General features: G+C 49.5%; 1 protein-coding gene across 1 annotated transcript; it reads right to left on the minus strand.

Annotated features, from left to right (window-relative positions):
- Positions 1–2249: 2249 nt before the first annotated feature.
- LOC142484993 (complement C2-like) lies at positions 2250–51730 on the minus strand (the record flags this gene model as incomplete). Its single annotated transcript, XM_075584229.1, has 14 exons — positions 2250–2459; positions 3834–3889; positions 10048–10159; positions 10339–10430; positions 19422–19498; positions 20200–20347; positions 20983–21094; positions 22790–22881; positions 23677–23817; positions 24199–24288; positions 25363–25497; positions 26073–26214; positions 26480–26613; positions 51601–51730. Coding segments are annotated over 14 exons (1659 nt in total), but the record flags the coding sequence as incomplete, so codon positions are not given.
- Positions 51731–66829: the final 15099 nt, after the last annotated feature.

Here is a 66829-nt window from a genome sequence, read left to right on the forward strand (position 1 = left end):
TTAATTTCCATTATAAAATGGCAGCCTGCCTCTGCCTTACATTCACATTGGCCCTTCACCTAATTCTCTTGTTTTTATTTAAGAAATGACGTTTCAGTGGGAGCTTTCTTATAAGCCTGTGCAGGTCCATAAACAGATGGGAGAGGACAGGGTTACTGCTGGGTGCAAGGGCAGAAGACCTTTCTCTGGAATTCCCATGTGTGGGGTATTGAGGGTTTGTGCGGAAACATTAAAGATGCTCTTTGCTTTACCTAATTTGTGTGGCTTTGTTTGTTTCCTTTGTTGACCCCCTTTGCCCCCCTCTGCAACCTCTTTTTCTAACGTTTCTCGTTCTCTCTGTGTCGGGAGTAGTTGTTTCTTGTTGAAATGTGTCGGAGATGTCCCTGTCTTGCTCGATTCGTCCCCCTTGCCGTTGCCTGTGTTTCTCTCCCTAAAAAAGGAACCGGAGTGGACTGTGCGGGGGTTTCTATCAGAAGTACCTTGGGTCTTGCCCCCCCCAGGGTCTTCAGTATGTGGTTTATCTTTTTTGTGGGTACTAGTTGTTACCACGCCCTCAGCCCTCTGTTCTTCTGGTACTGGTGGATGAACTCTGCTGTTACCCCTTCATGTATGGGGATGTCTGGGACCTGGTGTGTATTCCTGGTATTGGATATTGGCATGTCTCCAGTTGGGCTGGGACTGTCTACGGGTCTCCTGAGAACAGTCTACGGGTCTCCTGAGAACAGTCTACGGGTCTCCTGAGAACAGTCTACGGGTCTCCTGAGAACTGTCTACGGGTCTCCTGAGAACTGTCTACGGATCTCCTGAGAACTGTCTACGGATCGCCTGAGAACTGTCTACGGATCTCCTGAGAACTGTCTACGGATCTCCTGAGAACCCCTTAGTCTCAGTATAGGACGGAGGACAGAAGAGTTAAGATAATAAGGCTTACTGTATATACAGAGGTGGCCAACATTTATTGCCAGCCGTACCACGCTGCACCGACACATGCACGACTCACCAGCAGAAGTGCCACGGGTACATATAGTGGTAGTGAGTATTGTGTGTGTATATATATAGCATGGGACTAGCAACGGCGATGCATTTGCTTAAATGGGCTCCATGTGAATGGATATTCCAGGCAAAAGGTGATACATTGTGTGCTCATTTGCATGTCATCTCCCAGAATGTCTTGCTGCAGTGGAAACACTGTATGCTGGGTGATAATGGTGAAAGGCGGGGTGCAGACCTGTCTAAGACATGTGAATGTGCTCACAATTTATATACTGTGTGTGTATGTATATGTGTGTATATATATATATATATATATATATATATTTTTTTTTTTTTTCTAGTTTATTATATCCTGAAGTTCAAAAGTAACCTCTTGCCCCTGAGTACCCCTCCCCCTGGCATGTGACCCCCCCTACACAAAGACACATGTTTAAACAGCTTTATTAATGGCTTGCGGGCGACAGAGAAACACAGAATATGACGGCAGAGAAAAGGCACTTCCCCCGTCCCCCCCCGCCCGCGACTGCTGATTGTCCCACCTGCTGCAGAACCTCGGCCCCTATATGATCCTTGGGACTTTCATACTTGGGATCGATTGGATAGGGAAGAATCTCCTGACTGTATTAGCCCCTACCACCTCTGCTGGGTAGCTAATCCATGAATCCACCTCCTTTTCCGTGAAGGACTTCCTTGCATGTCCAATGAGCCTCCTCCCCCTCCCCCCCCCACACCCCACCCCGCCTCCAGCGTCAGAGAACGACCTCTAGCTCTTCTCTCTCTGCAATATGCTTCCCCTCTCTAACGATAACGGTCGAGGAGAGAAAGGTCACTGTGAGGTCACGGGGAGGAGCTGGTTGGAAAGGTCATGGGTGAAAGGTCAATGAAAGACTTGAAAGTCCCAGGGCAGAGGTCATTAAAGGGTCAGGGGGTGACAGATGAAGACTCTGCAGGTTAGGGGTCAATAAGGGGTCAGGTCAGTGGGGACTCATAGGAAAAAGGTCAGATGTTGAGGTGAAAGTTCAACAGGGGGTGAATGCTAACGAGGTAAAGGTGGGATCTGAAAGGTCAACAAACGGGCCAATCGCGGAAGATCAAATGTGATGTGCAAGGTCATCAAAAAGGTCAGAGGTTAGAGGTTAGAGGTTAAAGTCCAGCTGCGGACTGAAAAAAACAACCAGGGTTCAGAAGGTGAGCGTTTTCATGAGGACGGTGTCGAGGAAGCCCAACCTACGAGGTGCCATGTTACACCCCCCCCCCCCCCCCCCCCCTCAGGCAGGGCACAGAGTCTCCTCCTGCCCCTGAGGATCGGGCAGGAAGCTTAGCTCCGGGGTAAGATGTTTGCGCAGCCAGGGCAAAACTTCCAGGACACTGAGATGGAAATCCCGGGGTTCCGAGCCCAGGGGTGCAGGAGAACGTCTTCCAGGGACCTTACAGGGGTTATATAGCCCCCAGCTGATCACCCCAACCTGAGGGTGTGAGAGAAGAAAGAGGAGGGGGGGAAGACAGGAAAAACAAAAAACGGGGCGACAGAAGAAAAGAGGGAAGATATGAGTTTCAATAAAGTTTCTTCTTTCTCTCTCTCCCCCCTCTCCCATCCTGTCTCCCCCCCCTCCCATCCTCTCTCCCCTCTCTCCCATCCTCTCTCTCCTCTTCTTTCTTTCTCCTCTCACACTCTCTCCTCTTCTTTCATTCTTTCTCCTCTCTCCCACTCCCATCCTCTCTCTCCCTCCCATCCTCTCTCTCCCTCCCATCCTCTCTCCCACTTCCACCCTCTCACTCCCCTCAGATCCTCTCTCCCACTCTCTCCCCTCCCATCCTCTCTCTCCCCTCCCATCCTCTCTCTCCCTCGCCCCTCCCATCCTCTCTCTCCCCTCCCATCCTCTCTCCCTCTCCCTCGCCCCTCCCATCCTCTCTCTCTTTATTTCTCCTCTCTCTATCCCCTCCCTTTCCCATGCACTCTGCCTCTCTGCCACTCTCTCCCCTCCTGTCTCCTCTTCTTCCTTTCTCCTCTCTCTCTCCCACTCTCTCCCCCCCCATTCCCATCCTCTCTCGCCCCTTTTTTCTTTCTCCTCTCTCTCCCACTCTCTTCCCCCATTTCCCATCCTCTCTCCCTCTCACTCCCCTCCCATTCTCTCTTTTCTTCTTTCTCCTCTCTCCCACTCTCTCCTCCCACTTTTCTAGCCTCTCTCCCCCTCTCTCTCCCCTCCCATCCTCTCTCTCCCCTCCCATCCTCTCTCTCCCACTCTCTCCCTCGCCCCTCCCATCCTCTCTCTCTTTATTTCTCCTCTCTCTATCCCCTCCCTTTCCCATCCACTCTGCCTCTCTGCCACTCTCTCCCCTCCTGTCTCCTCTTCTTCCTTTCTCCTCTCTCTCTCCCACTCTCTCCCCCCCATTCCCATCCTCTCTCGCCCCTTTTTTCTTTCTCCTCTCTCTCCCACTCTCTTCCCCCATTTCCTATCCTCTCTCCCTCTCACTCCCCTCCCATTCTCTCTCTTTTCTTCTTTCTCCTCTCTCCCACTCTCCTCCCACTTTTCTAGCCTCTCTCCCCCACTCTCTACCCTTCTCATCCCCTCTCCCCACCCATCCTCTCTCCCACTCTCTCCTCCTCTCTCCCGCCCTCCCATCCTCTCTCCTCTTCTTTCTTTCCCCTCTCTCTCCTACTCTATCCCCTCCCTCTCCCATTCCTCTATAATCCTCTTTCCTCTTCTTTCTTTCACTCTCTTCTCCCTCTCTCCCCGCCCTCTCTCATGCTCTCTCCCCGCCCTCTCTCATGCTCTCTCCCCACCCCCTCCCACTATCTCAATCCCTATTTATCTCTGTTGTCTCCCTCTCTCTCTTACCTGAAGAAATCGTCGCCTGTTCCTGAAGTTAACGAAGAGAGGACCGCCTGACTCTCCTGTGTGAAAGAAGAGAGTTTCACAGAGGTCTCACTCATTGGGGGGCAGTCTCACTCATTGGGAAGCGGTGTCATTCATTGGAACGCAGTCTCACTCATTGGAAGGCAGTCTCACTCATTGGGAGGCAGTCTCACTCATTGGGAGGCAGTCTCACTCATTGGGAGGCGGTATCACTCATTGGGAGGCGGTATCACTCATTGGGAGGCGGTATCACTCATTGGGAGGGCGGTATCACTCATTGGGGGCAGTCTCACTCATTGGGGGGCAGTCTCACTCATTGGGGGGCAGTCTCACTCATGGGGGGCAGTCTCACTCATTGGGGGCCAGTCTCACTCATCGGGGGGCAGTCTCACTCATCGGGGGGCAGTCTCACTCATCGGGGGGCAGTCTCACTCATCGGGGGCAGTCTCACTCATCGGGGGGCAGTCTCACTCATCGGGGGGCAGTCTCACTCATCGGGAGGCAGTCTCACTCATCGGGGGGCAGTCTCACTCATCGGGAGGCAGTCTCACTCATCGGGGGGCAGTCTCACTCATCGGGAGGCAGTCTCACTCATCGGGAGGCAGTCTCACTCATCGGGGGGCAGTCTCACTCATCGGGGGGCAGTCTCACTCATTGGGGGGCAGTCTCGCTCATTGGGAGGCAGTCTCGCTCATTGGGAGGCAGTCTCACTCATTGGGAGGCAGTGTCGCTCACTGTGACGGTGAGGGGGTAACCATGCTTTATAATAAAGGTCAAGCCCGCTTGGTTGCCCCTGAGCTGAGTTTTGGGGGTCCTAGAGTGTCAGCTCTTGGTCCCAGTTATTGTGCATGCATTACTGTGCCATGTAATAAAATATGCGACAATTGCAATTTGTTATGTTTTACCCTCTCCAGGAGTAGAAAAAAGAAAAAAGCGCAAGGCCCATAGGGTAATATTGTCAGATTTATGGAAAATTAAAACGGTTATAAAAACTCACAGAATAAAAATTGGTATAAGCATCTCGGTGTAAATAACAACCGCAGGAACAGGGGTGCCTGGACGTTTTCCGCTTCTTCCGATGCGTTGATGCACAGCCCTCCTCGTTGTCCCGATCAGCAACCGTTCAGCTTCCGCATCAGCTGACTCGCGACGTCGGCGCGTGACGTCGATCGGGGGGTTGGATTATGGGCGGTCACCTGCTTCTTCTCCGAAAACGGAGCTCCAGGATCCCTGCTCACTGTGTTCTCTTAGTGCCGAGTGCCAGCCACAGCAGCAACCTTTAGCAATGTCCGCCCTACGCGTTTCAAGGACGCTTGTCCTCTTCCTCAGGGGCACGTTCCCCTGAGGAAGAGGACAAGCGTCCTTGAAACGCGTAGGGCGGACATTGCTAAGGTTGCTGCTGTGGCCGATCGACGTCACGCGCCGACGTCGCGAGTCAGCTGACGCGGAAGCTGAACGGTTGCTGATTGGGACAACGAGGAGGGCTGTGCATCAACGCATCGGAAGAAGCGGAAAACGTCCAGGCACCCCTGTTCCTGCGGTTGTTATTTACACCGAGATGCTTATACCAATTTTTATTCTGTGAGTTTTTATAACCGTTTTAATTTTCCATAAATCTGACAATATTACCCTATGGGCCTTGCGCTTTTTTCTTTCCCTGTCTATAGCTTTCCCTGGTCCCGAGGTTGGTTCCAGATGAAAAAAGGCTGCATACCTATAGGAGATCAGGCTTGGACTCTGTATTTGGGACCACAAAAAGCAAACTTCATGGACACTAAGTATTTTAATTGATTGTAACAATTGTTTTAATGTTTTGCTGTGTAAATCCCTTGTAACTTATTCTCTCCCTTTGTGTGTTATTTAATACACAAGGAGGCTGATAGGTAAGAGCGCTGGTGGACACATTTGGAGGCAGAGGGGCTCACACCCACCTGCTCACAATTGTGTTATACTTAATTTACATCACCTTACCTCTCCAGGAGTGCTAGCAAGTGGGGACGACCAGGCTGTGAGTTTCAGGGTAGGAGAGACGTCTTTCAGATTGCAGCTATGTAGCGGGGTTCCACAGTTACCGGAGACCCCCAAAATGTACCCGGGATTCAGGTTCGATTCCCGGCTACATTGAAGCGCAGTGCTACGGTCAAAATCCTACCATGAAAGCGTTGCCGCGGCTCACCGCTAGTCTGCCTGCTTCAGCAGAGACCAGAGGGTAAAACGGGGCACCCGGGGGGGGTAGCGTACCCCTAGTCCTATGCCGGGGTCCCAAGTGTAAGGAGGGGATGCACAGCATTTGCCCCGACCCCCTATACCTAGTATAAAGGTTTGTGGGTTTCTCTAGCCAGAGATAAGTCTGGGAGAGTTTTTATTCTTCTGCGGACATAGAGGTTCCCTGTCCCACACCTGGCTGGTCTGCCCAAAAATTCAACCCCTATGGGAGAGTATATTTAGACTTCTCTTTACTACGGGGGTCGAGATACCAAGAGACCCAAGGTTTCTATTATTAAGCAAACCATCAGAGGGTGTGAATGAACCGGACTCAAAACGAATAGGACATATTCTCAGTGCAGTCACATGTCTGGTTGCCGGGTGGTGGAGGCAGACAGACCCGCCCACATACGGGTGCTGGAGGCAGACAGACCCGCCCACATACGGGTGCTGGAGGCAGACAGACCCGCCCACATACGGGTGCTGGAGGCAGACAGACCCGCCCACATACGGGTGCTGGAGGCAGACAGACCCGCCCACATACGGGTGCTGGAGGCAGACAAACCCGCCCACATACGGGTGCTGGAGGCAGACAGACCCGCCCACATACGGGTGCTGGAGGCAGACAGACCCGCCCACATACGGGTGCTGGAGGCAGACAGACCCGCCCACATACGGGTGCTGGAGGCAGACAGACCCGCCCACATACGGGTGCTGGAGGCAGACAAACCCGCCCACATGCGGGTGCTGGAGGCAGACAGACCCGCCCACATACGGGTGCTGGAGGCAGACAGACCCGCCCACAAACGGGTGCTGGAGGCAGACAAACCCGCCCACATACGGGTGCTGGAGGCAGACAGACCCGCCCACATACGGGTGCTGGAGGCAGACAGACCCGCCCACATACGGGTGCTGGAGGCAGACAGACCCGCCCACATACGGGTGCTGGAGGCAGACAGACCCGCCCACATACGGGTGCTGGAGGCAGACAGACCCGCCCACATACGGGTGCTGGAGGCAGACAAACCCGCCCACATACGGGTGCTGGAGGCAGACAGACCCGCCCACATACGGGTGCTGGAGGCAGACAGACCCGCCCACATACGGGTGCTGGAGGCAGACAGACCCGCCCACATACGGGTGCTGGAGGCAGACAGACCCGCCCACATACGGGTGCTGGAGGCAGACAGACCCGTCCACATACGGGTGCTGGAGGCAGACAAACCCGCCCACATACGGGTGCTGGAGGCAGACAGACCCGCCCACATACGGGTGCTGGAGGCAGACAAACCCGCCCACATACGGGTGCTGGAGGCAGACAGACCCGCCCACATACGGGTGCTGGAGGCAGACAGACCCGCCCACATACGGGTGCTGGAGGCAGACAAACCCGCCCACATACGGGTGCTGGAGGCAGACAGACCCGCCCACATACGGGTGCTGGAGGCAGACAAACCCGCCCACATACGGGTGCTGGAGGCAGACAGACCCGCCCACATACGGGTGCTGGAGGCAGACAGACCCGCCCACATACGGGTGCTGGAGGCAGACAGACCCGCCCACATACGGGTGCTGGAGGCAGACAAACCCGCCCACATACGGGTGCTGGAGGCAGACAGACCCGCCCACATACGGGTGCTGGAGGCAGACAGACCCGCCCACATACGGGTGCTGGAGGCAGACAGACCCGCCCACATACGGGTGCTGGAGGCAGACAGACCCGCCCACATACGGGTGCTGGAGGCAGACAGACCCGCCCACATACGGGTGCTGGAGGCAGACAGACCCGCCCACATACGGGTGCTGGAGGCAGACAGACCCGCCCACATACGGGTGCTGGAGGCAGACAGACCCGCCCACATACGGGTGCTGGAGGCAGACAGACCCGCCCACATACGGGTGCTGGAGGCAGACAGACCCGCCCACATACGGGTGCTGGAGGCAGACAAACCCGCCCACATACGGGTGCTGGAGGCAGACAAACCCGCCCACATACGGGTGCTGGAGGCAGACAGACCCGCCCACATACGGGTGCTGGAGGCAGACAAACCCGCCCACATACGGGTGCTGGAGGCAGACAGACCCGCCCACATACGGGTGCTGGAGGCAGACAGACCCGCCCACATACGGGTGCTGGAGGCAGACAGACCCGCCCACATACGGGTGCTGGAGGCAGACAGACCCGCCCACATACAGGAAAGTGAGGGAGCCAATATCCAATGTCCTGCTGATGGAGAATCTAACGGGCTATCCAGAGGATCCCATGATTACATTCCGGAGAGCCTGGGATCCCTTTCTATAACAGGGCTATATATGGAAGGGCGGAGACAGGTAGCAGAGTTTTGGGTCCCTTCCCCAAATTAAATATTAGAAGGGTTAAGCATAAGAATAGGATATATAACTATGTTGTATTGAAGATGAGATGTTTATAATATGTGGTGACATCACCCCTCCCCACCAAAACCACCACCCCCCCTCTACCCCTTCCCCTGGTTTATATGTTCGTTTGTCCCTTTGTCCATGTTATATGATTCTTGTTATTACATTGTATCCCTCGATTTATAATTTGCTAGCTCCAAATGTACAATACAGTATTATTAATCTGTGTTAAGAGCTAATTATAGGTGACAATGTATATGTGAAAATGGATATTTTTGTGAAAATACAAATAGATTTTTTTTAAAAAGTATATTTTATTAAGCGGCAGTGTTTTAAAATATGTTTCCCTTGATACATTAAATCAGGCAGGGTCTTTCATCTTAGGGACAGAGGGGAGGGGGATCCTGGCCACCGGGGCTTTGGTGCCAGCGAGTCTAATCCCAGGTCCGTAGGTCAAAGTGACACTAGCTGCCAGAGGTGTGAAAGCTATTCAGGCGAGATGGCTAAAACAAGTATGCGCATCCTGGACTGATAACTGGCCAGCCTGGTCAGTTGTCACCTTCCTAGACTTAGAGCCTGCGGGGGGCTTTTAATAGTAAGTGAGCAAGATGGTGTTTTGTGCACATGCCCTCTCACTGTTCTGAAGCCATAGGTGCCAGCTTCCACAAACCTGACAAAGTGTGTGAGTGGTTGGGGATGAAATTCCCACACCACGGGTTGGAGGACTAGCTGTGGGGCTGCCTGTCCCAAAGTGTATAAGACAGCTAGTCGCCATCCCAGAACTCTCTCTGTTGTTGTTTTCTCTTGTGTGTGCCATGTGTTCCTATGTTGTTATATGTGTTCCCAAGTGATTCCAGATGTCCAGGTTGCCATAAGGGCAAGAACGGGTCGGACCGGACCCAGAGACGCCTTGCGGAGATTGCAAAGACAAAGGCTGCAGGAAGTGTATCTTCTTCTGCCTATTGTAATTCAGTGTGTGTTTGCCTGTTTCTACAGTATGGAATAAATTACAATGTATTTTACTTCTTGGCTTTGCTCAATGATATGATCCCGGTATAAAGGTGTAAGTACCTGGTCTCCCGTGACACTCACTCATTGGGAGGCAGTGTCACATATTAGGAGGCAGTGCCACTCATTGGAACGCAGTCTCACTCATTGGGAGGCAGTATCACTCATTGGAGGGCAGTCTCACTCATACGGAGGCAGTCTCACTCATACGGAGGCAGTCTCACTCATTGGGAGGCAGCCTCACTCATTGGGAGGCAGTGTCACTCATTGGGAGGCAGTCTCGCTCATTAGGAGGCAGTCTCGCTCATTAGGAGGCAGTCTCGCTCATTGGGAGGCAGTGTCACTCATTGGGAGGCAGTCTCACTCATTGGGAGGCAGTGTCACTCATTGGGAGGCAGTGTCACTCATTGGGAGGCAGTCTCGCTCATTAGGAGGCAGTCTCGCTCATTGGGAGGCAGTGTCGCTCATTGGGAGGCAGTGTCGCTCATTGGGAGGCAGGCTCACTCATTGGAAGGATGTCTCACTCATTGGAAGGATGCGTCACTCATTGGAAAGCAGTCTCACTCATTGGAAGGATGTCTCACTCATTGGAAAGCAGTCTCACCTTTACATGACATGTCTCCCTCCACACAGAGATGACGCGGTGACACCACAAAAGAGGGGTCAATCGTCTTAAATTTCTCCCACGTTCGGACACGAGATACACAGGCGTCTCTCTGAGAGAGAGGGAGGAGAGATAGGAGGGGAGAGAGAGGGGGGGCTGTTACTGGCAGTGTGTTGGTCCTACAGGTGATAGTGAGATGTCCTAGAGGTGACAGTGAGATGTCCTAGAGGTGACAGTGAGATGTCCTAGAGGTGACAGTGAGATGTCCTAGAGGTCACAGTGGGGACTCACAGCCTGCTTATTCTTTATCTTCACTTGAAGCTCATCAAAACTGTTAGAGATATATCCTGCGGAAACCTCACTGGTTTGCAACAGCCACTCCTCTGAGAGGGAGAGAGAGAGAGGGAGTGTGAGTGAGTGTGAGAGGGACAGAGAGAGGGAGTGTGAGTGAGAGGGACAGACAGGGTTAGTGTGAGAGACAGAGAGAGGGAGTGTGAGTGAGAGGGACAGAGAGTGTTAGTGTGAGAGACAAAGAGAGGTAGTGTGAGTGAGTGTGAGGGGGACAGAGAGGGAGTGTGAGTGAGAGGGACAGAGAGTGTTAGTGTGAGAGACAAAGAGAGGGAGTATGAGTGAATGTGAGAGGGACAGAGAGAATGAGTGCGTGAGGGACAGAGCGGGGTTAGTGTGAGAGAGAGGGAGGGAATGAGTGAGTGTGAGAGGGACAGAGAGAGGGAGTGTGAGTGAGAGGGACAGAGAGTGTTAGTGTGAGAGACAAAGAGAGGTAGTGTGAGAAGGACAGAGAGAGGTAGTGTGAGTGAGTGTGAGAGGGACAGAGAGAGGGAATGCGAGAGGGACAGAGTGTTAGTGTGAGAGAGGGAGTGTGAGTGAGTGTGAGAGGAACAGAGAGAATGAGTGCGTGAGGGACAGAGCGGGTTAGTGTGAGAGAGAGGGAGTGTGAGTGAGAGTGAGATAGAGAGACGAGTGCGAGAGGGACAGAGAGGGTTAGTGTGAGACAGAGAGAGGGAATGAGTGAGTGAGTGAGTGAGTGAGTGTGAGAGGGACAGAGAGAGGGAGTGTGAGTGAGAGGGACAGAGAGTGTTAGTGTGAGAGACAAAGAGAGGTAATGTGAGAAGGACAGAGAGAGGTAGTGTGAGTGAGTGTGAGAGGGACAGAGAGAGGGAATGCGAGAGGGACAGAGTGTTAGTGTGAGAGAGGGAGTGTGAGTGAGTGTGAGAGGAACAGAGAGAATGAGTGCGAGAGGGACAGAGAGTGTTAGTGTGAGAGACAGAGAGAGGGAGTGTGAGTGAATGTGAGAGGGACAGAGAGAATGAGTGTGTGAGGGACAGAGAGGGTTAGTGTGAGAGAGAGGGAGAGTGAGTAAGAGTGACAGGGACAGAGAGAGGGATTGTGAGAGGGACAGAGTGTTGGTGTGAGAGAGGGAGTGTGAGTGAGTGTGAGAGGGACAGAGAGAATGAATGCGAGAGGGACAGAAAGTGTTAGTGTGAGAGAGAGAGAGAGAGAGAGAGAGGGAGTGTGAGTGAGTGTGAGAGGGACAGAGAGAATGAATGCGAGAGGGACAGAGAGTGTTAGTGTGAGAGACAGAGAGAGGGAGTGTGAGTGAATGTGAGAGGGACAGAGAGAATGAGTGCGTGAGGGACAGAGAGGGTTAGTGTGAGAGAGAGGTAGAGTGAGTGAGAGTGACAGGGACAGAGAGAGGGATTGTGAGAGGGACAGAGTGTTGGTGTGAGAGAGGGAGTGTGAGTGTGTGTGAGAGGGACAGAGAGAATGAATGCGAGAGGGACAGAAAGTGTTAGTGTGAGAGAGAGAGAGAGAGAGAGAGAGAGAGAGAGAGAGAGAGAGAGAGAGAGAGGGAGTGTGAGTGAGTGTGAGAGGGACAGAGAGAATGAATGCGAGAGGGACAGAGAGTGTTAGTGTGAGAGACAGAGAGAGGGAGTGTGAGTGAATGTGAGAGGGACAGAGAGAGGGATTGTGAGAGGAAGGGACAGAGAGAGAGTGAGCGTTGACAGAGAGGGGGAGTGTGAGTGCAATAGAGAGAGGGAGTGTGAGTGGGACTGAGATAAAGGGGCCTATGCACTAACCTCCGATAAGTGGGTGTAAGAGCGCATAGTGCTCTTAGAACGTGATATCGCGCTCGGCGCGATTCACAGAGCAGCGCTAACAGGCACTTTCTATAACGGCTTTTTTCAAGAGATGTTTCTAAGTCCCACAAAGCTCGTCCGATCAGCTAAACGCGCTGATTTCTGCCAGTCTGCGCGATTCTCAAAGCTACGATAAGTGATCGTGCTTTAAAAACGTGCTTTAAAAAGCACGCCAGCTCAAGGCAGGCGCTAAAGTAGCAGGACATAGAAACATTTATTTGTTTACCTTTTTGCAGGCACGCCATCCATACAACAGGCCGGCGGGTGTCCCCGGCTGACCCCACGGGAGTCCGGGGGTCTGGGGGTGTTCGCGGGCCTGCGGTACCAATGGTGTGCCCCCCCAAAAATAAACAATACTGTGAAAAAATACAGCCCCCAGACCCCTAACACTTACACTACAGTACAGTAATTGGCAAAATTACTATTATCCACATATGGATAATAGTGCATTTGCCCATTTAAAATACATTAATCGCAATAAATAAAATAAAGACATCTTGCACTCACCCTTCTTGCCCGGCTGCCACGATGAAGGCCATCCTCATCTTCATCACCGTCTGTGCCCTCCGGTGCTGAAAAACATACACAATAATAAAAAGAGCCAGTGTAATGTCCCCTAACCCCTTCATCACCTTAGCGGTCATTAACTGCTACAGTCATTAAGGGGTTAACCCACCCTCACCCACCACTCGGGAGGTCTAACCACCCTCCCCACTACCCACCCCGTGAGGCCTAACCCCCCTCACCCACTATCCACAGGGACGCCTCCCCACCCTAGCTTGGGGACAATACCCCCTTCCCCCACCCCCGCTACCCACAATAAACATCACTATATTTAATAAACAATACATAACCCACCCACTCCCTGTGCCCCCCCATAAATACATGATTTATTCTTTTATATACAAGGTTAATACCCCAGGCCCACGGGAGTCCCCGGTGGTCCTGGCAGGTGTCCGCAGGCCCCGCAGTGCACCAGTCCCCCAGGGGCCTGGGAGCCCTCGGGTGGTCCCCGCCAGGCACTTTGGGCCTCCAGGTGGTCCCCGCGGGTCACTGTGGGCCCCAAATGGAGTCTCCATGGGTGGCCCTGCGGGTGTTTGGGGGTCCCCAGGTCAGCCCCACAGGTGTCTGAGAGTCCTCAGGTGTTTGCCACGGGGGTCTGGGGCCCTCGGGTGGTCCCTACGGGGCCCCCACAGTTGTGGGGCCACCGGTTCTTCACCGCAGGTGTCCCTCGTGGGTCCGCAGCCTGGTACCCGTGGGCGGACACCTGCCAGGACCACCGGGGACTTCCGTGGGCCTGGGGTATTAACCTTGTATATAAAAGAATAAATCATGTATTTATGGGGGGGGCACAGGGAGTGGGTGGGTTATGTATTGTTTATTAAATATAGTGATGTTTATTGTGGGTGGCGGAGGTGGTGGAAGGGGGTATTGTTCCCAAGCTAGGGTGGTTAGGCCTCCCTGTGGGTAGTGGGGGAGGGTGGTTAGGCCTCCCTGTGGGTAGTGGGGGAGGGTGGTTAGGCCTCCCGAGTGGTGAGTGAGGGTGGTTTAACCCCTTAATTACTATAGCGGCTAATGACCACTAAGGTAATTAAGGGGTTAGGGGACATTACATCGGCTCTTTTAATTCTTGTGTATGTTTTGTAGCACCGGAGAGACATGGGCAGGATGAGGATGAGGATGAAGACGGCCTTCACCGTGGGTGCCTGGAAAAGGTAAGTGCAATATGTATTTACTGTATTTATTGTGACTCGTGTATTTAAATGGGCAAATGCATTATTATCCATATGTGGATAATAGTAATTTTGCCCATTACTGTAGTGTATGTGTTAGGGGGAGGGAGGTATATTTATTTACAAGTATTGTTTATTTTTTGGGGGCACACCATTGGTACCGCAGGCCCGCGGGGACACCCGGACTCCCGCGGGGATCACCCGGTGACACCCGTGGGGTCAGCCAGGGACACCCGCCGGCCTGTTGTATGGATGGTGTGCCTGCAAAAAGTAGAAACAAATAAATGTTTCTAAGTTCAGCTCCTTTTGCACCTGCCCTTGGCTGGCGTGCTTTTTTAAGCGCGTTTTTAAAGCACGATCACTTATCGTAGCTTTGAAAATCGCGCAGACTGGCAGAAATCAGCGCGTTTAGCTGATCGTACGAGCTTTGAAAAAAGCCGTTTAAGAGCGCAAAGTGCCTCTTATCACTGCTCTGTGAATCGCGCTGAGCGCAATATCACGTTCTAAAAGCACTTTGCGCTCTTAAAGCCACTTATCAGAGTTTAGTGCATAGCCGACACAGAGAGACACAGAGAGACAGAGAGACATAAAAACACAGGGACATAGGACAGAGACACAGGGACAAAGAGAAACACCGAGAGAGACAGGGAGACAGAGACACAGAGACACAGAGGGACACAGGGAGACACAGAGGGACATAGAGGGACACAGAGAGACACAGAGAGACAGGGAGACACAGGGACACAGAGAGACACAAAGACACAGGGACACAGAGAGACAGGGACACAGAGAAAACAGAGACACAGGGACACAGAGAGACACAGGGACACAGAGAGACACAGGGACACAGAGAGACACGGACACAGAGAGACACAGGGACACAGAGAGACACAGGGACACAGAGAGACACAGGGACACAGAGAGACACAGGGACACAGAGAGACACAGGGACACAGAGAGACAGGGACACAGAGAGACAGGGACACAGAGAGACACAGAGAGACACAGGGACACAGAGAGACACAGGGACACAGAGAGACACAGGGACACAGAGAGACACAGGGACACAGAGAGACAGGGACACAGAGAGACAGGGACACAGAGAGACAGGGACACAGAGAGACACAGGGACACAGAGACACAGGGACACAGAGACACAGGGACACAGAGACACAGGGACACTGAGAGACAGGGACACTGAGAGACAGAGACACAGGGACACCGAGAGACACAGGGACACCGAGAGACACAGGGACACCGAGAGACACAGGGACAGAGAGACAGGAACACAGAGAGACAGGGAGACAGGGACACAGAGAGACACAGGGACACAGAGAGACACAGGGACACAGAGAGACACAGAGAGACACAGAGAGACACAGGGACACAGAGAGACACAGAGAGACACAGGGACACAGAGAGACACGGACACAGAGAGACACGGACACAGAGAGACAGGGACACAGAGAGACACAGGGACACAGAGAGACACGGACACAGAGAGACACGGACACAGAGAGACAGGGACACAGAGAGACACAGGGCCACCGAGAGACAGAGGAACACAGAGAGACAGGGACACCGAGAGACACAGGAACACAGGGAGAAAGGGACACAGAGAGACACAGGGACACAGAGAGACACAGGGACACAGAGAGACACAGGGACACAGAGAGACACAGGGACAAAGAGAGACACAGGGACAAAGAGAGACACAGGGACACAGGGACAGAGACACAGGGACACAGAGAGACAGGGACACAGAGAGACAGGGACACAGAGACACAGGGACACAGAGAGACAGGGACACAGAGAGACAGAGACACAGAGAGACAGGGACACCGAGAGACACAGGGACACCGAGAGACACAGGGACACCGAGAGACACAGGGACACCGAGAGACACAGGGACACCGAGAGACACAGGGACACCGAGAGACACAGGGACACCGAGAGACACAGGGACACCGAGAGACACAGGGACACAGAGAGACAGGGACACAGAGAGACAGGGACACAGAGAGACACAGGGACACAGAGAGACACAGGGACACAGAGACACAGGGACACAGAGAGACACAGAGAGACACAGGGACACAGAGAGACACAGAGAGACACAGAGAGACACAGATAGATTTAGATAGATAGATAGATAGATAGATAGATAGATAGATAGATAGATACACAGATAGATAGATAGACAGATAGATATATAGATAGATAGATAGATAGATAGATAGATAGATAGATAGATAGATAGATAGATAGATAGATAGATAGATAGATAGATAGATAGATAGATAGATAGATAGATAGATAGATAGATAGATGTACAGATAGTACAGATAGATAGATAGATAGATAGATAGATAGATAGATAGATAGATAGATAGATAGATAGATAGATAGATAGATAGATAGATAGATAGATAGATAGATAATTACTGTGATCTTTGCATGTTGATAGATAGATAGATAGATAGATAGATAGATAGATAGATAGATAGATACAGATAGATGGATAATTACTGTGATCTTTGCATGTTGATAGATAGATGGATAGATGGAATGATAGATGGAATGATAGATGGATGGATAAGATAGATGGATGGATGGATGGATGGATGGATGGATAATTACTGTGATCTTTGCATGTTGATAGATAGATGGATAGATGGAATGATGGATGGATAAGATAGATGGATGGAATGATAGATGGATGGATAAGATAGATAGATAAGATAGATGGATGTAATGATAGATGGATGTAATGATAGATGGATGGATAAGATAGATGGATGGAATGATAGATGGATGGATAAGATAGATGGATGGAATGATAGATGGATGGAATGATAGATGGATGGAATGATAGATGGATGGATAAGATAGATGGATGGATAAGATAGATGGATGGATAAGATAGATGGAATGATAGATGGATGGATAAGATAGATGGATGGAATGATAGATGGATGGATAAGATGGATGGATAAGATAGATGGATGGATAAGATAGATGGAATGATAGATGGATGGATAAGATAGATGGATGGAATGTTAGATGGATGGATAAGATAGATGGAATGATAGATGGATGGATGGATAAGATAGATGGATGGATAAGATAGATGGATGGAATGATAGATGGATGGATGGATAAGATAGATAGATAAGATAGATGGATGGAATGATAGATGGATGGATGGATAAGATAGATAGATAAGATAGATGGATGGAATGATAGATGGATGGATAAGATAGATGGATGGAATGATAGATGGATGGATAAGATAGATGGATGAATGATAGATGGATGGATGGAATGATAGATGGATGGATGGATAAGATAGATAGATAAGATAGATGGATGGAATGATAGATGGATGGATAAGATAGATGGATGGAATGATAGATGGACGGATAAGATAGATGGATGGAATGATAGATGGATGGATAAGATAGATGGATGGAATGATAGATGGCTGGATAAGATAGATGGATGGATAAGATAGATGATGGAATGATAGATGGATGGATAAGATAGATGGATGGATAAGATAGATGGAATGATAGATGGATGGCTAGATAGATAGATAGATACAGATAGATGGATAATTACTGTGATCTTTGCATGTTGATAGATAGATGGATAGATGGAATGATAGATGGAATGATAGATGGATGGATAAGATAGATGGATGGATGGATGGATAATTACTGTGATCTTTGCATGTTGATAGATAGATGGATAGATGGAATGATGGATGGATAAGATAGATGGATGGAATGATAGATGGATGGATAAGATAGATAGATAAGATAGATGGATGTAATGATAGATGGATGGAATGATAGATGGATGGATAAGATAGATGGATGGAATGATAGATGGATGGATAAGATAGATGGATGGAATGATAGATGGATGGAATGATAGATGGATGGAATGATAGATGGATGGATAAGATAGATGGATGGATAAGATAGATGGATGGATAAGATAGATGGAATGATAGATGGATGGATAAGATAGATGGATGGATAAGATAGATGGATGGATAAGATAGATGGAATGATAGATGGATGGATAAGATAGATGGATGGAATGTTAGATGGATGGATAAGATAGATGGAATGATAGATGGATGGATGGATGGATAAGATAGATGGATGGATAAGATAGATGGATGGAATGATAGATGGATGGATGGATAAGATAGATAGATAAGATAGATGGATGGAATGATAGATGGATGGATGGATAAGATAGATAGATAAGATAGATGGATGGAATGATACACTACCGACACACTTTATTGAAGTGTGGTCGGTACCGCAAGCCGGGAAATCTCCCGGCTTGCTAGTGGCCGCCCCTCGGCGTGCCGCGCGTCATAGACGCGCGGTCACGCGTCATCGGGAGCGTGCGCCCGCTGCACGCGTGTCCAGGGGCTCCCCGAGGGAGCCCTGGTGTCCCGCGATCGCGGGACAGCGGCAGGGGGTTCCGGGGGACCCGGCGGACCCGGCAGCGGTAGGGAGAGCGCCCCGATCGGAGGGCGCTCTTCCGCTGCTTCGGCGTGCGCCCGTCACACTCGGGCGCGCGCCAGGCTACTGCTGCGGCACAGAACGGGCAAATGCTCGAATAAACTGTGCCGCAGCAGTAGATGGATGGAATGATAGATGGATGGATAAGATAGATGGATGGAATGATAGATGGACGGATAAGATAGATGGATGAATGATAGATGGATGGATAAGATAGATGGATGGAATGATAGATAGATGGATGGATAAGATAGATAGATAAGATAGATGGATGGAATGATAGATGGATGGATAAGATAGATGGATGGAATGATAGATGGACGGATAAGATAGATGGATGGAATGATAGATGGATGGATAAGATAGATGGATGGAATGATAGATGGCTGGATAAGATAGATGGATGGATAAGATAGATGATGGCATGATAGATGGATGGATAAGATAGATGGATGGATAAGATAGATGGATGGAATGATAGATGGACGGATAAGATAGATGGATGGAATGATAGATGGATGGATAAGATAGATGGATGGAATGATAGATGGCTGGATAAGATAGATGGATGGATAAGATAGATGATGGAATGATAGATGGATGGATAAGATAGATGGATGGATAAGATAGATGGAATGATAGATGGATGGATAAGATAGATGGATGGAATGATAGATGGATGGATAAGATAGATGGATGGATAAGATAGATGGAATGATAGATGATGGAATGATAGATGGATGGAATGATAGATGGATGGATAAGATAGATGGATGGATAAGATAGATGGAATGATAGATGGATGGATAAGATAGATGGATGGAATGATAGATGGATGGATAAGATAGATGGATGGATGGATGGATAATTACTGTGATCTTTGCATGTTGATAGATAGATAGATGGAATGATACATGGATGGGTGGATGGATAATTACTGTGATCTTTGCATGTTGACGCCTCGCTCCTTTTCATGGCTTTGTTGGCTAATTCAGTGCAGGGAATACAGATCGGCCTGCCAAGGGTCACACATAGCGTCAGCGGCAGAGCAGAGGAGGAGAAGTGACCGAGGTCAGAGAGACAGTAACAGAGCACAGGAAGAGAAGTGACAGAGGTCACACAGAGTCAGAGGCAGAGCACAGGAGGGGGAGTGACTGAGGTCACACAGAGTCAGAGGCAGAGCACAGGAGGGGGAGTGACCGAGATCGCACAGAGAGACAGCGGCAGAGCACAGGAGGGGGTCAAGTGACCGAGGTCACACAGAGAGACAACGGCAGAGCACAGGAGAGGAGAGTGATCGAGGTCACACAGAGAGACAGCGGCAGAGCACAGGAGAGGGGAGTGTCCGAGGTCACACAGAGAGACAGCGGCAGAGCACAGGAGAGGGGAGTGACCGAGGTCACACAGAGAGACAGCGGCAGAGCACAGGAGAGGGGAGTGACCGAGGTCACACAGAGAGACAGCGGCAGAGCACAGGAGAGGGGAGTGACCGAGGTCACACAGAGTCAGCGGCAGAGCACAGGAGAGGGGAGTGACCGAGGTCACACAGAGACAGCGGCAGAGCACAGGAGGAGGGGAGTGACCGAGGTCACACAGAGACAGTGGCAGAGCACAGGAGAGGGGAGTGACCGTGGTCACACAGAGAGACAGCAGCAGAGCACAGGAGAGGGGAGTGACCGAGGTCACACAGAGAGACAGTGGCAGAGCGGGGGTTACCTGGCGCTCTTAGAGAAGGTCACTGGGGTCTCCAGTTGAACGAGGGCCACATCGTAGTCATAGTCCTCCGTTATCCCGATGGAAGACTTTCTGCCCAGGTCGTAACAGTCGTGGATCTTAATCTCCTTCACTTTGTAGGTCACCCCACCTAAAGGAACGGGATCCCACTTCAAAGACCAGCCTCTGAGCTTAAAACTCCCTCTTTCTTTCCCTTGCTCCCCACCACAGAGACCAGGCCCTGAGCTCCCTCGCACCCCCTCCCCCAGTGTTACAGCATCAAGAGAGGGAGAGGGGGGGAGAAGAGAGGGAGGAAGAGAAAGAGGGAGGAGAGAAGGGGAGAGAGGGGAAAGGAAAAGCAAGGAAAGGGAGAGAAGAAGAGAGGGAGGAGAGAAGGGGAGAGGGAGAGAGAAGGGGAAAGGGAGGGGTGGTAAGAGATAGGGTGGGAGAGAGAAAGAGAGAGAGATACACAGAGAGAAAGAGCAGAAGAGAGGGAGAGAGAAAATAAGAGAGGAAGAATAGAGGGGTAGAGAGAGGAAGGGGGTGGGAAGGGGGGAGAGAGGGGTAGAGAGAGGAAGGGGGAGAGAGCGAGAGAGGAGGGAAATGGGGGGCAGAGAGAGGGAGGGGTGGGATGGGGGGGAGAGAACGATAGGGGGGGGAGAGAACGATAGGGAGGGGGAAGAGATATACTGGTGGACAGATCTGTTGAGGTTCTGATATCGTCCTTTCCCACACAGTGTTACAGCCTCTCCAGATCCCACTTCAGAGAGCAGCGTCCTCTCCTACCGATTTTCACAGAGTAGTCACTGGCCGGCCAGTCGCCCTTGAAGCAGTGGGCTGCGGAGAGCACCCAGGACTTGGAGATCAGGGACCCCTTACAGGGGCTCTTCGTCTGAAACTGGAAGAGGCAGGCAAACGTTTCACGGCCTGATCTTTGAAGTGGGATCTAGCGTGTGGCTGTAACACTAAGGGGAAACTCCATCTCTCTTTGTCTCTCCTGCCCCCTCTTTGCTCTCTCTCTTCCCCCCATCCCCCCCTCTCCCCCCTCCCCATGCTGAAACTATGGGAGCAGTCAGTTAGTGTTTCTCTCTCCCCCCCTTTCCCCCCCGCTCTCTCTCCACCTTCTCTATCGCCCTTCTCGCTTTCTCCCCCACTCTCTCTCCCCCCTCTTTCTCCCCCCTCCCTGTCTCTCTCTCCCGCACCTCTCTCTCCCCCCTCCCGACGCTGAGACTATGGGAGCAGTCAGTGTTGGGGTGTTTCTCTCTCCCCTCCCCCTTTCTCTTCCCCTCTCTTTCTCATCCCCCTTCTCTCTCCCCCCCCTCCCTGTCTCTCTCTCCCTCTCCTCTCTCCCCCCCTCCCCATGCTGTGACTACGGGTGCAGTGTTGGAGTTTTTGGAGAGGAGACTGCAAGCTATTTCTCTTCCTCTCTCTATGTAGACGGCTTTAGGTCCACCATGGCCAACTCTCTGGGACATTTCACCCCTCGGTTTGAATTTGACATGTTAACCCAGAAAACATGTCCCGTACAGTATGTTGGCGCCCGGGAGATTTTGGCAGTGGGAGACGGTGTTTACGGCAAAACAGGAGCCCATCTGGAAGAGTCGCTACATCTAACGCCCAACATTTGCAGGACCCATAACCTATTAGGAGATGAATCAAGCAGACATGGAAAGGTATTGTCGCCCATCTAATGGGGTTCCCCAGTTCCTTTGGGACAGAGTACAGCTGGCAGTGCCCTAGGTCCCATATGATGAAGGTGGTCAGGGACTGGTAGAAGAGCTAGAGCAAGAGGCCCTGCCTGAAGCTGGCAGGCTAAGGAGAAATGGTCCTTCTCAGCCAAAGTCTACGTTTCCATGTCCTCGGTAGAGCAGCCACATTCTAGAAACAGGTAATTGGGAAACTCCCAGGCTCCCCTTTCGACTCTTTCTTGGAGGTTTCTGCTTTGGTCCTCTCATAACAAGTTGGAAGATGAAACAATGATCGATATTATGTTTTTAGTCGATTATAAAATGTTGCCTTTGGCTTCATCGGAAATCTGATTCTGTAGGCCGGCCGTAGGGATTTTGGAACCAGCTTTGCGTTAAAATTATAATCATTTTAAAGTCTGGTCTTTTATCATCTAGAGCAGGGATGGCCAACTCCAGTCCTCAAGTGCCACCACCAGGTCAGCCTCACAGGATATCCCTGCTTCAGCACATGGGATTCAATCCGTGGCTCAGTCGAAGACTGATGTTGGATACCCCCTGATCTGAGTAATTTATTTTGGTGCTTGTTCATTTAAACCTAATTAAAAAATGGTGATCTAAAAGTTTCAGAGTCCTGAGTTTTTAGCTACTTTTAGCTACTTCTGTGGTCACCAGTTTGTTGTGTTTGTAGCTTTATAGAGGAACTGGAATGAGCTCTTCGGGGAAACATTTAGAGATGCTGAGAAGATAGACCTCCCCAGAAGGATTCTGTCTCTATCCTTCCCCCCTCTTTAACCATTGGATGTAAACAGAGGGAAACCCTAAGCCTTGTTTTGAAGTGGGATGACTTGAACTAAAGTGGGGTTCAGAAGTGGAACTGTATTTTTTGTGCTGTGTTCCACACTCACGTCGATCTGAACAGTCCAAGGATGGTGGTGACTCTTCTCTGCTTCCGGAGACTCGTCATTAAGACCACACATGTCCCCATAATTCCGAATCTCTGTAGGGAAACAATGCGGCAACACACAACACAATGTCTCTTCCTTATTAACTTTAGAGAACTATCATACTGTAATTACTGCATTAAATTCAACTAGAGCTCAGCACAATGTAATTAAACTCAAAACAACCCAACTAAACTCTATTAGAACTCAACACAACTCGACTACAAGTTAACATAGCAAAATTCAAACTCAACATCATTCAATTAAGCTCAAGATATCTTAAGTAAACTCGACATAATTGTATTAACCTTGACTAAACACAACTAAACTGCACACATTTGAAGTAGAACTTAATAAACCCTATTAGAACTCAATACACTTCAACTGAAATCAACCATACAACCCAAAGTAACTCAACACAACTCAACACACTTCAACTGAAATCAACCATAAACCCCAAAGTAACTCAACACACTTCAACTGAAATCAACCATACACCCAATGTAACCCAACACAATTAAACGCACTTCACCTTAAATCAACCATACAACCAAAAGTAACTCAACACACTTCAACTGAAATCAACCATACAACCCAATGTAACCCAACACAACTCAACACACTTCAACTGAAAGTAACATAACCTAGATACAAAACCAAATACAATTCAGCTCACCTGGAGTGATGAAATGAAGCCCCCCTAAGTTTACAAATGTTAACCCAACCCACAGTAGAATAAGACAGTAGGAAAGGAAGACACACAGAGAGGGAGAGAGGAATAGGAGGGAGACGAGGGGAAGGAGAGAGTGGAGGAAGAAGGAGGAGAAGAGCTTGAGGAGGAGATGCCATACCAAGCATCTTGTGAAACGCCGTCTTCATGTCTTCTGCACTGTTTAGGATGAACACATGTTTCTCTCCATCCTTCTGAGACGCTATGTCACTCAGCTCCGTCTTATCTACATCCGCAGCACCAATCCCAAAGGCATACACATCTGGGGAGAGAGGGGGGAGAGGCAGAGAGAGAGAGACATAGAGAGGAAGGGAGGGAGAGCAGGACTCATGGATAGGGTGAGAAATAGACAGGGAGAGGGGGATAGGGAGAGAGATAAAGGGAGGGAACGAGGAGAGAGGGACAAAGAGAGAGAGAGATGGGGAGAGAGAAGGAGAGAGAATGTGAGGAGGGAGAGACAGAGAGGAAGGGAGGGAGAGCAGGACTCATGGATAGGGTGAGAAATAGATAGGGAGAGGGGGAAAGGGAGGGAACGAGGAAAGGGGGAGAGAGGGAGGGAACGAGGAAAGGGGGAGAGAGAGAGGGACATGCGGAGGGGGAGAGAGGAGGAGAGAGAATGGAGGGATGTGACACGGTTCCTCACCCAGATAATCTTCTCTGTTCGGCCTGATTGCCAGGAGTTCCTTAATTTTGTTTATGGCGTCAACCGGCCGACCTCCCATGTTAGATTTACCTGGGAACAGCAGGACACGAGGAGCAATGCATGCTGGTCACTGACACCCTGATCTCTCTCTCTCTCCCTTTCTCTCTCTCTCTGGTTCTGGATTTGCAATGCATTCTGGTCCATGTCGTCCTAATCTCTCTCTCTGGTTGCGGATTTGCAATGCATTCTGGTCCCTGTAATCCTTCTCTCTCTCTGGTTCTCGATTTGCAAAGCATTTTGGGCCCTGTAATCCTAATTTCTCTCTGTTTCTGGATTTGCAGTGCATTCTGGTCCCTGTAATCAAGATCTCTCTCTGGTTCTGGATTTGCAATGCATGCTGGTCCCTGATGCCCAGGTTTCTCCCTGATTCTGAATTTGCAATGCATTCTGGTCCCTGTAGCCCTGATCTCTCTGGTTGTGAATTTGCAATGCATTCTGGTCCCTGTAGCCCTGATCTCTCTGGTTGTGAATTTGCAATGCATTCTGGTCCCTGTAGCCCTGATCTCTCTGGTTGTGAATTTGCAATGCATTCTGGTCCCTGTAGCCCTGATCTCTCTGGTTGTGAATTTGCAATGCATTCTGGTCCCTGTAGCCCTGATCTCTCTGGTTGTGGATTTGCAATGCATTCTGGTCCCTGTAGTCCTGATCTCTCTCTGGCTTTGGATTTGCGATGCATTCTGGTCCGTGTAGCCCTGATCTCTCTCTGATTGTGGATTTGCAATGCATTCTGGTCTCTGTAGTCCTGATCTCTCTCTCTCTCTGGTTGTGGATTTGCAATGCATTCTGGTCCCTGTAGCCCTGATCGCTCTCTGGTTCTGGATTTGCAATGCATTCTGGGCCCTGTAGCCCTGATGTCTCTCTGGTTCTGGATTTGCAATGCATTCTGGTCCCTGTAGCCCTGATCGCTCTCTGGTTGTGGATTTGCAATGCATTCTGGGCCCTGTAGCCCTGATCTCTCTCTGGTTCTGGATTTGCAATGCATTCTGGGCCCTGTAGCCCTGATGTCTCTCTGGTCCTGGATTGGCAATGCATTCTGGGCCCTGTAGCCCTGATCTCTCTCTGGTTCTGGATTGGCAATGCACCTCTGATTTCTCTGATGCTTACCGTCTGTCAGAAGAATAATCACGTGCTGAATCGTGTTCCACACGGCGGGCTCATATTTCCTCTCCTGTACTACCATCATCTCGTACACTTTGTCCAGAGCGGCTTTGATGTTTGTTCCGGATTTGTCCTTGTGATCTAGCATAATAATGAACCGCCAGTACAGGATGCCGCGTGGGGTTGGAGTTTGGATTAGCACAGGATGTGGTGAATGTGCTGGGATTAGTGTAAAACATAGAATATCCCACTTCTTACACCATCTTTCTAATTCACTGTGGAGGGGGGGGGGGGGCAGTGGTTAGCACAGGATGCTGTGCGTGCACTGGGATTAGTACAGGGTGCTGTGTGTGTGTGGAGAAGAGGAGCTGGGATTAGTACAGGGTGCTGTGTGTGCTGCGAATAGTATAGTATATCCCACTGCTACCACCATCTCTCCAACTCATAGATAGTATTGAAAAAGGGTAGGAGGAGTGGCGCCTTCATGAAAGGGTCCGAGGAGAGGACGTGTCTGTCCTGAAACGTCACGTTTTTGCGTATCCCTGCTCTGATGCTTTAAATACAAAGTAAGTTACTTACAGGAAGGTCCCTGTGTGCTTCCACCAGTCAACTTTCTACATGTCCAACTCATAGATAAAGGGGGAGCAGGGGTTAGTACAGTATGCTGTGTGCGCAGGGGAGGGGCTGGGGTTAGTACAGGAGGCTGTGCTACTCACCAGCATATTTGAGTGTGTCCTCAATCAGGCCCAGCAGGTAAGTGGAGTCATCAGAGTCATCGTCATAGACATTGATTAGAACTCTGGGCTCTGTCGCGTACGAGAGAATCCCAAACTGCATCCTCATATCAAACTCTGAGAGCTGGGGGGAGGGGGGAGGAGGCAGTAACAGAGGGGGCAGATAGGGAGAGTGGGGTAGAGAGAGAGAGAGAGGGGGGGAAGAGAGGGAGAGAAGGAGGGGGAGTGAGGCAGAGATGGAGAGAAAGGGGGGAGAAATAGAGAGGAGGGAGAAAGAGAGTTGAGAGGGAGAGAGAGGTAGACAGTCAAACACATAAGGAGACAGTCAGACACATAAGGAGACAGTCAGACACATAAAGAGACAGTGATTGACACTATGCGAGACAGACCCCCAGTACGAGAGCGTTGGTGCAGGTTCGGAAGGTCTGGAAGTTCTCCTCCCCGACGCTACTGGACGCGTCCACCAGGAGATAGACGTTCAGGAGGCCATCCTTCTGTATCTTTATAGTGCGGGCCAGGGAGACTGCAAGAGATAGCCGTGTGTGTGACAGATAGCTGTGAGCGGGTATGTGATAGATAGCAGCTGTGTGTGTGGGGGATAGATTGTGTGCATGTGTGTGATAGATAGCTGTGTGTGATAGATTGTGTGGGTGTGTATGTGTTTGTGTGCGTGATAGATAGCTGTGTGTGTGTGTGACAGATAGCTGTGTGTGTGATAGATAGCTGTGTGTGTGTGTTGTGTGTGTGACAGATAGCTGTGTGTGTGTTGTGTGTGTGACAGATAGCTGTGTGTGTGACAGATAGGTGTGTGTGTGGGGGAAAGATTGTGTGCGTGTGTGTGTGATACATAGCTGTGTGTGATAGATTGTGTGGGTGTGTATGTGTTTGTGTGTGTGATAGATAGCTGTGTGTGTGTGTGTGACAGATAGGCTGTGTGTGTGTGTGTGTTGTGTGTGTGACAGATAGCTGTGTGTGTGTGTTGTGTGTGTGACAGATAGGTGTGTGTGTGTGACAGATAGGTGTGTGTGTGTGTGTGTGTGTGTGTGTGTGTGTGTGTGTGTGTGTGTGTGTGTGTGTGTGTGTGTGTGTGTGTGTGTGTGTGTGTGTGTGTGTGTGTGTGTGTGTGTGTGTGTGTGTGTGACAGATAGCTGTGTGTGTGTGTGTGTGTGCGTGCGTGCGTGCGTGCGTGCGTGTGTGTGTGTGTGTGTGTGTGTGTGTGACAGATAGCTGTGCGTGTGACAGATAGCTGTGCGTGTGACAGATAGCTGTGTGTGCGTGTGACAGATAGCTGTGTGTGACAGATAGCTGTGTGTGACAGATAGCTGTGTGCGTGTGACAGATAGCTGTGTGTGTGTGTGTGTGACAGATAGCTGTGTGTGTGACAGATAGCTGTGTGTGACAGAAAGCTGTGTGTGTGTGACAGATAGCTGTGTGTGATAAATACAGAAAGGATGGGGGAGCACAGTTGTGGGAAACAGGCAGTGTAATAGATCTAGTAATTGACACTTAATAAAATGTAGCGGTTATACCCTGAGCAAGCGTAATGGCTCAGGTGGCTGATGTCCAATTTTAAGGGGTGAACATACATAAATGTGTATGTGTGGGTGGAAGGGTAAAAATAATAATATATAACTTACACGGCCTTGTGTAAGCTCAGTCGCTTCAAGGTTTCTTTGGGAATCCAGTTGATCTTGCGATGATGCTTTTCTCCCCGCGGTGTGAGTTCTTCTTCTTGTTGTTGTATGTTCTGCTTACTTCGTTGGTTCAATGTTCCGCTCCAGGGGGATTTCCTCGCATATAAACAAAAAAGAGGATAGGATTAAGTCATACGTATATAGAGACTTCAATGAGGGGGAGGATGGGGTATTTGTAAACCACTGAAAAAAAATGGTATAATCTAGCACTCACACGGGCTAATGTGAGTGTGTTCCTATCTTGGTATCTTGTTTCTGCCCATTAAGTGATATTACCCAATTGGTAGCAGATGGTGATGGAGGGGTGGGGACAAAGATACAAAGTGTATATATATAACACACTACTCACACGGGCCAGTGTGAGTACACACTCCTAGCGGTTTCTTTGCACTTCTATTCCTGGTGTAGCTGAAGCTGAAGATGGGTTTAAACAACAAATGAAAGACACTATGGTCTGGAGGGTAAAAAACTAATTTTAATAAAAAACATGAAAATAAACGTATAAAAACAGAAACCAAAGGCTTCTGTGGGGAAGTAAAAGCAAGGAGGGGGGCAGTGTGGTGTATAGTAGTAGGGGGTCTCGCCTTCCGCGTCCGGATGGGGAGCTGCAACTACACCTCTGCCTCCTCTGTGGTGTGCTGTGGAATGTCCCAGATGAAAGAAAGAGCAACGCGTTTCGTCCGGAACTGGACTTCCTCAGGCTCTGTAGATGAGGACTGACTGTTCCCTGTCTCTTTTATGCAAGGATTAGCCAATCCTGATCGCGGTGCTGTCCCATTCACGTTTCTCTGCTGCGACAGGACGTCGCCATCTTTCAAGTTGCGCGCGCATCCCATCTTCTGTTGGGTCGCGCGTGTGTAAGATTCAATTTGCTAATAAAGTTTTCGGAATTGAAAGTTTTCGGAATTGCATCCTGGCATAGGCAATGTAGCCGCGCGCCCTCATGGAGGCCTTTTTAATGTCCATGTTGAGTCTCAATAAAGTTCCATGTTTTTGACGGGGTAAAAATGCGCGCACAGTCATGTACATGCTTCGCGTTTATGTATCCTTTTTTTTTTTATAACTTTCTTTTATTGTTTTTTTGCAGAGAAAGTACAATCCAAAATCATATTAGTATCATTTAGTCTGCTTTATGACATACAACATCAAGACGAACATGGTAGGGGGAAGACGTGAGAGGGGGAGGTAAGGGGGTGGGGGGGGGGCAGGTAACGGCTCATGGAGGTGTCTAACATCCTCCGAGTATTCCAATAAACCTGGCTCTTTCTGCGTGTTCTGATCTAACTCCTCGATCAACCCACCGAGTCCGACGATCAGGGGAAGGTGTAGGTCTCTCGCATTTGTCCTATATGTCAAACTATTTGTCAACTCTCTCGTGTGTCTGTTCCGTCACTGAAGGACAGCCCACCTGTTACTATCAAAGCCAAACGGTGGCATTGCTCATCCCTGGGATATCGGTCTGTACCAGCCACAATGACCAGACTTTTTAAAAATTTGAGCCAGTGTCGTTGACTAGACTTGTCAACTTTTCCATCTGGCAGGCGAACCAAATTCTGTTCCGAATTTTGTCTATCGATGGAATCGCATTCTGATTCCACAACGCTGCGGTCTCGCACCTCATCGCCGTAGCAAAGTGTGCTATTAGTTTGTTTCCTGATCGAGATACCTCGTCCGTGGGCCTACCTAATAAGAAAACCCACGGATCCAGTTGGATTTTGAGGCCCAAAAAGACCTTTTGAAGCCAATCTCTAATTTGTGTCCAGACGGGTATGATTCGTGGACAAGACCACAACATATGCACCAGGTCCCCCTGTTCCCCACACTGTCTAGGGCAGAGAGGGGAAGCTCCCGCGACAAATTTTGCCAATCTAACTGGGGTGAGGTACCACCTCAATAATACTTTATATGAGTTCTCCTTCAGTGTCGTACAAATCGAGCTGCTGGCCGCAGCTTTGAAAATTGCTGTCCACTCTTCGTCTTCTAACGGTCCTGTCAGGTCTGTCTCCCATTGAGTCATAAAACTGGGTCTATGTGAGTCATCCTTGTCTGTCCCAACCACCTCCCTGTACAGAGCAGAGATGAGTCCCCGTGTATCGGTTCCCCGATCACAGAGCTTTTCAAAATTAGTTAGTGGTGGTCTGTTTGGGTGTTTGGTATAAAATGCCCGAACCTGGAGGTATCTAATAAAATCTGTGTTGGGTAAGCCCTTTTCTGACTGTAAAATCTCGAATGTTTTAATTGTGTCTCTGCCCTCCAGGTCCTTAAGCCTTCTTAAGCCCCCCTTTTGCCAGCATGTGAAGTTCCTGTCAGTTAACCCCGGAGCAAAGTCCGGATTGCCATTTAAAGGGGCCATTAATGAATCTTTAGAGGTCAGTGAATGTCTATTTTTTGTCGATTCCCAGACCGAGAGAGAGTTCAACACAGAGGGCAGCAGGTTCTTTAGATCTTTTAGTCGAGCCCTGGGATACCAAATAAGATCCTTGAGCTCTAGCGGAGCACACACCTCCCTCTCCAAAGCTACCCATCGCCTCAGCTCTGGATCACCATGCCACTGCGTAATCTGGCATAGTTGGGCCTCTTTATAGTAAGCCATCAAGGTCGGCACTGCTAGACCTCCAGTTTCCCTAGGTCTTTGCATAATTGACATTTTTACCCGTGGTTTTTTATTTTTCCAAATGAATTTCGTAACTGCTTTCTGTAATGCTAAAATGTCTGATCTTACTACGGGTATCGGGAGAGTTTGGAACAGGTATAATATCCTAGGGAGGAGGTTCATTTTCACACAATAGATCCTGCCAATCCAGGATATCCCATAGGCGGCCCACTCTTTGAGTTCCTTAGTGAGGGCTCTTAGAAGTCTCGGGTAGTTCTCTTGATAGAGATTGCGGCTATGTTTCGTGAGAAATATTCCGAGATATTTTATAGCTCTGGCCTGCCATTTAAATTGAAAATTAATCTCAATTAGTTTCTCTGTCTCCTTTGGAATGTTGAGATTCAATGCCTCCGATTTTGATTGGTTAATCTTAAAGCCGGAGATTCTGCTGAATTTATCTAATAGCGCGAACAGATTGGGCAATGAAGTAAGCGGCTTTGTTAACGATAATATAATGTCATCTGCGTATAGAGCGATTTTATGCTCTTGGGAACTAATTTGCACTCCGGCGATGTCCGGGTGATGGCGGATGTGTGCCGCCAACGGTTCCACGCATAGGGCGAACAACAGGGGCGATAGTGGGCAGCCCTGTCTGGTACCGCTTTTAATTTTAAACACCTCGGATGGGAAGCCCTGGTGTATCACCCTGGCGGTCGGGGTCGATTATAATGCTTTTATTGCCCTTATGAGTTTTTCTCCGAACCCGAATGCCTCAAGCGTGGACTCCATATATGGCCAATCGATCCTGTCAAAAGCCTTCTCTGCGTCTAAACTTAAAACTACTCCTCGGATCCCGTTGGCGTTAATGTAGTTAATAATATCTATTGTTTTTCTTGTGTTGTCGGCCGCCTGTCTGTCTCTAATAAAGCCAACCTGGTCCGGGTGGATAAGCCTCGGCAGGATCGAACTCAATCTATTGGCCAATAGTTTGGAGTATATTTTAACGTCCGAATTTATTAAAGAGATTGGCCGGTAACTTTGGCAATTTGTGGGATCTTTGTCCTTTTTATAAATTATGGAGATTGACGCCTGAAGCATCTGGGCCGAGAAGGGTTCCCCCGCCAGAACTCCATTGAATAACTTGAGCATATGTGGTGCTAGCACCCCTATAAATTTCTTGTAGTATAGATTAGAAAACCCGTCTGGGCCTGGGGCCTTGGAGGGCTTAAGATGTTTGATTACCGTCATCAATTCCTCTAACGTGAAGTCAGATTGAGCTGCTTCGTTTTCCAGCCTGCTCAGCTCTGGGAGGGCTGCTTCCTCTAGGAAGGACTGTAAAAGATTAGTCGTTTTTGGATTGTGTGTCACTTTCTCCCCATTATATAGCTGTTCATAAAACAGCCTAAACTCTTCCACTATGCGTTTGGGGTTGGAGGTCATCTCCCCCGATTTGGTTTTTAAAGTTTGTATGTTATAACTTGGCTGCCTATTTCGAATCCTGTTGGCTAACATAGTGTCCGGCTTGTTGGCTTTCTCGAAAAATTTCCTCTTTGTCCAACTTATATCTCTCTCAGCCTGGGACGTGAGGAGAAGATTAAGCTCAATTCTTATATCTTTCAACTCCTTAAGAACATCCTCTCCACCTGATCGGCTATGTAGTGCAGAGAGTTCATGTAGCCTCTGATATAGCTGTGTCAATTTCGCTTCTCTTTGCCGTTTACGTCTTGCTGCGAGACCAATCAGTGTCCCTCTAATTGTGGCCTTGTGAGCCTCCCACAACATATTGTGGGATTCCACAGTGCCTGTGTTTGTAATAAAAAATTGTCTGATCTCGTCTTTGATTGTCTGCGCTAATTCTGGAATTTTAATAAGGGACTCGTTTAGTTTCCAGTTTGCTCCCGGGCTAACCTGCCTAATTTGGGTGCATCTTAGCTCGATAGACGCATGATCCGACCATGTAATGTCATGTATAAGAGTGTCGGAAATTTGTGGGACCATTCTACTCGATACAAAGAAGTGGTCAAGTCTGCTATAGCTGTCATGTGGGTGCGAGTAGAATGTATATGAGCGCTCGCCTGGGTGTTGTTCTCGCCATATGTCCACTAGACATCCCCTTCGTAGCCCTTCTAGTAGCTCTCTGGTTCCTGCCTGTCTCCCCTTCTCCTGTCTCGGCGATCTATCTATGCGCGGGTCTAAGACCTTGTTAAAATCTCCCGCTAGTATCACGTTACCAATTGCGCAATTTTGTAATTTAAGAAAGAACTCTGTAAAGAACTGGGGATTATTTTCGCAGGGGGCATATATACACGCCAATGTAACTTTAGTTTGCTGTAGGGTGCCTACTATAATAAGGTATCTACCGTCAGGGTCTCTTTTTATCTTCTCCAACACGAATGGGATTCTATTATGAATCAAGATAGCCACTCCCTTTGTCTTTTCTTTGGCTGAAGCCAAATAGAATTTCCTATACTGTTTGTCTATATAGCTCGGGTTCTTATTACGGCAATAATGCGTCTCCTGAAGGAATAGAACGTCAGAATTTCTGCGCTTGAATTCAGCAAACGCTTTTCTGCGTTTTTGGGGGGAATTAAATCCCTTGACGTTCTGGGATATGAATGATAATGTCATCGTTGTGTGTGTGATGATTCTGCGTATGTGTATAGGTTTCTCCTCTTACCCGGGTTGTGGTGGGTCGGCGGCTGATGGTAGAGGATCTGTAGGCCTTGTGTTGCCATGTTTTCTGTTCTGAGGGTACCTGAGGGGGGGGGGGAGGAAAACACAAAGGGGAGTGACAGGGGACATATAACCTTGTTATATCAACAAGGGAAACCCATTTGGTCTTTGGAGACCTGTGGTTTGCTGCCCGGGAACACCGCTCCGCTTCCGCATGTTCCCACTTCCCCATATAGGGTTGTGGGAAATCATCCAGCTCGCGGCAGCCCAGGTCTTTGATTAGACTGTGGCTTAAGGCCACATTCCAACCCCAGAGGCACATGCCAACAGGCACTAGAGAGGGCAGACTCCCGCCCCTCCGCCGGCAGCAAAATGAAAACATTTTTTTTAACATACAGCATATAAACAGCATGATAATTTCAACTATGACTCATCTTTTTGTCTGGCAAAAAACTCCGGTTGATCCCAACCTTTTACTTTCTAGCTTCTATTATTTTTATTTTACAGGTTTTAACTGGCTACCCTATCTCTATACGTTAAGCTCATCCCCTCTCCCCAGTAGGGGAGTGCGCGGACCCCTCTGGAGAGCTCCGGTGCTCTGCGCAAGCCTTCCGGTTACTGCTTCTGTCCTCTGTGCTTGAACTGCTTGCATCCTGTGCGTCCCGCGCCAGAGTCACTGTTGATGACGTCAGTTTCCGAGCGCCGGCCTCTCGCGGGAAGATATTTATCGACGTCAGCTGGGGGCGTGCGCAGGTCTGGCAGTGTCTTGTGGCTGGTGTACACGGTCCCGATGGGCGGGGTTACCCGGAGCTCCTCACATGCACGCCCGAGCGTTCTCCGCCATTCTGATCCGTCCCTTCTTCTCCGTTTTCTCCCGCTCAGCTACTCTTGGAGCCTCGTGGAGCCTTATGACGCCATCTTGGTAAGTTTACAGGCTAGGCAGATTTTGCCATGTTTTTTCTTCCTTTGTCTTTTTCTGGACTGCCAGCGAGGCCCATTCAGTCTGAGTCAGAGCTTTCGGTGGAGGATGTATTATAGCCCCTCTTACTTGGGGCTGTATCTCGGGAGGGTATATAGTTCCAAACTTTTTAACGCAAACAACTGTTGAACGAAACTGAGAACTTTGGTGTTCAATCTTCACCCCGGTCTTGAAGGGCCAGCTTTTGTGTGTTGTTGTCCGGATGGCTGTCGCACCTTTTCCCATTCCGTCCGTCGCGTCACTCGTCCAGCTGGGGTGTCAGACTGCGGTAAAGCATTAGGATATCCCAACTTGGCCAGGAACTCAGGCCCCTCTGCGATGTGCTTAAGGACGTGTGACCTGCCATTTTGCAGTACAATCAGTGCAAAGGGGAAAGCCCAGCGGTAGCGTACATTTTTCTCCCTTAGGAGTCTAGTGACTGGCTGTAAGGCTTGACGCCGCCCCAGGGTGATTGGAGAGATGTCTTGGAATATTGACATCTCTGCGCCCTCGAATTTGATCGTGGGGGTGGCCCTGGTGATTTTACATATGTCGGCTTTGGTCTTAAAGTGGTGTAGTCTCATGATCACATCTCTGGGGGGGTTATTGGGAAGTGGCTTGGCCCTCAACGCCCGGTGACATCTGTCCATTACCAGTTCGGATTCTGTTTTTTCTGGCATTATAGATGTCATCCAGCGGTTTATTAATAGCTCGGGGTCCAGGATCTCTTCCGATATCCCCCGTATCCTCAGATTATTTCGCCTGTCTCTGTTCTCGCTGTCTTCGTGGCGTTCTTCAAGTTCTGCTACTTTTCTCTCCAGTATAGTAACTCTGGAGTCTGTAGCGGTCTGACAGCGGGTGGATTCGTCCATCTTCTCCTCCAGATCGTTTGTGCGGGCCCCGATGCTGTGTATGTCTTTTCTTAGAGCGTCCACTTCCCCGCGGAAGAATGTTTTTAAGTCAGAGAGGAGTTTGGCTATTTCTTTCTTCAGAGCACCCGTCTGTTTCTCCGTTATCGCGTCCATCTCCGGACCGGAATCAGATTCGGATGCCGCCATGTTTTCTTCCTCCTGTATCTTTTGCGCTCCCACAAAGTATGAACGCACGTCTTCCTTCTGTTTAGATTTTCGCCTTGTAGCCGCCATGAGACTTTATGCCTGGTTCTTATGCCTACTAAGTCCTGTTATTTTTATGCGCTTTTGATGAGTTTTATTATGCTTTTTTGTGTGTTTACTGCCGGCGGGATTCGGAGCGATCAGGTTAAGCTGCCATCCCTGCTCCTGCCGCGCATGCGCCTCGCGTTTATGTATCCTAATGGATGTCTCTAAGGTTTCCCATTTGTGACCAGGTGTGGGTTTTAACCTAGTAAAAGTTGGAACCATGCCAAAAATAGCATGGAAGGTGTTAGTTCTGCCTCCGAGGGCTGCATATATAAAGTGTGTTCTTTTTAGTGTGCCATAAGCCTCTCTATATGGACAAATAAAATTGCATATATGTAGAGAGTTTTGTGTCTCTTTTGGTAATACTATAGTGATATGTGGTGGTTATCTTATGAAATGAAAAAATAAAGAATTTACATTGTACTGTGGGTTACCCCCAAAAAATAGATAAATATAATCTGGTGTTAATTCAAAACATGATAAAAATAAACATAGTTTAAATATTAAAGTGTAAAGTGTACATATTAAGTGTGATAAAGGTGAATTTGATTACCTATTGTTAGTTAGTGGAGATAATAATAATTGGGGTGATAAATTGATGATGTGAAAGTGAAAGTTATGAATAACATGCTGACTTACGCTCACATGTGCTAATTAAGTTTGTTGTACCAACCAGGTGACTTTCTACATGTATATAAGTAAACTTACAACAGCCATTGCTGCTAGCAGCCTTTGCTCTTAAGCAGAAATGCTTTTAAGTAGAAATCTTTCAAGTAGTGGAAGTTTAAAAAAGGAAGTTCAAAAAGAAGTGGAAAAAGTGGACACACTCTACTGCTTCTGATTCCTGCATTTGAACTACGCTGGAAAGGAGGTTATCATCCCACTCTGCACATCTCAACACATTACTATTGCTGTGATGCCACCTTTACTTTTTATATTTACTGTAACCTCACTTATTTTCAAATTATGCACTTCCTTCCACCAGCCTCATGTCTCTAACTCTATTCATATTTCGCCATCTCTCCTTACTTCACCACTTCTCAGTTCACATGAACTCCTCTCTTACCTGCGCCCTCTGTCACCACACAGTTATGCCGCCTGCACTAAAACACACCCCTACAAATCATCCTCACACATTCTCTTTCTGTCCATGCTTCTCCTCCTTGCTTCTGGGGATATCTCTCCCAATCCTGGTCCCTGCCTTATTTCTACTTGCTCTCGTCCTCGCCTTCCACATGCAACTTCTACTCCTTCTGGTGTCAACCCCTCTAACCTCATACCCATCCCCTGCCACCCTCCCTCCTCTCTCCCTTTCTCCTGTGCACTTTGGAATGCTCGCTCCCTCTCTAACAAGTTCCTCTCTGTGCATGACTTCTTTCTCTCTCACTCCCTGCTTCTCTTTGCTATAACTGAGACCTGGCTCACTCAGTCTGACTCTGCTCTGGAAGCTGCCCTCTCCTACGGTGGCCTTTCCTTCTCCCACACTCCACGCCCTGATGGCAGGGGTGGAGGCATGGGGCTCCTGCTCTCCTCTCTCTGCCGTTACAGAACAGTTTCTACTCCCCCCTCTCTTGCTTTTCCCTCCTTCGAGGCTCACACAGTCCAGATCTTCTCTCCTCTCCCGGTCCATGTGGCGGTCATCTATCGCCCACCTTCCTCTACTCATCCCCCTTCTGCCTTTCTCTCTCACTTTGAATCCTGGCTCTCTTTCTTTCTCTCCTCAGACTCCCCTGTTCTTCTCCTTGGGGACTTCAATTGCCACATTGATGACCCCTCTCTCCCTTGGGCTTCCCGCTTTCTTTCTCTAACCTCTTCTTTTGGCCTTCAACAGTGGACTGCAGCCAGCACCCACAAGGATGGCCACTACTTAGACCTGGTTTTCACTAAAAACTTCTCTCTCTCCGACTTCTCCATTTCCCCTTTTCCTCTCTCTGACCATCACCTCATCTCATTTTCTCTCTCTCGCTTCTCTCCATCTCCATCTCCATCTCGCCCTCGTTTTTGCAGAAACCTGCACTATATTAACCTACCAGCTCTTGATTCCACTTTACGCTCCTCCCTCTCCTCTCTCAGTTCCACTTCAGACCCTGACAACCTGGTCAGGAACTACAACTCTGCCTTATCTTCCTCTCTTGATCTTCATGCCCCACTTTCTCTCTGCCGTCCTCGCCCTTCTAACCCCAGACCCTGGCTAAACTCCCACACACGCATGCTGCGTTCCTCCACTCGTTCCTCTGAACGCCTCTGGAGGAAATCTCATACGCTCGCAGACTTCATTCACTACAAATTTATGCTATCCTGTTTCAACTCTGCCCTCTTTCAGGCTAAACAAACCTACTTTTCATCACTAATCAACACACACAAGTCTAACCCACGCCGTCTCTTTTCTGTCTTTGACTCTCTACTCAGACCACCCTCAGCTGCCTCCTCTTCTTCATCCATCTCACCTCAGGACTTTGCTGACTTTTTTAAGAAAAAGGTGGAGTCCATACGGCAGAACATCCCATCTGTTGCCTCCTCCCATCCCACAATGCTTCCCAACTCTCCTCCTGTCTTTCTTGACTCTTTTCCTGCTATCTCGGAGGAGGATGTATCACTGCTGATCTCCTCTTCGCCCTCTACCACTTGCCCACTTGACCCCATTCCCTCCCATCTCCTAAAACCTCTTGCTCCTTCTATAATCCCTATGCTCACACAGATCTTTAACTCTTCCCTCTACTCTGGTACCTTTCCTTCATCCTTCAAGCATGCAACCGTTATACCATTACTCAAAAACAGCAAGCTTGACCCTACCTGTCCTTCTAACTATCGACCTGTCTCCCTCCTGCCTTTTGCCTCCAAACTCCTTGAACGTCTTGTATTCTCTCGATTGCTACACTTTCTCAACACCTATTCTGTACTAGACCCTCTACAATCTGGCTTCCGCACTGCTCACTCTACTGAAACAGCCCTCACTAAAATAACTGACGACCTCCACGCTGCCAAAGACAGAGGTCATTACACTCTGCTCATATTACTCGACCTCTCTGCAGCATTCGACACCGTGGACCACCCTCTTCTCCTTCACATTCTCCATACTCTTGGTATTCGGAACAAAGCTTTATCCTGGATCTCCTCTTACCTCTCCCATCGTACTTTCAGTGTCTCTTTTGCTAACACCTCCTCCTCCTCTATTGATCTCTCTGTGGGGGTACCCCAGGGCTCTGTCCTGGGACCCCTTCTCTTTTCTCTCTACACACTCTCTCTAGGTGACCTAATCACATCTTTTGGGTTTAAATATCACCTCTATGCTGACGACACACAAATTTACCTTTCAACCCCTGACCTTACACCTGCTATACAGACCAAAGTTTCTGAATGCCTCTCTGGAATATCATCCTGGATGGCCATCCGCCGACTGAAACTTAACATGGCAAAAACAGAGCTCCTTATACTACCTCCCAAACCTGGCCCTACTACATCCTTCCACATTGCTATTGGAAATACGATCATTCACCCAGTAGCCCAAGCACGCTGCCTTGGGGTCACACTTGATTCCTCTCTCTCATTCTCCTCTCATATTCAAAACGTTTCTAAAACTTGTCGCTTTTTCCTCCGCAATATCACAAAGATACGCCCTTTCCTCTGTTACTCAACTGCTAAAACTCTGACTCAGGCCCTCATTCTCTCACGTCTCGATTACTGCAACCTCCTGCTGTCCGGCCTTCCTACCTCTCACCTGTCTCCCCTACAATCTATCCTAAACACTGCTGCCAGAATCACTCTACTCTTTCCTAAATCTGTCTCAGCATCTCCCCTCCTGAAATCCCTCTCCTGGCTGCCGATTAAATCGCGTATCTCACACTCAATTCTACTGCTCACTTTTAAAGCTTTACATTCTTCTGCCCCTCATTACATCTCAGCCCTAATTTCTCGCTATGCACCATCACGACTCTTGCGTTCTTCTCAAGGATGTCTTCTTTCTACCCCCTTTGTATCTAAAGCTCTCTCCCGCCTTAAACCTTTCTCACTTTCTGCCCCACACCTCTGGAATGCTCTTCCCCTCAATACCCGACTAGCCCCCTCGCTATCCACCTTTAAGACCCACCTTAAGACACATCTGCTTAAAGAAGCATATGAGTAGCACTGGATAATCATGGACACATGACACAAAGCTTGGCCTCCTGCAGACGCACTTACTAGTATTCCCTCCTACTGTCTCTGTACGTTCTCCCTACCTACCAATTAGATTGTAAGCTCCTCGGAGCAGGGACTCCTTCCTTAATGTTACTTTTACAGTATGTCTGAAGCACTTATTCCCATGATGTGTTATTTATATTTGCTATTTATATGACATGTATTACTACTGTGAAGCGCTATGTACATTTTATGGCGCTATACAAATAAAGACATACATACATACATACATACTTAATGTCTTATAGAGGTGAAAATAACAAGTGAGTTTACGTGCCCTGTGTGTATACTAGTTGAGTGTAATCACACTGCTGACAAGGGCAGGTGAAGGTGATGATAGACGAAGCTAATAATACATTAAAAATATATATCATAAAAAATGTATACGTAAAAAAATGTATATATAATATATATATAATGTAGTACCTAAAAAAAAAATATATATATATATGTAAATGATGAACTAGAAGATAATCTCTGTACTGGATTGCAAATGCAAGAGTAAAAATAAAATTACGTAAATTAAAATGAGGATCAGAGGTAGACTATGCAAACCAAAAATGTGATCCTAATAAATAATCGCGAATAGAACAAGTCCAATATTAGTGAAGATGAAAATTTCAAAGCCTTGGGCAGATGTATCTGTGGTTAGAAGAGAAGAAGCAGGTTAGTAATTACCTTGGACTAAACATCTGTAATGCCCATGGGTAGAATTGATGGGCCATAGTCTGGGGTATTGAGTGCTCACATGAATGCCCCCAGATCTATATCTATGTTGAGTCCTCTGGGTGTTAGTGTCTTTAATTTATATATCCAGAAGGTTTCTCGTTGGCATAGCTTACGCAACCTGTCCCCACCTCTCCAGTTGACGTCAACCCTCTCTATTCCCTTATACGTCAGAAGGTTTGGGTTACCCTCGTGGAATTCGCTAAAATGCTTAGAGACACTGTGTGTCATTAGCTGCCTTTTTATGTTCCCCATGTGTTCCAGTACGCGGACTCGCAGAGGTCTTGAAGTGCGGCCCACGTACTGGAGCCCACATGGGCAGGACAATAGATAAACAATATGATCTGTGCGGCAGCTTAGGTGTTGCTTGATCTTGAAGGTTTCTTTTGTTACAGTGGACGTGAACTCCATTCTATTTCCCTTTGCTGCTTGTTTGCATGCTTTGCAATTGAAGCAGCTATGGAAACCTTTTACTGAAGTTAACCAGGTTTGAATTTTTGGTTCTTCTTTTTTGAAGACGCTGGGTGCTAGTTGGGATTTAATGCACGGGGCCTTTCTAAATATCACTTTTGGGACATTGGGGATATTGTCTTTGAGGATAGGGTCTTGTTGTACCACATGCCAATGTCTTTTAATGATTTTTTGAATCTTCATGGCATCTGAATTATAGGTGCTAATGAATGGGGTTTGGAATTGTGTATTACCCTGTTTTTCTTTTGAGATCAGCATGTCGCTACGTGACAGTGCATTAGTTTTAACTACCGCTGATTCAATAAGTTCTGTAGGGTACCCTCTTTCAAGAAATCTACCCTTCAATATGTCAGCTTGGTCCCTAAAGGTGCTATCATCAGTGCAGTTTCTCCGTACTCTCCGAAACTGGCCAAACGGTATGTTTTCTAGCCACCTCGGGTGGTGGCAACTGGTGGTCATTAAAAAGTTATTAGCGTCCGTTGGCTTAAAGAATGTTTTTGTTTTTATTTCTAAATTTTCTATGTATATAGTTAGGTCCAGGTAGTTGATATTTACCTTGCTTTGCTCAGATGTGAAAAGTAAAAGGTTTCCATAGCTGCTTCAATTGCAAAGCATGCAAACAAGCAGCAAAGGGAAATAGAATGGAGTTCACGTCCACTGTAACAAAAGAAACCTTCAAGATCAAGCAACACCTAAGCTGCCGCACAGATCATATTGTTTATCTATTGTCCTGCCCATGTGGGCTCCAGTACGTGGGCCGCACTTCAAGACCTCTGCGAGTCCGCGTACTGGAACACATGGGGAACATAAAAAGGCAGCTAATGACACACAGTGTCTCTAAGCATTTTAGCGAATTCCATGAGGGTAACCCAAACCTTCTGACGTATAAGGGAATAGAGAGGGTTGACGTCAACTGGAGAGGTGGGGACAGGTTGCGTAAGCTATGCCAACGAGAAACCTTCTGGATATATAAATTAAAGACACTAACACCCAGAGGACTCAACATAGATATAGATCTGGGGGCATTCATGTGAGCACTCAATACCCCAGACTATGGCCCATCAATTCTACCCATGGGCATTACAGATGTTTAGTCCAAGGTGATTACTAACCTGCTTCTTCTCTTCTAACCACAGATACATCTGCCCAAGGCTTTGAAATTTTCGTCATCACTAATATTGGACTTGTTCTATTCACGATTATTTATTAGGATCACATTTTTGGTTTGCATAGTCTACCTCTGATCCTCATTTTAATTTACGTAATTTTATTTTTACTCTTGCATTTGCAATCCAGTACAGAGATTATCTTCTAGTTCATCATTTACACATATATATATATTTTTGAGGTACTACATTATATATATATTATATATACATTTTTTTACGTATACATTTTTTATGATATATATTTTTAATGTATTATTAGCTTCGTCTATCATCACCTTCACCTGCCCTTGTCAGCAGTGTGATTACACTCAACTAGTATACACACAGGGCACGTAAACTCACTTGTTATTTTCACCTCTATAAGACATTAAGTCAGCATGTTATTCATAACTTTCACTTTCACATCATCAATTTATCACCCCAATTATTATTATCTCCACTAACTAACAATAGGTAATCAAATTCACCTTTATCACACTTAATATGTACACTTTACACTTTAATATTTAAACTATGTTTATTTTTATCATGTTTTGAATTAACACCAGATTATATTTATCTATTTTTTTTGGGGTAACCCACAGTACAATGTAAATTCTTTATTTTTTCATTTCATAAGATAACCACCACATATCACTATAGTATTACCAAAAGAGACACAAAACTCTCTACATATATGCAATTTTATTTGTCCATATAGAGGGGCTTATGGCACACTAAAAAGAACACACTTTATATATGCAGCCCTCGGAGGCAGAACTAACACCTTCCATGCTATTTTTGGCATGGTTCCAACTTTTACTAGGTTAAAACCCACACCCGGTCACAAATGGGAAACCTTAGAGACATCCATTAGGATACATAAACGCGAAGCATGTACATGACTGTGCGCGCATTTTTACCCCGTCAAAAACATGGAACTTTATTGAGACTCAACATGGACATTAAAAAGGCCTCCATGAGGGCGCGCGGCTACATTGCCTATGCCAGGATGCAATTCCGAAAACTTTCAATTCCGAAAACTTTATTAGCAAACTGAATCTTACACACGCGCGACCCAACAGAAGATGGGATGCGCGCGCAACTTGAAAGATGGCGACGTCCCGTCGCAGCAGAGAAACGTGAATGGGACAGCACCGCGATCAGGATTGGCTAATCCTTGCATAAAAGAGACAGGGAACAGTCAGTCCTCATCTACAGAGCCTGAGGAAGTCCAGTTCCGGACGAAACGCGTTGCTCTTTCTTTCATCTGGGACATTTCACAGCACACCACAGAGGAGGCAGAGGTGTAGTTGCAGCTCCCCATCCGGACGCGGAAGGCGAGACCCCCTACTACTATACACCACACTGCCCCCCTCCTTGCTTTTACTTCCCCACAGAAGCCTTTGGTTTCTGTTTTTATACGTTTATTTTCATGTTTTTTATTAAAATTAGTTTTTTACCCTCCAGACCATAGTGTCTTTCATTTGTTGTTTAAACCCATCTTCAGCTTCAGCTACACCAGGAATAGAAGTGCAAAGAAACCGCTAGGAGTGTGTACTCACACTGGCCCGTGTGAGTAGTGTGTTATATATATACACTTTGTATCTTTGTCCCCACCCCTCCATCACCATCTGCTACCAATTGGGTAATATCACTTAATGGGCAGAAACAAGATACCAAGATAGGAACACACTCACATTAGCCCGTGTGAGTGCTAGATTATACCATTTTATTTCAGTGGTTTACAAATACCCCATCCTCCCCCTCATTGAAGTCTCTATATACGTATGACTTAATCCTATCCTCTTTTTTGTTTATATGAGAGGAAATCCCCCTGGAGCGGAACATTGAACCAACGAAGTAAGCAGAACATACAACAACAAGAAGAAGAACTCACACCGCGGGGAGAGAAGCATCATCGCAAGATCAACTGGATTCCCAAAGAAACCTTGAAGCGACTGAGCTTACACAAGGCCGTGTAAGTTATATATTATTATTTTTACCCTTCCACCCACACATACACATTTATGTATGTTCACCCCTTAAAATTGGACATCAGCCACCTGAGCCATTACGCTTGCTCAGGGTATAAAGGCTTTATGCGCCGCCCCTCCTTTGTGACGCTAAACCAAATAATGGAGACCACACAATGTTGGAAGAAAAGGTCACAGCTTTATTTTAACACCCGCTGTTAAAATCCTACCAGCCTGCCCGCCAGCCAAGTATGCTCCATGCAAAATGGGGGGGAGGGGGAGATCCCTGCCGACAGCCAGCAATCGGCCCGCTCCCTCCCCCCGCCCGTATCATGTGCATGGGGGGGGGGGGAGATCCCTGCCGACAGCCAGCAATTGGCCCGCTCCCTCCCCCAGCCCGTATCATGTGCATGGGGGGGGGGGGAGATCCCTGCCGACAGCCAGCAATTGGCCCGCTCCCTCCCCCCGCCCGTATCATGTGCATGGGAGGGAGATCCCTGCCGACAGCCAGCAATTGGCCCGCTCCCTCCCCCAGCCCGTATCATGTGCATGGGAGGGAGATCCCTGCCGACAGCCAGCAATTGGCCCGCTCCCTCCCCCCGCCCAAAAGCACTGTAAAATGGGAGGGGGAGATCCTCATTCAGCCGATGTTGGGCTGCTTCCCTCCCCCTCCCGCCCCTAGGGTCAGCTTAGGCCCAGCCATAAAGCTGGCGCCCAGCCTTTTACCAGCGTTGATTGGGCATAGGCCGGCCCGGCCCTAAAGCCGGCGCCTCCAGCCTGCCGCGCTGTTCTAGGGGCTCCAGCTGAGGGACAGACCCTAAAGTCCTCGCCCTTTCTCCGTCTCGTGAGCTTGGCTGGCGCGGCAGCTCCGCCACCCGGAGGCCCCTCTGCCGGGCACTGGCTACCCTGGGGCCGACACGCCCACCCAAAGCTGCGACCTCTGATCTTAATTCTTCCCGCAAAAAACCCTTGATGTTACTTAAGAACACCTCCAACCCCTTTGGTGATAGATGCACACAGTCCCTTCTGCGCCAGCTGCACTCCTTGGTGTCAGTCCCTCTGCACTTTAAGAGTTTTACCGCCGCTAGAGGATGAATTTTGCCCGTGGCCTTATTTACCTTCCTCCTAGCTTTCTCTTTCCGTGGCCCTTTTAAAATTTGCTTTGGACTAATTACAGACCAAATGATTAAAACCTCACTCCACAGCGCCTTCAAGCGGGCGCGTTCCTGCCGTAACCGATAAATCAACTCTAGTGTTTTGGTGTTGGCTGGATCATTCCCCACGAGGTGTAGCAAACTAACATCCGGTTTCACCTGAAATTCTGCTCGCGCCTTGTCCAGAGCCGGTTACAGATCAACCAAGCACCTTCCTCTCTTCCCAAGCCAACGCTGATTCACCCCCTCCCCCGTACACCACAGCTGCTGGCCGCACCGCTGATCCTTCGCCCATACGTGCGCCCACTGAACGAAAGGAATGTCCCATGATCCACACTTCCAGGGTGTTTTGTGCAGCTGTCTACTGAGAGGGAAAAACATGTTAATCTTCTTGGCTCCGCACGTTGCTTTGCCCTTAGGCCCTGATGTAACCCCCTATAGGCACTGGGTTTCCACCTCCCCGGTTTCCACATTTGGTCCGGCATACAGCCGTTCTCAGCTACCGCTGTTGCGGCACCAATTCTAAAGCAATGGGTAACAAATACACTGGGATCCATCCCCCTTAGCAGCAAGGCACCGCCTAAAAACGCTTTGAAATTGGTACCTTGTGAGTGGTGTTGCGTCCCGATGGATGATGAAATTGCTCCCAACCTTGGCCCTGTGCCTTACGTGCCCCTTACTCAACGCCACTGGGCAAACTTCCGTTATCCTCTATAGTGAGGTGGACCCACGCTCCCCTTCCCGCTTGGTCGGTTTCAGACCTGTGAATCTTGCATACCACTGACGTAGCATTGAGAATCATGCTCGCGAAAAACAAGCCCGAACCCTGGATTGTTTAAGATGCCGCCACTAGCTCGCCAACCCTGGAGGCACCAAGAAAGCCACGGCAAATACTACTCTGAACAGTTCCCTTTTCCGCTGTACTGAAACATGGCTCTTTTGCTGCCATCATCAATACCTTGAATAAGAACGCTGTGACATTCGAAACGCGTTGTATGGGTCTTTTGTCACATTAAAGTGCCCTTTTATTTATTTATTTTTGAATCTGGGTCCTTCCTGCTCCGTTTTTGCTAGTGCGCTTTTGTTCTCCATTTTCCTGTTATAGTGCATATCTGAAGCTGCACAGCCTGCCTACCACTCCTAGGATGTGAGTATTGCTTATGTTCAGGGGAACCTGCCAATGAGACTGAGGGTGAGTGGCTTGTACCCTCTACCACCTGTCTTCAGGAGTATAGTACCCATACTATTGCATATTAAGCACTATATCATATCATTTTATATACCTTGGCTTAGTGGTTTGGCTCACTTTATTTCATTATACCTGCATAGAGCGCTTTAGCCTATTATTCTATCATCAATATCTGAAGCCTGTCTGGCGTTATCGGCTCCTTACTGTCAGTTCACTTGGCTTCACCCCTATCCCAGCCTATTCTTAGGGTTCTCCTAACTATGAAATCCTAGTTATGTCCTTGCAGATGTGCCATTTCAGAAAACCACAGTCCTGCCATCATGGCCCCAACCCCCAGCTGCCTTCTGGGCCTGTAGGAAGCTAATGATCCGCGCGCTGCTACCACGCTTACCCTCGACTCTGTCCTTTTGCTTAAATACTAGCCATGTGTGCCAAGCCTGGAGGTATATATAGAGGCGAATTTAAGATTGCGACTTGCGAGTGTGGTAACCAAATTCTAAACATATTCTTCCCACGATGTTTCCCAAATGTTTTATATGTGTCGCATCTAAGGTCTATGTATTTAAGGACGTTCAGACCCTCTTCTGGGTGCTTCTCCAGCAGGCAGCTGGCTAACACAAGGTAACCTCTTAGCCAGTTGTCCATGATTTATACTTACTAGCTCTCTCCTCACCTGTAGCCTTTGCTTTTTCCCTGGCCTGAAACCCATCAGCAAAAGGTTGTGTACGTCCGTGAACTTTCCCTTTTATTATCTCACTTTGAGTGTAGATAGAAGAATCCGTCTAGCTACTTCCAGAGCAAGCGGGTAAATAGTGGCTGAACCAGCCTGGGTGGTGAAGGATTGGTACTGGTCCCCCCGCGCCCCCTGCTTGGCGTCGCACCCAGAGCGGGTGTCTGGCTTCCCTCCTCGGCGTCCGTTGAATTGATCAGCAGTACTGCCGCTCCTATCTAGATCAAAACTCACCAGTGAAGGAATGAACAAATAATTTATTAAATTACCTAAACGGATACACCAACAAACAGAAAAGAGAACCTCCTCCCACGCGTTAATTGAAATGGTCTTTCTCAAGGCGTGTAAACCGACTGGAGAGAGGTCCTAGCGCCGGCGTAAGTGTCCTTCCCTTTACATTAAAGTGTAAGCTCTTCGGGGTAGGGACTCTACCTTAATGTTACTTTAATGCCTAAAGCACTTATTCCCATGATCTGTTATTTATATGATCTGATATTTATTTGGTTACCACGTGTATTACTAATGTGAAGCGCTATGTACCTTAATGGCGCTATATAAATAACGACATACAATACAATACAATTGCTGGCACTTACGCCGTCATCCTTAATTTTTGGGGCCTTGCTCTCCCGCCCGCGCTGCCCCCTGCGTTGCACCGCTTGGCCTAGCCTTAAGTGTAAAATATACTGGACACCTAACAAGCTCCTATTGAACCCCCAAAATAACCACAACATATATATATAAGCATATGAGTGTCAAGAGGAGTGCTACTGAGCATGGCAATATATATATATTTAAAACCAGAGACAGAACATAAAACACAGACAAAACTCAGTTTTAGCACATCCAGTGAGACTCATACACGGTACAGTGCCTAAATATATATGTAGAAATATCTATTAAATAAAATGGTCTTTTAGTTTGACATCTTTGGCCAAAATTGTTGTAAGCCCCTGAGCCAACGCCAAGGCAGACCACATATCAGGGGTCCCTAACGCTAATATAAATTCTTAATAACCTGTGTAATAACAGGAAGAATGATTTATAGTAAATCTGTCAATATTAGTAGCAAAGTTCTAAGTCTGACTGAAGCTTTTATTAACCTGTACATTACCAGGAAAAGCACTCTGTATTAGAGTTGTCACAACCATACTGCAAGCAGGCGAGTTCCCCTGAGTGGCTTAATAGATACCTAGCCTTAAGTGACCGGAGAATCACCGCTGTCTCTTTAGGAATTTATACATACAGGTTTTGTGAAACGTCGCTGTCACTATCTGAGTCGCTATTACCCGTACTAGACTAGGATTTATTTCCTTACCTGGAATCTCGTTGCTCGGGTTAGTACCCTGCGCTGACCTGGCCTGAAGCGCGGTGACTGGCCTCGGCGCCTGTCCCCCTCCTCGCCATGCGTCGGTGAAGGTGGGTAGGGGTCCTGGTCCACATTCCATGGGTGCAATGACCAGTCATTGGCCGTCGCTTCCTGCGAAAACTGAGAGGACCCCATGCAGGATCCCGGGGCTGGGTCGCCTTAAATCCTCTCCCCCCACCCCCGCCGGTGACAGAGCAGAACGCCCGTCTCTGCGCTGCAGTTAATCTGCCCGACACAGCGTGGCCCATGGGTGGGAGGGGCAGGGGCCCCCGGTGGCTGGGGCGGTTATACACCAGACCTCCCGCGCCCATGCCTGCTGGAGGTAAGTAGGTGGGGTGGTTGGGTATGGCGTGTGGTTATATGCTATGTTGGTGCTTCACTGTAGTAACCCTGCTCACAGTCTGTCCTGTACTGTGAGGGGTAAGGTTGAGGTCGCCCTGAGGGGTGAACTTGAGGTCGCCCTGCAGTACCGCAAGGGGCCTCATGGTGGCGCTGCTGCAGAGGAGGGCCAAGGTAACAGCCTGCCTCTGCAGACCTGCCTGTGACCTCCTGTCTCTTTAATAAACATGGGGCGGGAACCCCCCCCCTCCCCTGCTCACAGAAGCCCGTGAAGGGAGGGTGGAGCAGGGGGGAAGGGAGGGTGGAGCAGGGGGGAAGGGAGGGTGGAGCAGGGGGGAAGGGAGGGTGGAGCAGGGGGGAAGGGAGGGTGAGCAGGGGGGAAGGGAGGGTGGAGCAGGGGGAAAGGTCAGCCTGCAGCCCGCGCGCGGGAGAACCGCGCCCCTCCCTCCCCTGCTGCAGCACATTGGAGGGAGGTGAGTCATGGTGCCGAGGAGCCAGCAGCACCGCACGCAGGTTGGAGGGGTGAGTGGGATGGGGGCGCGGGACGGAGCCAGATTGTCCCTGTGGTGGAGGGGTGAGGAGGCGGTGTGGTGGGAGCCGGCGCGTGGCCACCCTCAGCAGAGGGGTAAGGGGCCTGTTGCAGTGGGAGCCGACAGGAGCGCTCCCCGTGGGATAGCCCCTGCGGTCGGGAGAGATAGTAGGGGGGGGGGAGACCTGGGCATCGGGCGCCCTGCTCGGCGCGCGGCCGTCACCTGCAGAGTGGTGAGCGGGCTGGCGGCGCCGGCGGCGGAAGCACAGGAGCGACCCGCCCCCCTCCCTGCCGGGACTGCGCTTGGGCAGAGGGAGTAGGGCGCGGGCGGCGGGGCCTCGCCGAAGCGCGAACCGGGAGGGGGGACAAGGCCTGGGAGCAGGGGAAGGAGGGGGTGCGGGAATAGAGGCCGGGAGGCGCCGTGGACCGGCGGGGGAATCAGTAGTGAGGCGGAGGGACCTTGCAGGGGAAAAAGCCGAGAGGTGGCGGGGCACAGACTGGGGGGTGGGGGGCGGATAGGGGGGCATAAGGCTGGAGGGGGCCCCAGGGTGGGCGCGGGAGCGTGGTGTGCTGCAAGCAGGCGCCTGCACTTGCCGGGGGAGCTGGGAGGGCTGTGGGATGGGGAATGGGGATCCCTACCTGCACCTCAGCGCTGGGATCTGCGCGGGGCGGGGACACTTACCGGCTCCTCTGGTGCCGCAGCATCAGCGGGCTCCTCAGGCTCATGGGTGAGGCTGGCAGGACTCGGGGTCTTCATACAGCGGGGGGCTGCTGCAGTCACTGCGGTCTTGAAATGGCAGCTCGGCAGCAGCCAGCGTTCCTGCAAGGTAAGGGGAGAATTCCGTTAGCTCTGTCTCTCTCCCCTGGGGCCCCGCTCTTTATACCCTCTCCCCCCTCCCCCTGCATGGGAGGGGACAAGCAGCCTTCCCACTCCGTGTGGGAAGGGGGAGGGGGGTTAGCCGACCCCCCCCCCCCTACCAGCTCTCGCCAATCAGGACGTCGCAGCCCTTAAGGAGCCTACGACCCCATGCTGGGGCCTCTGCCTCTTCATAACCGCTACATTTTATTAAGTGTCAATTACTAGATCTATTACACTGCCTGTTTCCCACAACTGTGCTCCCCCATCCTTTCTGTATTCATTGCCTATAAGGGTCCTGGATAGATCCTGCTGGGGTCCCGAGTCCCAGGAAGACATCACTTGAAAACCACTCTCAGGCAGCATCATACCCCCCTATTCTTACATTTCCGTATATCCGACAAGCTCCACAGAGATAGCGCCCGGGTATCTCTCCAAACAGCTGTGTGTGATAGATAGCTCTGTGTGTGTGTGTGTGTGTGTGTGTGTGTGTGTGTGTGTGTGTGTGTGTGTGTGTGTGTGTGTGTGTGTGTGTGTGTGTGTGTGTGTGTGTGTGTGTGTGTGTGTGTGTGTGATAGGTGTGTGTGTGTGTGTGTGTGTGTGTGTGTGTGTGTGTGTGTGTGTGTGTGTGTGTGTGTGTGTGTGTGTGTGTGTGTGTGTGTGTGTGTGTGTGTGTGTGTGTGTGTGTGTGTGTGTGTGTGTGTGTGTGTGACAGATAGCTGTGTGTGTGACAGATAGCTGTGTGTGTGTGTGTGTGTGTGTGTGTGTGTGTGTGTGTGTGTGTGTGTGTGTGTGTGTGTGTGTGTGTGTGTGTGTGTGTGTGTGTGTGTGACAGATAGCTGTGTGTGTGTGTGTGTGTGTGTGTGTGTGTGTGTGTGTGTGTGTGTGTGTGTGTGTGTGTGTGTGTGTGTGTGTGTGTGTGTGTGTGTGTGTGTGTGTGTGTGTGTGTGTGTGTGTGTGTGACAGATAGCTGTGTGTGTGATAGATAGCTGTGTGTGTGTTGTGTGTCTGACAGATAGCTGTGTGTGTGTGTTGTGTGTGTGACAGATAGCTGTGTGTATGATAGATAGCTGTGTGTGACAAATAGCTGTGTGTGATAGATAGCTGTGTGTGTGACAGATAGCTGTGTGTGTGACAGATATCTGTGTGTGTGTGACAGATAGCTGTGTGTGTGATAGATAGCTGTGTGTGTGTTGTGTGTGTGACAGATAGCTGTGTGTGTGACAGATAGCTGTGTGTGTGTGACAGATAGCTGTGTGTGTGATAGATAGCTGTGTGTGTGTTGTGTGTGTGACAGATAGCTGTGTGTGTGACAGATAGCTGTGTGTGTTGTGTGTGTGACAGATAGCTGTGTGTGTGATAGATAGCTGTGTGTGTGTTGTGTGTGTGACAGATAGCTGTGTGTGTGTTGTGTGTGTGACAGATAGCTGTGTGTGTGACAGATAGCTGTGTGTGTGTGACAGATAGCTGTGTGTGTGATAGATAGCTGTGTGTGTGTTGTGTGTGTGACAGATAGCTGTGTGTGTGACAGATAGCTGTGTGTGTTGTGTGTGTGACAGATAGCTGTGTGTGTGACAGATAGCTGTGTGTGTGTGTGTGTGACAGATAGCTGTGTGTGTGACAGATAGCTGTGTGTGTGTGTGACAGATAGCTGTGTGTGTGACAGATAGCTGTGTGTGTTGTGTGTGTGACAGATAGCTGTGTGTGTGACAGATAGCTGTGTGTGTGTGTGTGTGACAGATAGCTGTGTGTGTGACAGATAGCTGTACCTTCACGCTGCTTTATATCTAGGACTCCAATGATTGAAGCTTTAAACTGATTCCCGACTTCCACAGGAAGGTCAAAGGAATACGGATCTGGGGGGAGAGAGAAGGGGTTGAGGGGAGAGGGAAGGGGGTGAGAGAGAAGGGGGTGAGGGGGAGAGGGAAGGGGGTGAGAGAGAAGGGGGTGAGGGGGAGAGGGAAGGGGGTGAGAGAGAAGGGGGTGAGAGGAGAAGGGGGTGAGAGAGAAGGGGGTGAGAGAGAAGGGGGTGAGGGAGAGGGGGGTGAGAGAGAGGGGTGTGAGGGGGAGCGAGAAGGGGTGAGAGAGGAAGGGGAGAGAGAAGGGGGCGAGAGAGTGGGGGAGGGGGGAGAGAGAGAGGGAGGGAGAGACAGAGGGAGGGAGAGAGACAGAGGGAGGGAGAGAGAGAGAGAGACAGAGGGAGGGGAAGGAGAGAGAGAGAGAGAGAGAGAGAGAGAGAGAGACAGAGGAAGGGGAAGGAGAGAGAGAGAGAGAGAGAGAGGAGAGAGAGAGAGAGAGAGGAGAGAGAGGAGAGAGAGAGAGAGAGAGAGAGAGAGAGAGAGAGAGAGAGAGAGAGAGAGAGAGAGAGAGAGAGAGAAGAGAGAGAGAGAGAGAGAGAGAGAGAGAGAGAGAGAGAGAGAGGTGGGGGGGGGAGAGTGGGAGGAAATATATATATATATAGAGAGAGAGAGAGAGAGAGAGAGAGAGGGATAGAGGGAGAAAGAGAGATATTAGATATCTATCGGTGTATAATAGAACGTCAGCTCTTTGGCTCTCTGTGTATTAGAGAGTCAGCTCCTGGGCTGTGTGTGTATTAGAGTGTCAGCTCTTTGGCTCTCTGTGTATTAGAGAGTCAGCTCTTTGTCTCTCTGTGTATTAGAGAGTCAGCTTCTGGGCTGTGTGTGTATTAGAGCGTCAGCTTCTGGCCTCTGTGTGTATTAGAGTGTCAGCTCCTGGGCTCTGTGTGTATTAGAGAGTCAGCTCCTGGCCTCTGCGTGTATTAGAGAGTCAGCTCCCTGGCCTCTGCGTGTATTAGAGTGTCAGCTCCTGGGCTCTGTGTGTATTAGAGAGTCAGCTCCTGGCCTCTGCGTGTATTAGAGAGTCAGCTCCTGGGCTGTGTGTGTATTAGAGTGTCAGCTCCGGGCTGTGTGTGTATTAGAGCGTCAGCTCCTGGCTGTGTGTGTATTAGAGCGTCAGCTCCTGGGAGCTGTGTGTGTATTAGAGAGTCAGCTCCTGGGCTGTGTGTGTATTAGAGTGTCAGCTCCTGGGCTCTGTGTGTATATTAGAGAGTCAGCTCCTGGCCTCTGCGTGTATTAGAGTGTCAGCTCCTGGGCTGTGTGTGTATTAGAGAGTCAGCTCCTGGCCTCTGCGTGTATTAGAGAGTCAGCTCCTGGGCTCTGCGTGTATTAGAGAGTCAGCTCCTGGGCTGTGTGTATTAGAGTGTCAGCTCCCGGGCTGTGTGTATTAGAGTGTCAGCTCCCGGGCTGTGTGTGTATTAAGCGTTAGCTCCTGGGCTCTGTGTATATTAGAGAGTCAGCTCCTGGCCCCTGCTTGCATTAGAGTGTCAGCTCCTGCCTCTGCGTGTATTAGGAGTGTCAGCTCATGGCCTCTGTGTGTATTAGAGAGTCAGCTCCTGGGCTGTATGTGTATTAGAGTGTCAGCTCCTGGGCTGTGTGTGTATTAGAGAGTCAGCTCCTGGGCTGTGTGTGTATTAGAGAGTCAGCTCCTGGGCTGTGTGTATTAGAGTGTCAGCTCCTGGGCTGTGTGTGTATTAGAGAGTCAGCTCCTGGGCTGTGTGTGTATTAGAGTGTCAGCTCCTGGGCTGTGCGTGTATTAGAGTGTTAGCTCCTGGCCTCTGTGTGTATTAGAGTGTCAGCTCCTGGGCTGTGTGTGTATTAGAGAGTCAGCTCCTGGGCTGTGTGTGTATTAGAGTGTCAGCTCCTGGGCTGTGCGTGTATTAGAGTGTTAGCTCCGGGCCTCTGCGTGCATTAGAGTGTCAGCTCCTGGGCTGTGTGTATATTAGAGAGTCAGCTCCTGGGCTGTGTGTGTCCCCTTTCAGTGAGAGAGAGCTCAGTCTCCCGCGCACGCCCCCTCCCTGGCAGTGAGAGATAGCTCAGTCTCCCGCGCACACCCCTCCCTGGCAGTGAGAGATAGCTCAGTCTCCCGCACACGCCCCCTCCCTGGCAGTGAGAGCAGAGCTCAGTCTCCCACGCACGCCCCCTCCCTGGCAGTGAGAGAGAGCTCAGTCTCCCGCGCATGTCCCCTCCCTGGCAGTGAGAGATAGCTCAGTCTCCTGCGCACGCCCCCTCCCTGGCAGTGAGAGATAGCTCAGTCTCCCGCGCACGCCCCCCTCCCTGGCAGTGAGATCTCAGTCTCCCGCGCATGTCCCCTCCCTGGCAGTGAGAGATAGCTCAGTCTCCACGCACGCCCCCTCCCTGGCAGTGAGAGATAGCTCAAGTCTCCCGCGCACGCCCCCTCCCTGGCAGTGAGAGAGAGCTCAGTCTCCCGCGCACGCCCCCTTCCTGGCAGCGAGAGATAGCTCAGTCTCCCGCGCACGCCCCCTCCCTGGCAGTGAGAGAGAGATGTGCACGCCCCCTCCCTGGCAGTGAGAGATAGCTCAGTCTCCTGCGCACGCCCCCTCCCTGGCAGTGAGAGAGCTCAGTCTCCCGCGCACGCCCCCTCCCTGGCAGTGAGAGATAGCTCAGTCTCCCGCACACGCCCCCTCCCTGGCAGTGAGAGATAGCTCAGTCTCCCGCGCACGCCCCCTCCCTGGCAGTGAGAGAGAGCTCAGTCTCCCTCGCACGCCCCCCTCCCTGGCAGTGAGAGATAGCTCAGTCTCCCGCGCACGCCCCCTCCCTGGCAGTGAGAGATAGCTCAGTCTCCCGCACATGCCCCCTCCCTGGCAGTGAGAGAGAGCTCAGTCTCCCGCGCACGCCCCCTCCCTGGCAGTGAGAGACAGCTCAGTCTCCCGCGCACGCCCCCCTCCCTTACAGTGAGAGATAGCTCAGTCTCCCGCGCACGCCCCCTCCCTGGCAGTGAGAGATAGCTGTGCATGCCCCCTCCCTGGCAGTGAGAGAGAGCTCAGTCTCCCGCGCACGCCCCCTCCCTGGCAGTGAGAGATAGCTCAGTCTCCCGCACACGCCCCCTCCCTGGCAGTGAGAGATAGCTCAGTCTCCCGCGCACGCCCCCCTCCCTGGCAGTGAGAGAGAGCTCAGTCTCCCTCGCACGCCCCCTCCCTGGCAGTGAGAGATAGCTCAGTCTCCCGCGCATGCCCCCTCCCTGGCAATGAGAGATAGCTGTGCACGCCCCCTCCCTTGCAGTGAGAGATAGCTCAGTCTCCCGCGCACGCCCCCTCCCTGGCAGTGAGAGATAGCTCAGTCTCCCGCACACGCCCCCTCCCTGGCAGTGAGAGAGAGCTCAGTCTCCCGCGCACGCCCCCTCCCTGGCAGTGAGAGACAGCTCAGTCTCCCGCGCACGCCCCCTCCCTGACAGTGAGAGATAGCTCAGTCTCCCGCGCACGCCCCCTCCCTGGCAGTGAGAGATAGCTGTGCATGCCCCCTCCCTGGCAGTGAGAGAGAGCTCAGTCTCCCGCGCACGCCCCCTCCCTGGCAGTGAGAGATAGCTCAGTCTCCCGCTCACACCCCCACCCTGGCAGTGAAAGATAGCTGTGAACGACCCCTCCCTGGCAGTGAGAGATAGTTGTACACGCCACCTCCCTGGCAGTGAGAGATACAGTAGCTGTGAACGCCCCCTCCCTGGCAGTGAGAGATATCTGTGCACGCCCCCTCCCTGGCAGTGAGAGATAGCTGTGAACGCCCCCTCCCTGGCAGTGAGAGATAGCTGTGCATGCCCCCTCCCTGGCAGTGAGAGATAGCTGTGAACGCCCCCTCCCTGGCAGTGAGAGATAGCTGTGCACGCCCCCTCCCTGGCAGTGAGAGATAGCTGTGTACCCTTGCACGTGATGCTGTTGAACTTCCTCCCCGTGCTTGATCTCATTTCGCCCCACTGCCCCGGTGCCTGGCAGAGGCGGCTGCTGACGGGCCACGGGTTTTGCCCCAGGGGGCACATGATGCCCCAGGGGGCACATGAATCGGGCGGTGCTGCCCTCATTCAGCCCGTCCGTCAGGGCTACGAGCCCCCCCGGGAATCCCGTTTCTGAGGGGCACACCACGGGGGGGTCATCGGCTGTGAGAGAGGGAGAGAGAGAGAGAGTGGGGGTTATACACTGGCGACACACTTTATTCGAGCTCGGCTAGTCCCACGAATTCGGGTATACCCGGGTGTATTGAGGTTTGTGACTGTTTTCTGCCCGAGTGCATTGAGGTATTTTCCAGGCAGGGATTGAAGCATTTTATTCCCGCTGGCTGCAATACTGCACAGTATATATATATATACTGCATTACAATTCATGAATTTATGCCATCTGGTAGACACGCGAAGCATTGCAGCCTATTAAATCCTAATCATTATCATTTAACAGATCAGCCGCCCGTCAGCCAGGCATGAACCCAGGCTGGGAAGGCAAACGCAACGGGGCTTGTCAGAGGTGAGGAGCGGCGCATTCCAGGTATCTGCCAGGTACATACTGGGTATTTGCTCGAATAAAGTGTGTAGGTGCAGTATGTGTGTGTTCCGAGAGATAACGGAGAGAGAGAGCGCGGAGAGAGAGAGAGCGCGGAGAGAGAGAGAGAGTGGGGGTTATATGTGTGTGTACCGAGAGATAACGGAGAGAGAGAGCGCGGAGAGAGAGAGCGCGGAGAGAGAGAGATAACGGAGAGAGAGAGAGATAACGGAGAGATAACGGAGAGAGAGAGAGAGAGAGAACAGGGAGAGAGAGAGAACAGTGTCATGGAACAGGTATACCCCTGTCTACACTTCTGTTTCACCCCCCCCCCCCCCCTTTTTCCTCGCAGCCCTGCCAGCTGTATGTGTTTGGTTCTGCACACAAACATAGTGCTTGTGTGATAAATGCAGTGCCATTTCCCCTCTCCCAGCAGCTTGCTGCATTAAAGATGCAACATTATTGCTACAAGTTGTAGCTTCCCCAGACACTCCTGTGAGTTGCCATAGCAGCCCCAGCCTTTCTCTCAAATGGGCTAGTCTGCTTTCTCCCCCTCTGCTCTGCCCACAGATGGTCTGTCCCCAGACTATCTTACTACCCAGCATACATTGCCATTTCCTTTTCCACCACACCACTGGACGAGTGAGTACCTTGCTGTAACCCCTGTAATGGTGCTGCAGGATTATCTTTTCACCTCCCTTTACTACTAAGCACACACAGAGATTTAGACCTACACCTCTACACAAGATACTGTTTTTCCCTGCTTTCTCCAAAATAAAGTAAGAAAAGAAACAGATCTTGTCGTGCTTGGAAAAGAGGGCGAGTTGACACTATCTGAGCTAAGTCATCACCACGTGACCCTCTGGCTTCCAGAATAGTGAAAAGATATCGTGTGCCTTACAGACACTTACAGGAGCTGCTACTCCAGACTCCATGACAATATAGAGCAGCCTCTACAGCAGTACAAGCAAGCAGCTTACACAGCTAATACAGAGCAGCCTCTACAGCACACAAAGGAAGCACCAAGTAGCTCAAACTGCAAGCAGCCTGCAGCCTTAACAGACAAGCAGCAGCCTACACTGCACAGCAGCCTTGCAACATACAGTGCTTCTTACACAAAGGATATGGTGTGAATAAGTTAAACACAGACAGGGTCTAGATGGGTGTTAACCCCTCTTTCACCCACTGTGTCTACCAGCGCTCTAAATAGCAGAATAATTAAACATATATATACATTTGTCGCAAAAAAAGATAAGGAACAACACACTACTAACAACAGTTACCTATAAAAAAATTAATCAAAAAAAAATAATAAAAATGAATCAATACTTAAATTGGAAGAATTCCAAAAAGTGTGTGTCCCAACATATGAAGTCCGTTCACAAGAAATATGGGTATGCTGCTTCTTTGCTCCTGGAACCAACCTCTGAACCAGAAGAAACTGTAGACAAGGGAAAAAAAAGAGAAAAAAGCGCAAGGCCCATAGGGTAGTATAGTCAAGTGTATGAGTGATCAAATACGGTTAAAAACACTTACAACAGTGTAGTTGGTACAGGCATATCGGTACTGGTATACAGACCGCAGGAACAGAGATGCTTTATTCGTCTGCTTGTCAGGGGTCTCAGAGTCCTGGCCCTTCTCCTCCTTACGATCGGCGAACTTCACTTCCGTGTCAGCTGACGCGTGACGTCGGCGCGGGTCATCGATCAGTGGGAGAACTACGGGTGGATCTCAGCTCCCTCCTCAAACACGGCGGTTCAGGCACTCTGCAAACAGCAACCTGTACCTCTCAGCAACCTAGTGCCAGCTCCCAACCAGTACAGTACAGCACAGCAACCAGAGCAATGTCAGCCCTACGCGTTTCGAGAACTATGTTCTCTTCGTCAGGGGCACTTTCATTGCTGGTTGCTTACAGAGGATATATATAGGGTGGTGCATTAATTAATTAAATAACGCAATCAATAAATTTGATCAGTGCCATTTGGTGTATGCTTCCAGTAACCCCATACAAATAGATGTTGGATAAACTGGAGTTACTATTACTCGTATATTGATTAATTTATTACAATCTTAATATATAAAATCAAAGGTTGGTACTAGCTGCGGTGAATGTGATTGGTCCGTGGCCACCCCGACTGTCTTTGCCCAAGAGGTACGCCCCACTGTGACACACACCGCCCACACGACTGTCATTGGCCAAAACTTACAGTGACATCACTGACACACACCTACTTCACTGTCACACACTTGCACTGACAGCATATCCCCACAGAAGCCCTGCAGAGTCCTTGGTAAGTTCATCTCACACTCTCACCCCTGTGTCTACACACACACACACACACACACACACACACACACACACACACACACACACACACACACACACACACACACACACACACACACACACACACACACACACACACACACACCATTTTAATATGTCCTGGTTCACACACACACTTTACATATTAATATGCCCACTTTACCAACTGAGTACACACACACACACACACACACACTCACACACTCACACCTGAGACCATGCTTCTTCACCTAATATCACATGAGATCCATATTAGATGAATGTTACATCTCTTAAAGGGATAAGTTGGAATCTACATTTTACAATATTAAGTGGCTGCTGTGAGTATCTCCTCACTAACTGTCATTTAATGCCTAAACATATTGTTATTTATTTGCTTAACTGAAAAGGGAATAAAAAAAACATGTTTAGTAGAAATTAATCTGCCCTCACACAAAATGGCTGCTGTGAGAATCTCCTCACTGTCATTGAATGCCTACAAATATTGTTATTTATTTGCTTTCACATGCTATTATTATGTATGTAGAAATGAACCTGCCCTCACACAAAATGGCTGCTGTGAGAATCTCCTCACTGCCATTTCATGCCTACTCTCCTTTTGCCTCCGCCCCTTATTGACATCAGATCAGAAGTTTCTCACTCAGTGTGTAGTTGGCCTACATTTATTACTCACGCAGTGCAGTTGTGGGTTTGTTTTTATATGTTTGCTCCAACTGGAACTACTAAAAATTATACTTCTTATTTTAAACAACATCAATTTATTTTATCTATTTAAATTCCGGCCAACGCCGGGTCTCGCCCAACAGTCCCTGTGCACATGGCCGCTCCGCGACACTCCCTGCGCACACTCATGCTATGGCGTGCCTTTCAATTTCTATTGCAAAAATGCCCGCACCTACCTTCACTCTCCCTCCGCAACGGCCGCCCAACAGTATCTGTGCACATGGCCGCCGCGCACCGCGACACTCCCTGCGCACACTCATGCTATGGCGTGACTTTACATTTATATAAAAACAATGGCCGCCCGTATCTTCATTCTCCCTCTGCAACGGCCGACCGACAGTCCCTGTGCACATGGCCGCCGCGCACCGCGACACTACCTGCGCACATTCAACACACATTCTCCCTCCACAACGGCCGGCCGACACTCCCTGTGCACATGGCCGACCATATGGCCTACACACACACACACGACGACACTACGAACAACACTCCCTGTAGCCCTGCACTCTCCCTTTATGCCTTACTACAAATACATATATATGAAAAAAATGGCGTGCGTTTACATTTCTATTACTACAATTGCCGCCCGTACATTCACCTACGCACTCTTTATTAACTTTGTAAAGTGGCCGACAAAATAACTTACATCTTCAATGTGACGCTTTGCAAATAACCGCCAGCCTGCACCTACGCACTGTAAATTCACTTTCTAAAATGGCCGACACGCAATTACAACATGTACATGACATGCACATTACACTATGTCCCGCTTTGCCAATTTTCAATTCTTTCCATTCTTACAATTATTTTATTTCGTTACTTTATTCAATCGCCGCTATACTAATTTGCATTTACATTACCACTACCACGTTCACAACATCTCTATGTTCACGATCCTCTGAAAAAAATATACATCATCATTTCATTTACCTTCAACATTCATACACTATTCAATACATTTCTTCATAAACTCTACACATTTATACCTTCATTCACACAACATCAACACACACATTACATTCATACATTCACCCTCATTCACGCATCAACTACATACATTACCATCACCATCTCCCTCTGCGCTCCGCACGGCAATCTCTCTATGCGCTCCGCAGACATAACCTCCCTCCCCGGCGCTCACTCACCTCAGCCTGGTATGTGACAGTGGCTCCCGCTGCGGGTGGACGCGCACACACTGCCCGAGGCCTCCCCCGTGTTCCCCTTACCTCAGCCTCCTGTCTCCCGGTGTGTCTCGGTCTCCGCGCCGCTCCTCTCGTCTGACACAGCTCAGGCCTCTACCTCCCTCCCTCCCTCCTTCAGTCAGCGGCCCCGGGCAGCGTAACTACAACCTGATTGGCTGCCAGCCGGCAACCTCACGGAACAGGCAAGCAGCCCTGCCGCGTCATTGGCTGATCCCTGAGCAGGAAGGGGGGGGGGGGTGGAGCGCCCATCACCTGCAGGTACACGCCCGGGGAGAGCCGGGTAACGGCAAAGGATGGCAAAGCAGAGGAGTCTGGGAAAAGGCCGGGGTTAAAGGCGGGAAAAGGCCGGGGGCCAAGAGCAGAAAACACGCACCGAGGGGGTTAATGGCGCGGAGGCTTCTGAGAAGGGGAGGTGAGCGGAGCATTCTGGGAATAGCCATAACAAATCAGTGTGGCATGAGCGAGCAAGGTCCCCCCCACCACTGTCGTCCCCCCCTCCCCCTCCTAGCGGGAAATGTATTTTATCTATTTAAATTCCGGGCAACGCCGGGTCTCTCAGCTAGTATTTAATATTCAAGGACTCCATTTCCACAGGCTCAGTACCACAAGATTGGCATAAAGCAGATGTGGTGCCTATATTTAAAAAGGGAGCTAGATCACACCCAGGGAATTACAGACCTGTAAACCTGACTTCAATAGTGGGGAAACTACTTGAAGGTTTAATACGGGATAATATGCAGGAATACCTAATGGAAAACAAAATTATTAGTAATAGTCAGCATGGATTTATGAAGGATAGATCTTGCCAAACTAACCTTATTTGTTTCTTTGAGGCGGTAAGTAGGAATTTAGACCAGGGTAATGCAGGTGATGTGGTCTACTTAGATTTTGCAAAGGCTTTTGATACAGTTTCACACAAGAGGTTGGTGTACAAAATAAAGAAAATTGGACTCGGTAATAATATATGCACCTGCATTGAAAACTGGTTAAAGGACAGACAACAGAGGGTTGTCATAAATGGAACTTTTTCAGGTTGGGCTAAAGTCGTGAGTGGAGTAACCTCAGGGATCGGTACTGGGACTCCTGCTTTTTAACTTGTTTATTAATTACCTTGAGGTTGGGATCGAGAGCAAAGTCTCCATCTTTGCTGATGATACTAAATTGTGTAAGGTAGTAGAATCAGAGCAGGATGTAATTTCTCTTCAGAAGGACTTGGAGAGACTGGAAACGTGGGCAGGTAAATGGCAAATGAGGTTTAATACAGATAAATGTAAGGTTTTGCATTTGGGATAGCAGAGTGTGGAACTGGGGCGCTCCCTACCAACCTGCCAACCAGGAATCGAATTGGCTGCCTAAAGCAAAAGGGTTCTTCAGATGCAGCACATGTAAAGCCTGTAAACAAGGCTCCAAAGAGAAGTTACAGTTTAGCTCCAATGTCACAGGGGAACAGTTTAAAACTACCCATTTCATAAACTGTCAAACAGAATATGTAGTTTATCTACTCAATTGCCCCTGTGGTCTCCAGTATGTAGGGCGTACTAGCTGACCCTTGAGGGTACGCATACTGGAGCACCTGGGCAATATAAGACGTAAATTGATGACTCACAGTGTATCAAAACACTTCATCCTTAACCACCAAGGAGATCCATCCGGCCTAGAATTTAGGGCCATTGAACTAGTCCCACCCAATTGGAGAGGTGGGGACAGACTCACTGCATTAGCTAAAAAAGAAACATTTTGGATCTACAAGCTAAAAACCTTGGCCCCCAAAAGGTCTTAATGTCGATATCGAGCCCCCCCCCCCCCCCCCACACACATCGTGACATATGCGGCGGCGATAGCCGCCGCTCCTAACGGCCGCTGCCATGCCGCGCATGCGCTGTTGTGACGGCGCCGCTGATTCCCCGCCCGTTCCCCGCCCATTGATATGCTGCGCATGCCCGGTAGTCATGGCGACGCTCGAGACGCCATGACTCTCCTCACAGGGACACTGAAGCCCACACTGCTCCCCGGGGCTCTATGCAGGCACTGATCTCCTGCGGCCTCTCCTCCCGGTGCATGCCCCGGCCGAGGCATAGAACTGCTCCGGTAACGGGGGGGGAGGAGGGGGGTGATGAGTGCGCTGCGTCCCCCACGTCCCCCACGTCCCCCACAGCACCATCAGAAGCCTCCGAGTCGGCTCCAGCTGACGATGACGCGCTTCTCCCTCTCCCCCCGCCGACACTGCCTCCATCTCCTCTGTGCCGCGATCTGGTAGGAATGGGGGGGGGGGGGAATGCTGAAAGGGTCTGGGTGCAGGGAAAGGATAAGGGTGCTGGGGGGAGGACAAGTGTGCTGGGGAGAGTCAGGAGAGAGGGGGGCAGGACACACACACACACATACACACTGACACATACACACATACTGACTCACATACACACACACTGACTCACATACACACACACACACACACACATACACACTGACACACACCCCCACACACTGACTGACCCCCCCCCCACACACTGAGTGATCCCACCCACCCACCCACACTTCCCCGCACACTGACTGACCCACCCACCCAGCCACACTTCCCCGCACACTGACTGACCCACCCACCCACCCACCCACACTTCCACGCACACTGACTGACTGACCCACCCACCCACACTTCCCCGCACACTGACTGACCCACCCACCCACACTTCCCCGCACACTGACTGACTGACCCACCCACACCTCCCCGCACACTGACTGACTGACCCACCCACACCTCCCCGCACACTGACTGACTGACCCACCCACACCTCCCCGCACACTGACTGACTGACCCACCCACACCTCCCCGCACACTGACTGACTGACCCACCCACACCTCCCCGCACACTGACTGACTGACCCACCCACACCTCCCCGCACACTGACTGACTGACCCACCCCTCCCCGCACACTGACTGAAGCGCACTGACTGACTAACCCACCCCTCCCCGCACACTGACTGACTGACCCACACCTACCCGCACACTGACTGACTGACTGACCCACCCACACCTCCCCGCACACTGACTGACTGACCCACCCACACCTCCCCGCACACTGACTGACTGACCCACCCCTCCCCGCACACTGACTGACTCACCCACACCTCCCCACACACTGACTGACTGACCCACCCCTCCCCGCACACTCTGACCCACCCACACCCCCCCACAAACTGACTGACACACACACTGACTTACACATACACACTGACACAAATACACATACACACTGACTGACACACATACACACACACTGACTGACACACACACACACACACACACACACACACACACTGACTGACACACACACACACACACACACACACTGACTGACTGACTGACTGACTGACACACACACTGACACACATACACACAAGGAATTCACACTTAGTGCAAATAGCTAATACAGGGGATGTGTGCCGAGCACGCGCATTCTAAGTCAAATTTATTTGCGTTTTGTAACTGAAATTGTATTTTGATTTTTAATTAAAACATCACCAACACAAATACAATTTCTGTGACAAAAGTCAAAGAAGTTTCACTTACTATGCGCGTGCTCAGCACACACAGCTTTTTTTCCCCTTGAAATTCGCCGCGCGGCTGGAGAGTTTCTAATCTCTCCAGTTTTTTTTCTGCCGTATGCAGAGAGCCGCGATCGCCATCTAGTGGCTGTTCGTGCCAAAAAAATGGCGTGATTTTCAACATTTTTCCTCTCCACCATGAAGCTGGCTCCGCGGCCGGGGGAGGAGAGAACCCCTCCCCCCCCCCCCCGATTTTTCCCCCACTAGTTTCAACAGCGCTCATAGCGCTCATAGCGCTGGTTGAAACTCTCCATATGCAGAAAGGATTGTAAATGCAGTTTTCTGCCCTTTCTGCATATGGAGAAAAAAACTCTCCAATAAAGCTAAAAATTTTCCCCCTCTCCAATTCTGAATAGCGCTGCTCTCTGCATGAGGCCCAGTATGTTTTGAACTAAACACCACTAAATACTATTAGATATGAACATAAAATCAGGCAATATTTGTTAACAACTTTTTTAAACATCTCTAGACAATTCCTTCTAGCTTCCACCCTAATTACTGTCAACTACTTTGAGGGCTGTTTTTAATAAATATCTGTAATAATATTGTCCTTATTGAACCTTGACTACCCTAAGGGATGTAGAAATTATGATCTCCAGATCATCTTGTGACTAATAACTTAATCTATAACCCAAATATTATTCAATGTGAGGTGTTACTATGTATGTGTGTGTATGTTATAACAGTAACATTTTAATATTGCTATGAGCTGTATTTGCTTCGGGTAATATTACCGTCATTTTGTCGTATTGACGGGACCATGTAACCAGCGCAATTCCCATTTCCCTGTGCAGATGGGGAACGAATTTAACCTATTGTGGCAACATTTTTAACACTTTTTAACACATGTTAACAAATTGAATTACCACCACTGTTTGGGACTCCAACGTTAATTTCACGAGGGAGTTACCAACGAAGCAGGGCATAGACAATAGATATCAGGTTTATTGACAAACTGTTTTTAATTAATCCATTAAGCAATTACGTTGATTTTATTGATGTGCCTATATATACTGTACATTATGGGCATCCGGCAGGAACCTGACGAAGCATCACTGCGAAACGCGTTGTTCCCTGCCGGAGCCCATTAACAGAAGGACCCAGACAACCGCCGGACATCCGGTTTAGACCCTCTCTCCCGGTCCCACTGCCGGACGCGTCAGCGGGAGCGCAAGCGGAAGAAGAGGTCTTTCCGGCTAGCCTCGCGGCTGACGCTGGGCAGTTTTACCTATGTGTGAGTGTGTTCACTGTTTTTATCTTTGTATACTGTTTAAATAAACTTAACCAGCGACTAATCCAGACTTTGCCCATCCTTTCTGGCTTATGGGCATCTCGGAGAGGAGCCACTCATACAACATACCTATTGAGACAGAATATTAAGACGTATCGGCCCCACCTGAGACTGCTGACAACAGCCACTGAGGGAACGAACTCACATGTGGCCGTGTGAGTTTTTACCATTATTTCTCCACCTTAGGAGGTTTCATTAACCCACCACATCCTTCGCTGAGGGTGAAGTCTCACACAAGCCCGTGTGAGTCGTTGAAACTTACATTTCATGTTTCATCAACTGTTTTATTTAGTGTCATTCACCATAATCCCTCCCTTTCCCTCTCCCCCCCTCCCCCATCCCTTGATATAACACTGTTTTCAAGCATTAATACTGTGTATTATTCTATTTTTATATCATCTCTTGAGTTCCACGAAGTTGCGCTATGCATTTGGGATGCAAGAATAAAAAGACGACTTACAAATTAAATGGAGATAAATTGGGGGAATCCTTGATGGAGAAGGATTTAGGAGTGCTTGTAGACAGCAGTCTTAGCAATAGTGCCAGCAAATATCCTATGATCACTCATAGGAACAAACTGGTGCTACAAATTGTCCATAAGCATGAACTATCCAGAATCCAGAGCATTAATAGCAACAATGTGTGCATTGAATAAGTACTCTCCAATCCAGTGTCCCAATTTAAGAATAAAATGAATAAACTTATAGTTCCAACTCCCCACTGCAAGCCAAGCGTGTCACGTGACAACAACGGGAGGGGTATAGGGTGGTGAGGAGGAATGAAAGCAGTAATACCGCGGTATCCCTTAAACAGGGACACCAGCTAAGTAACTGCTACCCTCCGCCACAACCCTCTACCCGGTGTCACCCACGATAAGGCAGTCCTCACTGCGGAGGCCGGGGAAGGGTAAGCAAAGGATGCCGACACTCACAGTCTTGACGCACCGGGTCTCCGATCAGCGATGACGTCACGGGTCACTGGAACCGGAAGAGGAAATCAGTGTGCTCCAGCCAAGGTAAGAATCCAGCAAAAATAGTGTGATGAGGCGGTCACTGCTGCCACAAGGGTAATGAAGCTTCCGCACAAATTACAAATAAAAATAATTATTTATTGGTGCATGTATACAAAAATCTGCCACAGAGAACACTCTGACGCGTTTCGTCACGTGAGTGACTTTGTCAAAGAGTATCTGACACTGGGGCTGATGATGTTTAAATAGTGCGACACTAATGTGTGATTGGTTAACAAATTAAACAGAATCAGGTGGATACAATATATCCCAGGCCAACAAAATGAATTCAAAGCCTGTTAAGTCCTGATGCTAATCAATGCCATCATTCAAACATCACCATAGACCCAAAGTTGTTAACAAGACACTAAAATGACACAAAAAGTAATTAAAAACAAAGCAAACTTATCAAGTCTAATCTTATCTAATCTATACCTAGACAACAAGTGCCAGTAATCAGCAGCAGAATATTCAACATATATCTTACAAATTGATGAATTACTAAA

The sequence above is a fragment of the Ascaphus truei genome, unplaced genomic scaffold (genome assembly GCF_040206685.1).
Source record: "Ascaphus truei isolate aAscTru1 unplaced genomic scaffold, aAscTru1.hap1 HAP1_SCAFFOLD_505, whole genome shotgun sequence".
NCBI lineage: Eukaryota > Metazoa > Chordata > Amphibia > Anura > Ascaphidae > Ascaphus > Ascaphus truei.